We start from the raw sequence: 72089 nt of genomic DNA on the forward strand, positions 1-72089 counted from the left end.
CAAGAAAATGAAGCGGATTCAGTATTGTCACTTCTTAAAATCACTTCTAATGAAAGGATCTGTACCGGGGCTCTTGTTTTAAATGGCAATTCCCATTAAGGTTAAGATACAAGCTGGCAAAGTACCTGCCAGAACAGTGTGGGGCCTCAGGCAACTGTACATAACATTTCTCAACACACAGAGTGTCAATTGAATCACAACTTCAGTGAGTTTTTGGACAGACATTTGAACTAATCTAGATTTAGTTAAATCTAAAGACATATTAATATATTTTAGCGTACACAAAATATTAAAAAATAAAAAGTAGTGCCTGAATGTGTATTTATTCTAATAATATAATCTACTGTATATAATACATATATATTATTAAAGTTGAAAGGATATAAGTGTGTGTGTGTGTGTGTGTGTGTGTGTGTGTGTGTATATATATATATATATATATATATATATATATATATATATATATATATATATATATATATATACATATATATATATATATATATATATCGAGAGAGATGAAACCTGAAACTTGAAACTTTATGTCTTTTCATAGATACACACTAATATATTTTGTATGAATGCAGAGTATTTCAAAGTGCTATTTCTGAACCGGCAATATCGACTGAATTATATAATTTAGATAACTTACATAAAAAAAACGAAGAAAGACAGGAACGCAGGTTTTGAAAACCCTTTTTGCTCGCCTGACGCTCGTAATTGCCGAGGGAGGGTCTATTAGGGTGAATATGGTAGCTCCATCCTCTTTATTCCCTGTGAAAGTGCGGCAGGTATACAGTCTGGGCAGGCGAGCACTGTGACGGCGCATCCAGGACCGCACGACAGGACTCTTGCATTCAGTTTAGAAGTTGCGGTAAGTGCAACCGCATTTATTTATTAAGTATACATTGCTTTCAAATAGTTCTCCCCGTAAAAATGGGAAGCCCTGATTAAATGTAAACCAAGCAATAACATTGCGTTATGACCAAAACAGCTGGCACTTACCGCGGACACGGCACTGACTGCTCCTGGCAGCGTTTCCTTGGAAGTTGTTGCGCACAAATGTCATAGACTAATATAAGGCTTTTTCAAATCATTTTTTTCCTTAATTTTTTTTTGAGGGGGGACAAAGTTTTACAAACAAACAATAACAACAGTACCAATACGATACAAAAAAATCACTAAAAAATTAAGGTAGAAGAACAGAATCTGAGGGCTTGGATAACTATTTTGAGATTACCATTTACGCATCACTAACATAATTGGGCAGGTGTTTAGTTTGCCCAATGTATTATTATTATTATTATTATTATTATTATTATTATTATTATTATTATTGTAAATTAAACTGAGTGTATAATAAATAATAACGACAACAGGGATAAAATGAATACATCTAAAAATGAAAATAATACATGAATTGGGAAAGATTAGTCCCAGATGTGGGGACCTTGTTAAACAGCTGTAATGTCGTTATTACTCTGGGGGCTAAATAACGTTTCAGTTGTATTTGGGGTAAAAGGGGAATAAAGTTGTGTGTGTGTTTGTTTGTGAGGAAACGTCTCTCTTGATAATTAGCCCAGTTTTTATTTTGCATCAGTAAGCTTTTTCCCCTGCATGGTCCATGGTCCTCATTCATCACATCAAGCTCCCCAAGGTGATGGGGAAAGAACCTGAGTTTCAGTATTGCCTAGCATGGTCTCAGTTCTCGACATCAGCCTTTACATTAACTTACACAGTGGGAAGTTCTCTTCAAGAAACCTAACACAGTATGAGTTGTACACAATAGTGAATAAAGCTCTGAGTTCATAGTGCAGTATATTTTCAACACATAGAGTATGTCCTCAATAGACTTAATTTACAGTTCTGCAATCTACCTACCCCCTTTCTATGATTGTGTTTTATATGGTTTGGTGTAAAATGTCTCAATGTGTTCAGTGTTTTTAGGATTTGTTAAAGTTTATATTAAAACTTTTTAATTGTATCTATTTACCTACCTACCTATCTATCTGTATCTACAAATAGAGAGGAACAATTAAGGGTGCACTCTTGAAGGTTACTTAAATGTGAACATCTGAATAGAATATATAGAAATACTTAGTGTATATATGCATTATATGAAAAGGTCATTAACCTGTATGAAACAGATTCACAGATAACACAAAGATGCTCATAAAACACTGTACTTGTCTTGTTAGTACAGTGTTAATGCAGCTAGACCTCAATCTTCAATTAAGCAGGAAAATAAAACCTGAAGTATATATGCAGCCTCTATACATACAGATTAATCTGAGGAAGCAGAACAAGAAAATCCTGTTCACCACTAGAGTCTACACATAATCACTAACTTAAACACCAGTAGTGGGTATATATATTGAATATACGAATTCAATCAAACATGTGGTAGTCAGTAGATATTCCCCTGGACAGTAAGGGACTGTTCCTGTGCTTAATATGGGCTCATCATATCGGCAGTTTCATATCTGTACAATTGTGTTGATAAGCAGTGTAAAACTGTAGAGTTATTGGAGTAGAGAGAGTTTTTGAGAATTAGAGGGAATGTGACTTTCATTCACTGGGACAAATACTAACACTAAGTAAAATCAGATAAACTGCTGCATAGTTCTGTATCATCACCAGAGTCTGATGCATTTATAAGGCACTTTAATGTGTCTGCAAGCCATTTTATATGTGCCTTTTTAAATAGATCCCAAAACGCCAGTCTGCTGCAGTGCTATTCAAAGTTAAATGACTGCTGCTGTGCCGCTGGTTTTCATAGGTCAACCATTTTTTATTTTCCATCCAGTTTTCATGAATAGATCAGATTTGCAGATTTGAAAGAATGAAAACCATTATTTGCTTCCTGCAGTTCTTCAATCAAGCATAATTGTCCTAAGTATTTCCCATGCACATTGTTTTCTTTTATATTATATTCCTGCTTTTTTGCATTAGTAGCTACCATGAGTTCAATAATGTGTCCGACATTGCTTCTAGTAAGCGAAGAAGACGAACTCACAATGGCATGGCAACAGAAAACCTTTTTGAAGCTGAGAATAAGATAGAAAATTGGATATTTAACAGATACGTTTGTGTGTGTGTAATAATAGAAATTTAAAAAGCATTTTTCATGTTCAGACCCTTAAAAGTTAAGTAATAATAATAATAATAATAATAATAATAATAATAATAATAATAATAATAATAATAATAATGATTTTTAGATCTTTTCTCCCTCAATATCAATGTGGGAAGCTTGACTGAACAGCTGTTGTACGTCACAATCATGGCAGATTGAGACAAGTGGCACTTCACAATTTCTTCTGGATCAAAATACTTGAAACAACCAAGTACATGGACATCATGTAAAAAAACAAAACAAAACAATAGCTTAACAAGCAGGCACAGAACATGGTATTCTTAATGCGTTTTGAAAACCCTTCAACCACCTTAATGCATTTCAGATGCTTTTCAGAGGTCCTTGGCGACTCTGCTCGAGTACAATTAGATCATGACATGGCTGGCTTTATCAACAGCAATGAAAGTGTTTTTGTTTTGTTTTTTCCCCCCTATCCTATTTTGAAATGTCGTAAACTCCCTGCCACTCGTTTATCCAGATTAACTTCTTCCTGAAGTGACCTCTTCCTGACCGAGGAGAGCAATGCTGATTCAAGCTGATCTCACCTGACCTGTCCTGCGCTCTGTTTCTCTCGCAGCTGAGATCCCGAGATGAGTTACTACATGGAGTCTGTTTCCGGGTGTCCCGGCCTACAAGCTTGTGGCCATCTTGGCATGATGGTAAGGCCTTGTCGTTAATCACCTGGCTTTGTTTAGGTGCTGCTGCCGTGTGTGTGTGTGTGTGTGTGTGCATGTGTGTGTGTGTGTGTGTGTGTGTGTGTGTGTGTGTGTGCAGGCAAGTCTGGAGTTAATCTGGGTATCTGGGGGACTGAGAGCTTTTTCTTGTCAGTCTGAATTGTTTACCTCCAGGAGCACTTGTAAACCCCTAATTGGAAACGTATCTAATCAGGTTCCCCATTTAACCAGCTAAATTTTAGTCACCTCCATTTTGAAAGGCACAACAAATAAATCATTGTAACTGTTAACTAAGTGTAGCAGAAAAAAACAAAACAACAGAACTGGCCAAGCAACATATTTGCAAACCCCACTCCGTCGAAGAGTGACTCTAATTATCTGTGGTGGAAACCCGAGCAGGGAAAGAAATAGCGAAGGAAGTGTCCTCGTGTTATCTTGAAACTGAACATAACTGTTCATTGCAGGTTCAAGAATAAACTCTGGCTTCCACCGGTGGCGTTTGCAAATTGGAGGCTTGGCAGGGTTGTTTTGTGTTTTGTTTTTTCTTGCTAACTTAGTTAACAGTTAATGATATTTGTTGTGCCTTTCACAAGAGAAATACGCAGAGGAGTTTCACTTGAGAATATTGCCCTGCACTATGCCTTCCGTACAGCCCAACAGCCCGAGTGCCAGCAGAAAACAGACACACGCATGCACAGGCACGTACGCACACACACACACACACGCACGCACACACACACAGACGCACGCACACACACAGACGCACACGCACAAAACGATTACAATAGGCATAATTGATGCAGCCTCTGTGATTAGAGGGGTGAGAGGCATTGGGATTCACAGCAGGTAAGTATTCAAACAAAGCACGGGCAGAAATGATTTAATTTGAATGCAAAAGGCGGATCTATTTAATATGGGAGAGGGGGGTCACATGCTAATGCCCACCCAGCCCACCTCAGTATAGCGAGACTGATGCCCCCTGAAAATGTCTGTTTGGCTCCGGTGGCATAATCTACCTTTGAAATTGAGATTACTGGTACACAAGGCCTTGGCGGTCAAAAGGTGAGTCACTGAAATGTGTTATTATTTACATTCATTTACTAAAACAAACTGATAACAGGAGTTTCCACATAGACTTCAGGCTGGTGACTACTGTGAGTATTTAATTGTCTAAACACACAACACTGTGGGCCTTTAGAGGTTTAAATACAAAGCCTCATATACTGACCACTCAAAGGGGACCAAGGTGTCAAAATGAGAACAATATTCAGCCTCTCATGTCCTTAGGTTTGGTTCTGGACCTTGCTCAGTTTCAGTGTCTTAGAAAATGCCTTACTGTTTAGATAAGGATTTGTTGGTGTGATACACAACTATCAACCACTCCTTCCAACTCATAAAATGTCTTTCGTGTCGACCAGCTCGAGACACAGCCCCCCAAAGTGCAGCACAGCCGATCTTAAAATCAGGAATAAAAAGTATTCACTGCGAACAGCCAACGTCAGAGAAAACAGCAACGACAATCAAATAGAAATTCCAAGGCAAAAAAAACAACCAAAACAAACACATTTCAGCCACAGGTTTAAAAGTCATCAGCGCCTCAGAATGAAGTCACACTGATGCAGAGTTGTCCACAGCGCGGTAACGGACGCCTCGTGCAAAAAACAGCTTTTGCATTACAAAATAGCCGGGAACCAGCTGAGATTAGGGCGTGCGCTGACACCGAGTAAGGAGGCAATAAATCGGTAAAGCACAGGGGGTGCATAGTCATTCAAAGCCTTAGGAGCAAATAACAGGATCTTAATAGCTGCCCCCGCGGTTATTGCATCTTTTGAAAAAGCTAATGGGCAAAAACAACGACGAAAACATGTCTTTGTTCTGGAGATGTTTAGGTCTACGGGGCAGAATCATTTCTCCCTGTAAGTGGGTTTGAAGGTCAAACTCAAATCTCGGGTGTAATTGCTGGGAGACGGGCAGTGTGCCGTTGTCTGTAGCGGCCGCCTGCTGGTCTCTCTCCGCGCTTGTCTCCGACACACACGGCCTCAGTCTTCCTCAGCCCCGGCCGGCTCTGCATGCCGTATAGCTTCGGAGGCGAGGCGTCAGACCCCATGTTGCAGAGATGCTCTCGTGCAGAGATAAGCAGCGCAAGTCCCGGCTATATTAACAGGTTGTAAAGCTGACAAGCAGCTGATAAACCCTGTCTTGCATTAACAAGAGGTCTTATCAGATGGGCAGTCATTCACCAAGACACAGAGCTCTGGCTTTAATGAGGGCTGGAGACACTCAGTAGCACAGTTACCAGCCACTGCAGGGATCCTATTAGGACTAAAGTGACATGGAACAGGCTTTGACATTCGCACAGTTTACCAGCACAGCTTCCACTGCCACCTCACCGGCTTCCTGCTAAACACAGGCCAAATGATCTCTTTTAACATTATCAAAGTATTCAAAACCGAATGAAACGTGTTGGTGTTCTGTGTGACATCGTCTTACTGCTCAATTCTGGTTCATACGGCCGAAATGCTGTGTTAGACTGTGGAGACGCAAAAGTAAGAAGTGTGTTTGGTTTACACCCCAGCTAAGATACAAGCATGTGGCTACAATGCTGGAACAGAGACCATTACCGCTCCGGTTACCCTTACTGTCCAATTTTGCCAAACACATTCATTTTCTCACAGCACGACAATTACAGAAAAAACGTAATTTCTTTTAGCTGAATACGTTAAACACGACGTGTGAGCACAAACCTATGTGTCTAGAGAAAGATTAACAAGAACCATCGCACTCCATTAACTGTTCTATTATAAGAATAGAAAATTCAGATGACGTTGTTTATTATGTGTCTACATGGTATTTCTAAAAGCTGAAATTCACTTTAACGTTCTCTGCATTCCAGCGGTTTGCCCTTTTGAATCAATTGTTAAAAAGAGCAAAAGCTGTAGAGGAAGAGGTTTTAAGAGACTCCCACATTTAAAAATATCTGCTGTGACTACAACACAAATACACAATCCCGTATCTAAGTTAAGAACAGACACTTGTTCAGACAAGATGTTCCCGTCTTGTTTTTTCCACCTGACATTCACATTTAACTTCCCCTGCCTCTAATGTGTTGTACAGAAGTTATCTGAAATTGTATTTGAAAAAAAAAAGAAAATCCCTGAGTGATAACATACTGTCTGTCACCTTAAGACACCTGCCTTTCGAATTGTTCTGTTCTGTGAAACTCAAATATTAATTCAAACTGAGAACAAAAATAAATAAATTCACAAACTAAACTTTTTGTTTCCGTATTTCCAATGCATTGGGTCGGCGTGCATGTGGATTCTGTTTTCACTTGAGATTTGTGTTTCCATGAACCCCACTCTTATCACATAATCATGCAAATGACGTGTTAGATATGAGGTTCAGATTTAAATTAGCCACGATGCAGGTCAAATACAAGTTCTCGTGCAGTTCTCTCAGGAAATCCCCCTGAAGGTAAAGTTTCCACGCATAGAAGAGTCTTACTCCAGGAACAGGACTGGTGACAATTGTGTTATTAAATCAAAACATTGGCCTATCTTGGAATTGCAAAGTACAAACCTGTATCCTAATCAGGTTTCAATTCATTGTCAGAAGCCACTTTCCACTATTTATAAATCAAAACGCGATAGGCTACGAGTTTGTAAATTATGTTTTGCGGGTAGGTCAATATTTTGATTCAGTCTAGCCCTTAGACTGGTATTGTTTGAAGAAAAGTCTTCGGCATTGTCAACAAACCTGGCGTGCATAGTGTGGCCATGCCTTGTAACTCTTAAATCGTGATGAGAAATATTATTTCCGTTGATTCTTGGATTAAAATATACAATAATCTGTGGTCAATCATGTATTCACAGCTGGATTAGCAACAGCAATGGAAAAGCCTCCTTGCACTTGTGCCCTTTCTGACGATCTATATAAAACGACAATAAATAATAAAACTCGTAGAATGCACAATACTTCCACAGGGTTCAAGCTGTTGTGTCAAAGTGTGCTATATATCCTCACCAACATAATAGCCCATTTATAATTATTTGGACACAGTACAATACAAAGCGAACATTGAAAAAAACATGTTTTAAACAATGAGAAATGCAAGGACACTGAAAACGTGGGGCTATAAAAGTCATGCTTCGGATGAATGAATGAGCTCCAAGATTATATGGAGCTTTTCATCAAGCACAAGGACCCCCAAAGTACTGGAAAATAATGCCCCGGCAAACTAACAATTGGCCACAAAAGCTGCGCCACATCTGGAGAGGAAAAACAACAGTCTGTGTAAACCAGCTCGCCACACAGGAGCGTCGTCACATGGTCAGAAAGGATGATTTAGCCGGACTGAGTTATTCAGTGGTGCTGTTAAAGTGGATGTCCAGAGTTGCATGTTTTGGAAGGAAATATTTGTAGAGAAATACAGGTCAAATCCAGGGATTGTAAGAAAGCAAAACCTAAAGAAAAACTAAATGTGATTTAATGGGATGATTAATTCAAGCGTTTGACTTCCAAAACACTGAATATTTTTAAAACTATAGATACATTATAATAAAGACAGTGAAATAATGGTTTACCTGTTTCGTGCTTAGAAATAGCCCCCCCTGGTGATCTCTTGCTTCAGTGGGAGCATTTCACGATTCCCCAGGAAATCAGCTGAATGAGAGCCAGGCCTGGGTACCCGTGTTCAGATTGTGTCTGGTGCCGCTTCTTTCTAAGCTTTCTAATCCCTTTAGTTTGAGCTATTTCAAAAAATAAAACACAGTGTCAATTTGTGTTGCGGTGGTTTGCTTATTCCAATACACTCATGCAGGGTATTTGCCTGATTGTTGGATTATTGATTATTGACATGGCCTGCCTCACTTGATGTGTCTTCTGTTGTCTTTTCAGAGACAGGCCTCCGATGTTTACCAGGAGCCAGTGGCGAATGGGGTGTATCTGCCACCGCAGCACTACCATCCACGCCCTTATTATCCACACGAGGTGGCGTTACAGGAGGTGCCAACGGGTCATGAATTTTGCGTCACAGGTAAGAAGAGACAGAGAGAAAAGAAGAGATGGAATCATGCCTCCGACTTGTGACTGACCCCTCCCGAACTTATCTTGAAAATATCGGAGAAGAGTTACAACAGAGTGTGGTGTACGGATGTATGTTCCCCTCATCACCGTTGGTGTTTTATAATGACTGATTTACATTCTAGTAAAAACTAACCTGAATCAGATATTAATTTTTTATAAAACACCAGTGGTAATGAGGGGAAAATATCGAAAATGCTGTGAATGAGGCAGCACTTCATTTTAGTAGAAAATAATTGGTAAATAAGCTGCACCGAACTAAAAACAGTTCGCTAACGGTACCAGCCAAAAGGCCCACAATACCTCCAATTGAACAACACGGATAGCGTCTTAGGGACCGGACAAATGATGATGTAAACAATACAACAACAACCCCAAAATATGTATTGTTCAGAACGAGAAACCGAGAGCTTAGCCAAACACTTGAGCTGGCCTTTGGGTGACTTGCGCGCTCTGCATTCCTCACAATGTTGAGTTTCCCCCTGCCAGGTCACTTTTATACAGACTTCTATTATTATTTGGAGTCGGCCTGCTTCTGCAAATCGAGCCACACAGGCTCCTCTCAGGCTGCGTCTCCGAGGGGGGACAGGCGACGTTGACCCCGGAGCGATGCCTTTAACAGATGTGTCATATTTTCCACCCGAAGTGGCTGCATGCCCTGCATTTTTCAGCGTTTACTTTTTGCGCTTATTTTTAACTGGAACATTCCTCCTGATGTGCCGGGTTCGCTTGGGCCCCGTCTCCCTCGCTTAAGCCCTGTTCATTCCAGAGACAGTGACACACGCCATTGGGGAGGGGGAGCGCTCACTGGGCAGCAGTTTTCTGACTTCAATTCCCAGCGGTACGCGGAGGACGCAAGGTCTGCAGTCTTTTCCCAAGCTTGATCAGACCCAGGGGTCCCGGCCCTGGGCTTCATTAGACAAGAGTTTTGGGCATGTTTGTTGCTGCGGGCACACTTGGATCGGGCCTCCAGGAGCAGTGGAGTGTGGAGCAGAACGTCGGCTCCTGCCATTCAAAGCTTGTGCCTTTAAGGGCAGACGTTCAAAGTGAGGATGTTTGAGGGAGAAGGAGGACAAATTCCCAGTGGAAAAAAAAATGACAAGAGGAGCTTAATTTCATTAGAATTAGAGCTCGTCAGAACATCCACGGTTTATGAGAAAACGCTTTTAATAGTGTTTGTTTGTAGTGTAGGATTCCCGTCAGATCATGGTACTTCACGTATAAAACTCTAATAAAGAAATATCAGGCAACCTTTCCTAATTCCTCAAGCAATTAATAAACTAAACAGAAAGCATCTGCACTTCTGGTCCTTATGTATACACTTACTTTGAGATACTCGTTTTTTTTTTTTTTCTTTCTTAGACTGGTACTTTAATGCCTACACCAGGTGTGTCCTATCTAGACCACAGTTACTTAAACCCACATATTTGAGAGATTGATGATCTTTTCATGGCAAACATTACTGTTTTCTAGTTATGACACACTTGTCTAGATATGAGAGTTTGCTTGTACGGCGCTGACCGTTTCTTTTAAATCTGCATTTTATGTACAAACTACCAATACACAACAGGAATGTACATGTGGTGTAAGATGATGTTTATGGTGCCACCAAAACACTTTCACAAAACTATACCCAACACCTAAGCAGACTTTATATAAGCATAGGTTTCAGTTTGTTCAAATGAATGAATTAATTAATGAATGAATGGAGGAAAACATGCACAGGTACAGTGAATGGAATGGTACAATGTTCAAATGTACTCAAATTCAATTCCAATTTAAACCGTTCTAATTAAAACAATTCCCTATTTATATACTTTACAATTGTAAATCAGAGGACAGATGTTAAAGGACCCTGTCTGACACTTTATCTCATATCACACAAGCCTGCCTAGCACTGTTCATTTCATGGCAGTGTTTATATGAATTCCCTCCACACTTCTTCTGTCTCGAGTGCGCCGTGCTTTTATTACAGCCTCCCTGCTGAAACTCTTCATTAGCCTCCTCTCTCTCCCTCTCCCTCTCTCTCTCTCTCTCTCTCCGTCTCTCACACACATACGAACACACAGCTGTGATTCTGAAAAAAAGAAAACTTGTAAAAAACAGAGGATATAAAAATGGAACACTAGTGGGGTATTTTTTTTTATTTGATGTGATTTTTTGTGTTGTTTTTTGGGAAACCTGACAGTTGTGAGGTTGCAGCTGGACAGTGTGAGAGAAAGAGACGAGGGGGGGGTGGGGGGGGCGCAGGGGGTAGGGGGGTGGGGGTCTGACGAGGGGCACGTCCTCGCGGTTGTTGCAGGCACATTTTTTATTTCTAAAAGTAAACAGACGGTCTGCGGGGGTCTGGAGGTTATGGGAATGGAGGAAGCCGTGATGCTAATCAGCCCGGCACACACTTCCCCCGACAATAAAACAAAACAAGAAAAAAAGGAGGAGGAGGGAGGGGGGGGTAAGAAAATGACGGAGAAACGGGAGCCCCACCTTCTTCTGTTAGCGTGTCGGCAGTGACACAGACCCCCTCCAGTGACGGAATGGGAAGGAGTAAAGAACAAGAGAGAAAGGAAGGGAGAGCTCGGCTATATTTGACTGAGAGCTCACAGTCCGCGCATTGTTGCGTTATGTACTTGACCACTGAAGCCCTTACAAACGAAATCTTTCCATCCTCGGTGTAGGAGCTTTGTTTCTGTGTTCACATGGCACAGACAAAACAACTCTCTTTCCCAAGCCTCAGGATAGGGCAGCTGAATGTTATATAAGGGGGATAAAGCCATTAGAATACTGTTATATCTGAAGCAAACAAGTTGGCGGAACAACGTGCACATAGCAGATGGGACAAAGTGACACAAAATATTATCGTGCATCACAGAGCTTTTTGGGATTCTTCAAATGTTATTGGGCAGGGGATCGCCTCGATAAAGAGACGACAATAGCTCGCTCTAACCATTTCTGTTTACGTGGGCCTCTGTCTTCCATCTGCGTGGCTGTCAGAGCTGTTTCTTGTTACTACTCTGTAGTGTTGGAAAACAGCATGGGTAAACACGCTACTGGCGACACAGAACTAGGCCACACACGGACGTTTCAGCTGAGCTTTCAAATCTCAGGTTTACATAACTTTAAACGAGAGACAAAGAAAAATATATAGACGGCAAGGTAAAGAATGACGAGAGTATGGTAAACCACAGAAGTCTGCTCATGAGGTGTATTTTTCCACTTAAAGAGTAATAACCGCAAAGAAAAAACACAGACACACACACACACCAGTAAGTCAATCGAGAATATTAATCACTAAGTGTCCTCTTTAAACTGCTAGCTTTTAGTTGTCTTTCGTGAAAATGGTCTCCCACTTAGGCCAGTGACACTCCACATCTGCCTTGTCATGTGAAGATAAAATGGTGCTTTCATGAGGCGCAGCATAAGAGCACCCTGAATGACACTGAAGCATAGCCACTGACATCAGTGTCAGCTTAAATACAACTTTCCCGTGTCAAGCACTTGAACCGCACGTATGATGTCTGGAATGGACTCATCGCGTGAGAAAAGCCTGCATTCTCGTAGCAGGTCAAATTGGCAGAATTGAGGCCCAAGCTGGAGCAGCGTTCAGTGGGAATGGCAGTGAAACCCCAAGAAATGTGAAATTAGCTCCACAGGTCTTCAGGGTCCTGCATGATCAGCCCCCCCGCCAGCGGTTCATGGAATACCTGCTGACAGGATGATTGTCAATTGGTTAATTAACACCGAATCAGTCTTAATTAAAAACCTTCTGTTCGGCGTTTGCTCGCATGGTAGATTAGACTTGAATTACACTTTTTTTAAATGTGGAGAACTGCGGACCATTAGGAGACGTCCCCAGCGGACACCGAATCCTTGAGGCCTGGGTTTTGCCGAGCCGTCCTTTCTCTGCATGCAGGCAGGATGCTGGACGTGTGTAGTAATACAGGAGTAGCCTCGGAACGACAGAGCGAGAGAGTGAGGAAAAACAAAAGATTGTGATAGACTATCAAACTGTAAGCATACGTAACAACCAATAATGAGACTGAAGCATAAACCTTTAACAAAGATTGACAAAGACTGCTGAAGATTATAAATACTGTATATATCCATAGGTATGTATATATTCTAACTTACATATTAATGTATATAAGAAATCAAAGTAGAGGAAAATAAACTGCCACCAAAACGTCAGTGCTAACCTGCCAGCACCAGCATGGAGAGAGGAAAGCTTCTGTATGACAGCTTATGATATGGATGCAGCCCGTAATTAGGAGAAGATTAAAACATTAGCCCAATATTGGCTAAACGAAGCGTGAAATGGGAAGAGCGGCTTTTCTCTGGCCGCACCAGCGAATGGTTTCTGAGAGTGTGCCTGTGAAGAGATGAAGAGGGAGGGGATCGAGAGAGAGAGAGAGACAGAGAGAGTGTGGTCTCCTAGGGACTGGAGACTGAAGGGGAGAGCTAATTCAATTAGCCTCACAATAGAGTGATGGGGGGCACGTGGTGGCACTAATGGAAGAGAGAGATGTCCTTTTAGCGAGGCTAATTGTTTGGAAAGAGCCAGGCCTTTGTGTCCTCCCCCCTTCTCTCTGCGGGAGTCCTGTGATCTCTGGGAGGCCTGGTCCTGCCCACTGGATCTGCAGACTGCAGGGCCAGGCAGTCAGCTAGAACAAGGGGCTACATGGGTCACATTGTCAGGGCACGGGGTGGGGTGGGATAGGGGGTGTCAAGGGGAGCAGGCTAAGATCCCAGAAGATAATGAACACAGAAAACCACACAGAAAAACAAACAGGCTTCGGCACGGCTTTCTACTCTGGAAATCATGAACTCCACGGTGCAGAACACCGTTCATAATTCACAAACGCTCCCGATCTTTGCAGAAAAGACACGTGATATATTTTGCTGTTTGGAGCAGCGGTATTGGTAGCAGGGTTTGGTTTATAACATGTCCGTGTCGTCTATTTGCAGATTGTCAGATTGCGAATAGTGCTCGGTATGTCGGAGAACACAGATGAAAGGATGCTGTGTTCGAGTTGCGCTCACAGCTGAAGTACTGTAGCCGTAATCAGTCCTTTTTCTTGGGGGGCTGTATGATTTTAGACTCCAATTAAGTTATTATTTATTTATTTCCCCAAACAATACAAAAACAAGGCTACTGACCTGAGTCCAATATTGATCAAATCCTGCTCAAAGTACATTGTCTGTTGACATAAAATTGACAACAGTAAAAAATTAAGTCCATCAATGCGCACTTAGTGATCTGAAGGCTAAACAAGACTGTAATTTCGAGCCTCTTTATATAATATCCAGCTACACCAGCAGAGAGATCTCTAAAATCACTCAGGTTCAGATTTTTTTTATCAAATAGGTGAATACAAAATAAATAACTGACACAGCAGACATTAGAATTGTTCATGAGTTTACTGGACCTTAAACCCCCCCTTCCTTTGAACCAAAAAAACAACCAGACAAATTAAATGAATGGGAATCAAGTTGACTGGAACCCTCTTCACCAGCCTTCCTCTATGTAACCCCCAGTTTTAAAGCTCAATTAAACACACAGTCTTTGATCGGTGTGAATACTTTCCACCACACATGTATGCAACTCTGTGTGTGAAAGACGTGTCTTTTCTGACAATATTTCCCTGGAAAAGTGTTATAAAGTGTCACAAAAAGTAACTATAACTCATCCAAAAAGCTTTTCAGTTTAAGGTGAGCAATACTTGAGATATGGCTCACTAGATGATAAACAAAGGTTTTGGAAAGCAGCTTCATAAAGCAGAGCTTGAAGTAATTAGGACACAATTGCAGGATTTTGCTCAAGGTGGTTTTGCTCACTGTGAAACAATGTCAGCATGTGACCAGCCGAGTGTGTATAAGGCTGGATTTGTGCAATCAGTCTTATTTTCGGTATACTACTTTTATTTTTGGTACAGTAACCAGCTTGATATATATATATATATAATTTACAGCAAAAGAGGAGAGAGTGAATCCTGTGGAACCCAGTTTAATATCACAAGTTACTACTTGTTTCAGGGTGTTGTCTAATGACTGTGGTTGAAGTTCAAGTTTATGAATGGATTAAAACAAACCCAATATCCCTAAATGCAAACTACACTGGAATTTGGTCTCCCTCTCCTTTCAATCTGCCTTTGAATTTGCCTTTTGGGGCAGCACTGCTCTTTATTACAATGGTTGCTACAGCTGGAAGTGTTTTTGTTCACTGACGAGACTCAGAGAGTTATAGCTATATTGCGTAAAGAAGACTATGTGCTTGTTTTTGAGGTTTGTCTGTTTATTATATGGCGTTTAACAAGGAAGAAGTCTGTGTTCATATCTGTGAAATGATTCTACCTTTACCAGGCTTTTTCTCACACTGTTTTAATGATGGCAAATTGATATCCTCATCTTAATTCCTTCAGATGAAAGACAGTGCATCTATGTGTATGTTCTCTCCGTCTGTTTACATTTATACCTGAATTTGGGAACACCCTGCAGACACTGTGAAATGTGAAAAGTTGGCATGAAAAAATACAAACATTTACATAACAATTAAGACATGTGGACATGCAGAACACAGCCATCCTGACGGGAAACTCCAAACACATCAAAAATCGCTGAAATACCAATAATAGGTATTCTGCTTTTCCGTGCCAAGTCCCGGTGCTCTGAGGATGCCTGCATTTACATCAGATACAGGGCTGATGCTGCCAATCGAGCGAATATCACAATGCCAATAAAATAAAAAGGGCCCCTAAGTAGGAATTTCATACTATTTTGCCTCATTTTAACTTTTAATTTCACACACACCAATGTTTTCAGGATATACATGTTAGACAAAGAGACTCTGACTGTAACGGCCACACTAAAAGCTCCAGTTCAGATATTAAACAGGATCACTATTAGCCTTAATGGTTGCCCTCGAGCTATAAAGGGCCCAGGCCGAGGTTTTAGAAGTAGATACAAGGAGCTCATTAAGAAAAACAAAGAAAAGCACAGAGTGAGTCAGTGACACGAGAGCAGTACCCCTCGATGTTTAGACCTGACCACTAAACCACACGGGCCTTTCAAACGTTTCCAATGCAGCTGAGGTCTGTGCAGGGAAACACAATCCACCTCGGCTAATGGAAACTCGTGGAATCTCTATTTAAAAATCTATACAGGATCAATACAACAGCTAGACTCTCCCCCCCATGAAGAAATATTCATACGCCTGCTGTATAATGTGAAATGGGTGTGTTCAACTGGGATCTAAGCTATAAAGCAGGGAAGTTTCAATACTAACAGGGTATATTTATTTGTGCACGTGTGTGCGTTTGTGTGTCTGTGGCGTGAGGGTGAGAGCTGATCAGATTCAACAACAAGTGCACTTTTAATTTATATATAATCAATGATCTATATTGTACAAACCATTCATTCATCCCCAGGCTTTAGACATGTGGGTCCTGTTGTATGTTTAGTGACACTAAACGACACCGAAATGACACAACCGTTAAACTAATGCAAATTCTCGAGTGAAACATCCCCACAGAGCCTCGCAGAGCATAAAGGCCACTGCTTCCCCGAACTGGGTTGCGTTAAGGTTCTGCACAAGGACGTTTCAGCCTCTGTGAATACGGCTGATGTTTCTAAGCCAACCGTACACCTGTGGATACAAAAACATCACTTTCGGGACTCTCTCGGGCGAAGTCCTTGAAACCAAATTAGATGAAGCTCAGGGTGGTGCTAGGGGAAGCAAGTCACAACTCACACACAATCTGCCGCTTGTGTACTAAACACACAGACCGCACACTTATTTATATTGTTTCACGAACGCGCGCTTTCTTTTTGGCAGCATCCCGAAGAGCTCACCACATTGTCACGTATTGTTACTGCTGGCTGGAACCACTGGACCAGTCTGTTACAGTCACAATGACAATCTATTGCTATGGCAGCTAATTTTGTAAGGGTGCTTGCTGCCCAAAGGGAAGCTGAGTCTCTCTCTCTCTCTCTCCCTCTCTCTCTGGTGCGGTTTTACTGGGCTACTCAGAAGCTTCACAGACTAATTAGCTAACCTAATTACCAAAATGACGTGTTGATTATTCTTAATGAAATTTAGCGTCTAAAAATAAAATGAAAACTTGAATCAAATAAATAAATAAAAAAAATGAAACAATCCTTGCGCAAATCAGATTCTCTTGGAGGACTGTGATGACCAATAGTCTAAATTCAATTTCACAAGACAAATAGCTTGTTGACCTAAATAGGAGAGGAGGATAGAGGATGGAGGGCCAGGAAGATATGTCTTTCCAAACCTTCAGCACATTTTCATCTCTTAAGGGGGCAAGAGTTCAGAATTGGACTAAATACATTTACATACATACAAAATCCTTGCCATGTGAAAACAAATATCCTGTAGCTTTACTATACACCAGGAAGACAACTCACATAATTCTGTCACACAGCAGAGCATATTCCATCTGTTGGATACATGTAAGGGATTTAAATATATATATATATAGATATAAATATATCACAATAACTTTAAATAAACCTTAAGCATGACATCCGGACACTTGCTTATGCGGAGTTTGTGGTTGTTATGGGTTTAGGCAGAATTCTGTAAATTAGGTCCGAACTTGAGAGAGAGAGAGGGAATTCAGGGGAGATGTCAGGAGCATGAATGGTGAAAGGGTGAAGTGACATTAATGGGGTCTAGGGGGCATTCCCCGTCCAGAGAATATGCTCAACTGAAACGTGTGTGCGCATCCTTCAAAGATGTGATAGGTGAAATGTTTTATTTCATTTTTTTAAGAATGAAAATAGAGGAACTCATCTAGCTTAAAAAAGATGAAATCCTATTTGACGTTTTTTCTTTCCAAATCTTCTGGAAGGCCGCCACACAATCATATGACATGAAGCTACTAACTTTGTACGTTTTTAAGAATGCCCTGGAAGAAGGAAATCGAGGAAACATGTTGAAAAAGCTCTTGCATTTTTGGGTGTAAATGTCAGAGTTGCATTTCAGCCTTCTCAGACTCAGCAGGCTGATGTGTTGTGTATGTCACACAAAGTATTGCATAAGTGGTCCTGTTCCCAAGCACCAAAGCAATGCCTGTTTCCTCAGAGACACCTTTCTGACCAAATACTGATCTCAGCTGTACTTCTACAGTACTGCTACAAAAGAGGCGAGGGCGGGAAAGAGTTGTTCTCATAAGCAATTAGTTTATTTCTCATAGTTTCTAAACTAGGTATCAGCCCCCTTGGATTTGAGTAATTGGAAACAGATATGGCAGTTTTCATTGTGCCCCATGGGGTTAAAAGATATGTTACTGTCACTGAATACTATGATTGAAAGACCAGACAAGAATGTAATTGCATTCTGCAACCCTTTGCATTCAAACACCGCCCATCTCTACGACACTGACTGGGGACCAGCCTCTTTATGCCGAAAGAAACCGAGGGACAGAGAAACGCCCTGAAGGAGGTAGAGGGAGGGAGTGAGTGAGTGAGAAAGAGAGAGAAAGAGAGAGAGGGAAAGCTAGTTTCAACGAGAGACAAATCCAATCTGAGAGAGAGAGAGAGAGAGAGAGAGAGAGAGAGGAAGAAAAGAAGGCAGACAGAAGGTGGGAGGGAAGAGGATAGAAAAGAAGTAGAAGAAAAAAGAAAACCTACCGGTGCGCAAGATCCATTAAAGACAAAAGTACTTTAGGATCGGCACACAGAAGGGAGAAAAAATAAAGAACAAGGTTTCGGGAGAAGATCAACGTTATTTGAACTTTGGATCAGACGATCATGACGGCAGCTGTTGACATGAAACCGACGTTAACAATCATAAAGACAGAAAAAGTAGACGGTGAGTTGCGCATTTCCAAAAGTTGTTCGCATGCATGACGGCGAGAGATGAAGAATAATGTGTGATATGGAAATATGGGTTGGATTGCATTGCCACTGATTCCCAAGTGCTGAAGCCCGATGGTGCATCCATAGCAGACTCAGCTGTTGCATCTGAGGACCGGGGCTGAGGCTGCATGTAAAGGTGCAGCTTTGCAAGTGCGGGTTTGAATGCGGGAGATGCGCAAGTTTCATTTTTAATGTCATCTAACGGTAACGCAGAGCTTGAAAGCAAACTGGACGGCACTGAGATGGGAGTTTCAAAACTAGTTTACAGACGAAGCAGTTAACCTAGTGTGCATGTATTGAAGCATTGCAAAAGTATCAACACATTAAATAGACAGTGCCACATAAAAACGATTTTATAATCAGCTCGGTTTTATTTTATTATTAGTGTGCGTGTGTTTAGGATCTTTCTTGGTGATACTATGATGCATGTGACTATTTATTTAAGGCACTTCTGCCTTGTGATACAACAATCTTAAAATCCAATTTGCAAATTGAAAAATACACACGAAATGTACCAGTTGTACTGAACTGTCACCTTTCAGTACAACTTTCTGTTGACGTATTTTGTCGCTCCGGTCACACTAAAGTTTCAAAGACGTTCCTGGTGTGACATCTGCCAACTACGAAAATGTAAGTTCTCTTTCTGTAAAAAGTGGAAGAAAAAATAAAAGTGTTTTGCATAGCAGTGCACTAAATTTGGCGACCTTTCCTAAGACTGAGTTCAATTAGAGATGTGGCTGCAAACGACCAGTTAACCCTTTCATGAACTGGTCTTCACACCACTCTCTGTTGGAGCCAGTCAGTGGGACCTTCCTTTAGTTTATTCTGTGTTTAATTGTTGAATCTACTGCAAAACTGAGATAAGCAGAGGAGTGTCGAAACATAAACAAATAAACAATACTTTCACAGATTTCTTTTCTTTTAACTAGGCTGGCTATTATATACATTGTCCTGCACATTGTGCTGTTCCTTGTGGAGCCAAATCTGATAAAGCTAATGTTGAAGCTGGTTGTGGTAACATTAACTGTTGCAGTGCATGTGCAAGCTAAACATTTTACCGTGATTACGTTGACACACCACTGTTTTTCTGGCCCATGAATCGTCCTTACTTCTATCTGTTTATTAGACAGTATTGTGTTGAAAACATGGGATCATTTTAGTACAAAAGTGAGACAGTATTATGAAAACGCCCCATGTCAATGCAGAAAAGAGATACATTCACATCTGAATGACACCAATATCTCCAGCAGACCTGGGGGTTAGCAGCTGTGAGAGAAAAGGGTTCACAAGGGTGATGAGGGTATTTAACTCGGTGTTATACATGTCCTGCATCCTGAATGTTTGATTGATTGTAAGTGCAGTACCAGTAAGAGCAAGTGGTCGAGTATTGTAGTGTCTGTGTGCGGATATGGAAATTCTTGTGGTGGCTTTCTTGTTTATAGCCCCTTTAAGTGTGACCGTATTCCTTCAAGTTCATAGGGTCAGTAAGAGTTCAGTTCAGGGCGCATTCAAATTGTGTTTCCTGGTGGCAAGTTTTTTTTGTAGGAAGCTAATAAAGAAATGCTGGCAGTAATGCTATATGAATACAAGACAACATTTAGGGCAACCCTTGTCCCCCTGGCTATAGGTAAAGCAGACAGACAGATGCAGTAGGTTATCAATCGATACAGCAACTTGCTTTAGTTAGTGCAACCTCTTTAAACTTGTAACTGAAATCTTACGTTGGTTCACTTTGGAAGCTCTGTGTGCCAGCTTCATTATGCAAACACCTGGGGGGTGAAAAAACAGAGAAAGATCAAAAAAAGGAAAGCCGAACGTGCTGACTCTGACAGCTGCAGTGAGAATGACGAAATTTCTCACCATTTTGCGAAATCGTTCAGTACAACAGCACAACTTCTCTCACATTTAAGCCTCTTTTCCACTCTGCTCATTGTAGTGGCTTGCTGGAACTTTAGACCGGGAGGCCTGACAGCATATTCATCATCGCTTCATGTCTAACAAGGTTTAAAACAGCACTAACCGCTTTCTTGTCCTCATTGATGGGCCTTCTCTAGAATTAGCCAGTCATAACACAGCAGTGCAATGTGCTCCTGGAACCCAGAACTTGTCCTACAAAACACAGTGAGGTTCCACAGAGATGTCTGACTGGACCCACATGCTCTATTGTGCAGTCTTGTAAAGCAAATACTATCAGTTTGTGGTTCTATCTCTGCATAGACATTTTGAACACAAAACAAAAACAAAGAAGAAGAATCTGGTGTCATATTTATAACCACACAAAATTAACTTAAATATGTAAGTAAACACTTTTGAAGTGAAAGATAAACATATCCAAACCACAAAGAGGCTGTGCATGTATCAGTGTGTGTGAGTATTGGGTGACATCTGTCTCAGAGTGCATGTATTTGTGTAACAGTATTTAAAATAACCATTCAGGCCGTTTCCACTCTAATGTCAGCAGTGCTGTGTTATCAGGGACGCAATCTCAGGAGGTTATTAACCTACAGTGGATAATGGGCACGTTTCCTGCAGCAGCCTCATACGGGCCTGTGAATGAAGCTGGCACTCTGCTTACTGAGACGCTGGTATTTTGGCCGTGTGCCACAGATCTGCATATAAAAATCAGCCAAATAAGAAAATATGTAAATGTTGCAAACTGACATTTACTGGTAGACTAGTGATTTTCAAACATACTTGAATGGTTCATCCCATAGCCTCCCTCTTTCAGTTCATGTTTTGCACTGTTTTGTAGCCTGGCAAATTTATATATATGAGTGTGATATAAAATATATATGTATATCTCCTAGGCTCTACTGAAGGTTAATACTGAATACATACAACTTCAAGGGTACCATTTATGTTCGGAAGATGACCCACTCTGATCTCTTTTGTTCATCACACAGAAAATATTCTGACGAGAAGAAACAGCTTTTGGTCTAGCTTGAGGATGCCCGTCTCCTTTGTGATACAACATGTTTCAGGGTATTTCAATGCACGATGTATCATTGAATGTAGCTGTTGAAGGCCAAATTCAATTAAAACAACCCTGCTTTTCGTTTCACCATACAGTTAGTCTGAAATGCTATTAAAAACAAAAATACTGCTCTAGAATACAAACACGGGGCATTTACGGTAAACTTGATTCTGCAGTGTTGTGAAGGGAAATGGCTGCTTTTAAGATTTATATTCATCATTAATGAACTGTTGACAATTACGGTGAGGGAGGTAAACAACACACAGCGGTGAAGACACATCCGCAAATCAAGGGCTTTCTCTTCCACATCCATCACGCTTTACCAGTAATTCCTTACATTTACAAGCAAAGCATCAAGAAAGTGCACCAGTGTTAACATCCTGAGGAACACAACAAATAACCCAGTCAAACCCTATTAACAGCGCAGTATCTGATCGATTTTTTAGCTCCAGTTTCACGCACACAGAAGTTACCCACCCAGCGTCACAGTTTCTGCACAGACATCGCAGGACAAACGCTCAATACAGGTGATGTGGAAAGTCAGACAGGTGCCAGTGTGGGTTTGACAAGCAGCAGTAAAGAAGCAGAGCCCTTGGCAAAGTGTTCAACCACACACCTGTGTGAAAATGGCTGCGAAAACCGTTCTCCCCAAAGAGCAGATGCAAGGCGCCACCAGTGTGGGCAGGGGCAACACGATCAGATCTACCAGAGGCTGACATACTAAGTCTTTTGTTCATAATTTGGAATAAATGTGATCTTCACTTTTAGAAGCTGTATCTTTTAATCATTAGTACTTGAACATGGTGCTTTTCCAGCTGTCGTGTATCTCTAATGTCTATTCATTTACTGCATCTGCTGTCCTTGTCTGTTTTAAAAATCAGGCCTTGCTAGATCAGTTTGAAAGTAAGAGAGCATTTTGGAATGAAACTGAGTAAAGAATAGGCTGGCAGCCACTATATACATATGTGCATCAGTATCAGGTGAAGACTAATACAACAGGGCAGAGAGGAACTTCAGTGCAAGTGAATTTGAACCAGATGTTGTGTTTGCATCATCTGCAGGTATGCATTCAGTACAGCAGATTAAAGATGCAAGACAGCTAACATTTCCAGTACAGGCACGTATAAGTCTTGACTTATAGCAGAAGTCATCAAGTCTGGTGCACAATCCCATGGACTGGCTAGACTTCATTTGGTGTCGACTGGTGACTGTTGCGGTCGGTATGATTAAAGCCGTTGACAGCTAACGTAGCCAAAGCCGACAACAGCTATCACAGAATGACTGTTCAAATCGTCAAAGCCAAATCAGTTAAACGATGGAGTTCTCTGATTTGTGTTAAGTAGTTCCTGGTATACACAAGGGCAGCTCTGTGATGCAAAGAAGGTGGTTAACAGCAGAAAGACAGTCTGACACTGCTGCGCGATTCCCATCAATGAGAACAGTCCCGCTGCCTCGCTGTTGTGAGTGTGATTCGTGTGGCGTGTGGAAAGGTGTCCATGCTGAACCCCCCCCATCCCAAATGGCACACTTTGTGTTTGTTTTAATTGGGAACTCCTCTGATCTGCCTTTGCAGGGTTGAGTGACTGACAGGAATCCCTGTCTGAGGAGGAGGCTCGTCTCGATGGGCTGCTTATCTGATTCAGACTCTGAGCTGTGCTAGCTAGGCAGGAGCAATCGATCGCCAAATGCCTGTTAGTACTAAGGGGACCGACCCCACACAAAAGCAAAACCAAAACCAAAAGCGGCGGTTCTGTTGTGAGCCGGGAGCGCGTGAGGGGTGTTTATATTCTGGATCGAGTGACCCGTGCTAGACAGAGTAAGAGTTGCGAGGAGGAACAAGTAGAACCAGGAATGATTTTTGGTTCAATTCCTCAACCGCATCACTCACAAACCCGCCTCGATTTTATTTCTTCTTGCTACGAGCAGCTGTGTAAACAACATTGGCTGTTTCTAGTTTCTCTGATGTGGGCTGGGGACTGAACAAAACAAATGTCTATTTTTTTAATGATTTTTGTGTGTGTGCATATATATATAGCAAGAGAGATAATAATAAAGAAACATCCATTGGTGCAAGTCATCAAAACTGTCATTTGCAAAGCACATCCCTCGAAGGTTTCTCTGTGCTGTGGCCACATCTCTGGGGAACACCCCCGAGAAATGTGATACAGCATCACAGCGGCCCTGTCTTGCTGTCCTGGATACTTTCCCTTTGAGCTCCGAGGACGCTGCTGTCTGATAGTTCGAATCCAGTGGCATCCCTCCCCAGGGTGACTTTAAATTCCTATCTGGGAAACAGATTTACAGATCACAATGGCAAGACTGTTGAAGCAAAGACATGCTCCTGTGATCTGGTGTGGCTTGGGTAGTGAGCACAGTTGCTGCTTTTGGTCTGTGCTGTGTTTCGCAGAGATATGAAACCTTTCCTGCTCCCAAGGTGAACAGCCAGCCACAGCCCCATTTTTGTCTTTCTCACAGTTTTGTATTTACGAGCAGATTGAATCATGTTTAGGTTCTCTGTTCATGTAGATAGAAAAGGTGGTTCCATCTCGACTTTGTTTCTGTAGAAATCATCTGTTGTCTAATCACCCTCCAGTTTCATACTGTAGCTTTTAAAGTTTTACGATTAAAAGAAGTTCAGTTTATCGCAGTGGTAGACAGTAAGCTTTTGTGAGACGGTATGAACTGAGAGGAAAGAGTTAATCTATCTGAGTGGGGTAAATTTAGATAATCACTAAAATTGAAGGGTTTTAGTGTATGTCTGTGTGTGCGTGTGTGTGTATATATATATATATATATATATATATATATATATATATGTATATATATATGATATATTTGTGTCAGCCACTGAAGCCAACCACGTACAACACTGACAGAAACTAATAGTGCAAAAGAATGTGTACTGGAACACATACATATATGTATATATATATATATATATATATATATATATATATATATATATATTGATGTGTACCAGTATATCTATCTATCTATATCTAAACATATTATATATATATATATATATATATATATATATATATATATATATATATATGTGTGTACACATATACAAACAATGTGAAGGATGTAAAAGTGTATATTATTGATTCCCTTAAAAATACTTAAAAAATAAAACAAAACAACAACAAAAGGTTCTGAGGTGGAAATTAATGAGCTCTGAGTTTTCATGCTTAACGACCCCCCTTCCCCCGATGTTAGCCACTTGAACTCCTTTAACGTCACGTAAGTCCTTGATGTGGCATCTGCCTGGGGCTGCGCTGTCTCATCCCTGCAGTCCAGCATGGCTAATTACTGAGTCACAGGTCCTAAAACACCCTCACCGCCAATGAGTAACTTCCACAGAGCCGGGCTGGCCTCCGCTCGTTACTGCGCGCTGCAGCTGCCGGCTTCCTAGAACCGCTCCACTCTGTGACTGTGGCTGGGGGTGGAGGTGTCACAGTCTTTCACATGTCCTGCTTTGTTGTTGTTGCTTTGTTTTCTGTACATTATTATATTATTAGTGGGGCCTTGGTTTACTGTCAGATTTTAAAAAATGAAGCACACTTTTTTGTTTTCAGTCTTTAATCAAAGTGTCCTCGACTTCATGAAATCAGTTATTTGGACCATATAATTTGAATCTGCTAAATTCTAATTCATTGTGCATGGCTGAGGTACAACCAAAAAATAATCGTATTAATCCTGGCAACACAAAAAGCAGCAGCTGTTGCACAATCATGTTTCTTATAAAAAAGGCCATATTTAGCATGTTGAGCAACATATCTATATAAATCAAGTACAAACATTTGCATGCTTTGCTAATTGCTAAAAGAAATGCAATGCAATTTAAATCCCCATGAACACAGATGTGTGTGTGCATGTGTGTGTGTGTGTGTGTGTGTGTGTGTGTATATATATATATATATATATACAGTGCATTGTAAGTGTGGCAGGAATCCGCTATCAGGTGCATCCCTGTATTGTTTTCCTTGACTGGAATGGAGGCTCTCGTGACGCACCTCCAAATGGGAGACACATGCTTAGTGGAACGAAGGGGAGGTGGATTTGGGAACTTGTGCAGCTGCGTTTCTGTCCTGGCATATTTTTAACAGAAACGACGTGCGGTTCAGAGGTGAGCGTTGCTAACTACAATTACTGTAGGCGTCTAGAGGAGACCCAAGGGGCCGCGGTAATGAGCGCTGGTGTTTGACACCATTTATGCAGACTGCTGAAGCTGGTGGGATAAAGCACGCTATGAGTTTCTCATAAAACCACTTTAGTAGCTGTGCTTGCTGGGTAAATTCTGTATCACGGTGAGTGTGTATAATCCAGTACACACAAAATAGGCCTTAACAATGTTAGGCCTTTAACCATGTAAAATACGTTGTTGTGTTGTTTTACTTATTTATCTAAAATCATTTTCACTTCCTCAGCCAGTCATTTAATGCAATTATATACTCCACCTTCACAAAAGCATCAGGAAACACGCTATCCAGCCCTGTTAAAGACTGAGCACTGTATTGAGCTCTATCTCTGCAGCTTCATCATAAAATCTTAGGACACGACAGAGGAAATGATTGAACTGCAGTGGTCTTAATCTGTTTCTCACTTCCCCTTTAGTTCACATCTTTCGCATTGTGCACAGCAAACTACACATTATGGTACTGAGATTTCTTTTCTTTTGAAATCCGTGCCTGTAGCTACCAGTTTTGCACCAAAAGTCGATCACATTGCAAAACATTTGAGCATTTATGTTAATGGAACATCATGTTCCCTTGATAGCAACACACAATAAACTGAGGTCCTTTCTGATCATTTTTATTACTGTTACTGTTCATTTCTTTCTATTTACAGTCTAAGCAGCATTGTTTTCTCCACAAAGTGGCTCCAAAAGTGTGCAAACAGAAGAGCTGAACTGAAAACACTGCAGAACAAGAAAGAACATTTATAATAGTGGTAATAATAGAATAATAGGTCTTAGTTTATTGTAACTCTTTACAAGGATCCATAAATCACTTGCTAAGCTTTTAAAGCAACAAAAGGTTTAAAAACACAGAAGGAAATGCTGTGTTGTGATGGCACCACAATGTCTGTGCTTTGTCAGTGTTATGGTTATGATATTTTATAAAACTACTAGGAAATCAGACTGTGCTGGACTGGTACATTCTTTCTGGTTGGGTGAAATGCAAGGATGAGTTTAACTTGAGCCTTTTACTAAAAGTAGGAGACACCGCACTGGTGCAATGTAAACACAAGTTTCAGTCTATCTTTCATATGTTTGGTTTAGCATATAAACAGTTTCTACGCTTTTTTTGTTGAAGCAAAACTGATGTCTGTTTCTGGGTCTTCAGAAACTGTTTATATTGCATATGCTGATAAGTCAACAGCATTTCAAAGGCAGTGTCATGTACGCTGCAGTCTCAAGACCACCTGTTGGTATGAAAGTATGTTGATTTTAGCTGTTTGGTCTTCTAGAAAATATTTTTTTTTATATATATATATATATATATCTATAACCACGTGTTCATTTTTTTACATTCTTTCCAGAGTAAAACCTCACTTTGTGTTGACAAAATACTGGACAGTGTTTGTGTGTTCTGTTTCATAGTTTGGCTTTACAAGACTTACAGATGAATACATTCAATTAAACTGACATGAGCCCCAAAATAAGCCATCTTGGACATACATTTAATAACAACAAAAAGCAAAACATAAATAACTACACATAGTAAAAATACTATAAATATACAAATACAGGCTTAAATAAGTTTGTAATACAACAGAAACCCATTACTGTACTGGAATGTGCTGCTTTTAAATTCTTGGGCACAGCAGCTTTGTGCTGAATTATCAAGGTGCAATTGTTTTCACCATTCAGAACATTTTCTCTCTCTCCCTTGACACTAATCTACCAAAGACTGAAGAAATAATAAACTAATTAAGTCTGATACTCAGTACTCCTGCCATGCCTTTCAAAGCCGAGCCAACGAGAGGTAACCAACTAATGTATTCATATTTTTTTTTACACCATGAATGCCATCTGGGCTGCATCTGGAGCGCATTCCCTTGCAGAGATACAGAAATGAAAGTACGCAGATGAAAAAATCAAAAATCAAACGTCACGTTAGGCATGTTGTAGTAGAAAGTAAGCAGGCCGCAGTCGCTGCATGGCAGGCAAACACGAAAAGCACCTACAGCTTCACCGAGCCGCCCGATTCACCATCTGAGTGGTGCTGAGGCCTGACGGCGCTCTGGGGAGGGCTGCATGTGGTTTCCATTCGCTGTCTCCTCAGAATGCGGGGAATTTCCATTATTTCCGGCGGGAACAGTGTCAGGCAGTGTCGAATGGCCGAGCCCGAGTGTGACAGCGCTCTATGACAAAGGGGCATTGCAGGGGTTAAAAGCGGCCGTCATTTCGGTTCCGGGGGGCGCAGCGCCGAGGGAAGAATGCGGCTGTTGTTGCATCAGTCAGGGTGTGGGCTATGGTAGCGTTGTCACTTTGAGGGCTGGAAATACTAATTTTACGGCAGCATATCCCCGAAAGGTTATGTCTTACGTTACATAAACAAAGGTTTATTCACCTCAGTTTGACAGAAGAATGACAACAAATACAGAAACAAACACAATGCCACCTCGAGGCCACATAATGGTGCTTTGTGCTCATAAACGGCAGGCAGACGGCGCTGACTGTCTAAGAATAGGGCACTGTTACAGGGCGGGGGTAGCCCTCGCTGGTTGAATTCTTTAGAAACTGTTAATGACTTCAGTGCAGGCCGGGCCGACATGGGCTCGGTGTTGGTTTTATCGCCCCGAAGAAGCAAAGGCCTTTCTATTCCTGTCCTTTGCTTCTGTATTGACATGGAAATCTAAATAAATCGGAACAGTAGCTCACTTACAGAGTCGGCACAGGATTTCCCCCACTGAGCTTCCAGCTCTGAAAGCCTCGCTTCATGATGGGGACGATTTATTGCCCTCTGCTCCCAGTCCAGAGTGGATTAGGATCGCCAGCAAAGAGAGCCACTGATAGCAGTGTCACCTCCAGAGAGACGCAGTGAATTAGCGAGAGATATTGTTCTGTGTCCTGACAAGCCCCCTGTAGTGAAAGTGCACATCATTTAAGACTGCAGGATCTCTGAAAAGGTCAGCCTGGGTCAGCCCTTCGGATGTAAAGCAAGAACGGTGCGTTTATAGTTTTGAGACCGTCGCTAGATCCACAGCAACTGCCCAGTTCTCACAGCCGCAATCCGCACGCCCACGTAGGACATGATCTCATTCTGAGTGGCCATTAATCTCACATGAAGACCCCAAGGGTTTCAGAGTTTCAGTGGTCAAATTACAACAATCCAGCACGTTTCATTGCTTCAGCTTTCTGGCTACTTACCTACATGGGACTTTTTTTCATTGCCTCTATTTAGGAAAGATCCAAAATGCCCAGAGATCCTGGAATGTTTGTTTTGCCAACACCCACCCCCGCATACAAATACTCAAAACATATAGTGTGTATAAATGATACATCTCCCATTGGAGCACCAGTGATGCCGAACTTCTCTCAGGGTATTGCAGCAAAGTTGCCTGTCCTGAGAGTGGAATTGCATCATTTTTGGGAGCTGCATGAATGAACGCAGTAAAAAAAGCAATAAATGGGTATTGTTCTACTCTGGTGTCAGGAGGCTAGGATGCCTTTGAATATCCCATTCATTTTTGTCTTGTGGTCAGCTCACATTACAGCCGGCTGAGTCATCGTGACCCCCACGCCTCCCTCCACTCTTGAGCCGTTCAGCTGTGCCGTGGCATCGCAATTTCACGCGCCGCTCTGACATGTGGGGAGAGACGCTGCTAATTGGATTCACGTGTTTCTCTATGGACTCCAGGTTGTAATGCTCACACCGGGGAGCTGGCTGGTGTCAAACACGGGTGTTAGCGAGAGCACACGGCCACACAAAGGGCCAGATTCACCATCCGACGGTCACTGGGGAGAGAGTCACGCAGATGAAGGCGTGCTGTCGGCGGGTGAGCTTCGTCCAGCGGTGGCTGCCACCTCTGAGACACAGCTCGGGCCGGTGTGATCTTTCTAACACCGACGCTGCCTCTGCTAAACCAGCTGTACTTCTGACACATAGAGGCAGTGAAATGTCCCGTGAGGCATTTCGCTCAATCAGGAAACAGGATACCCGTTTACTCTGAACTCTGGTCTTGTTCATACATTCTTCCTGACACTTTTGTCCAGTCTAAACCATGGCACTGTACTTTGGTGCAATTTGTGATAAGACCCTCCCTACAGACGTTTTTTTTACATACAAGTATGTTCTATTAACATACAAACATGAATGATCAGCAGCTCCTAAAGTGATTGAGCACCGAGACACACGGATATTGCAAGCTGCATTCCCTTCTCCAATGCCTTGTCAGCGCCCTCTCGTCCCTCTACAACTCTTGAGGTGTAATCACAGAGCCAGATAAGATTGATCCCTGATCTCTTGTTCCTCAGACGGTCAGACACCGGGGCTGATGGGCGGACACTCTTTGCCTGTCACTCACAAAGACGGATGAGCATTGTCAGCCTAGAGGACTGACTGTAATCACATCTCCCCTGATGAGGGTGTTCGCATCAAGTGTTGAGACTGACCTCATCACAGCGGCGCTGCGAGACAATGGGACTCATTTGAGAGTGTGTCTGTTTGACAGCAGGGCTACAACGCCACCATTAACTGAACCCAGTTCCTGTGTCGATCATCTTGGTAAAGGTTCAAACGGGGGCTTATTTTGAGCGGAGAGTTATTATATTTCAGAGAGCTGTGAATCAAAACACTTGCTCCCTGTATTTACTCTGGATTTAAGCGTTCCAGTGTCTCTTGCATTTTAATCTGACACACACCCATGCATGATATGATATTTTTGGGCTGAATAGCCATTTAGTTATACAGTACTGTATTCACAAGTAGAAAAATGATAACATATTTTAAATATAAGTATCAGTGACAGCTAAGAATGTGGGGTAAGCTTTCTAAAATGAAATCAAAAGCTCATTCAGCACCTAAACTGAGACTTGCATTGATTCTGTTAATTAGAATTAATAAAAATAAAATAAACTGTCACTCATAACTGCATAGTTCCTATGCAAATATATATTGTCACTATAGTCTATTGCGCTACTATCACTTGCAATACTGTCATGATAGTAGTCAATGATATGTGGACTGTTGATATGCAAAACATTTTCAGAAAAAAACTAAACAAAAAAGTCCCCTCCCTTCCCCCCTTACAAACTGAAGCAACAGTACAGATAGGCCTCAATGACCTTTATATACCAAATTGCTTAGCGCTGCACACTTTGTACCTCTGTCATTCAGAGACCAAACTCTGGCTGAGCGCCACACTGGGTAGAACACCATCAAAAAAATAACGTGAACGATCTGAAAGCTCCTCCCCTGGGGCAACATTGAGCGCTGGAGGCCAGATGGACTGTTTCATTTATTAAAATAAATACATTAATTAAATGTCATGGCCTGAACTCTCTCAAAGTAAAAAAAAAAGTATATATAGCTACGGGAATGATTGCAAAAGGGTCATTTTCAGATTATTTTTTTAGAAAACAGGGCGACTTAAACCCCTGCAATAGGCGTCACCCGTGTAACCGCAACGTCAGAAGAAAGAGGTGCTTTTTGAGAAGACCTTCATGTTGAACGTTTGCAGTCGTGTGGGAGAGTGAGAGACTTGCGAAGAGGGGGTGTTTGGTCGTGCCGAGAGGGGTTCGAAAGTGCAGACAAACTCTACCTGATCCATTTCAAATAAACGACGCTGAGCGGCTGCCAGCTTCAAAGCCAGCCAGGTCAGAGTGTGAGAGAGCGCAGTGTTTCTGACAGCAGTCAATCCTCCCCCACGCAGCAGCACATACAGAAGTATTTTTCTGAGGCTGAAAACTTCATTTCGGAGGGCGTGCATTGCTGGCTCCAATGCTTTTAGAATATAAGTATAGAAGATACATAAAAACATATATCTTCTACACGAATTGCACTGACTGTCAAAGAGGAAGAGATAGTTGGGTCTGATAACAGTTAGGTGTTGAAGTCATACTAAAACATGACGCATAAGCTGATTTTCATTACAGTCTCATGAGTGTGTGCGCCGCTATTGACAGGAGGTGTTAGCATGTGATGCAGTGAAGCAAGCGTTCACTCTTTAATTGGTCGATGTGAATGACGTGTCAGCAGTTGGGTGTGGTTGGACGCTGATAATGAAACTGATATCTCAAACTAATCAAACGAGATGGTACGGCATCGCAGTGAACCTCCATTAAGGTTTCATTGCTGATGCGGCGCCCCGGCTGAGGAAGCTTGAGTCAGCAGAGCCGAATACGCAGAGTTTGAGAGTTCAGTGACAATGGGATCAATGTCAGGGGAAGGAAGATTACACACAGGCCGATCTCTTACACTTCCTTTGGGGATGTATTTAGAAGGCAATGAAAAAAGTGAGGACAATGACACTCACCCTTGGCCTTAACTGGAAAATTAAGTTCACCAAATTTAAATAGGCCTTGGAGGGGACTTAGTTTAGAAATGCACTACAAATGTGCATCTGTCATGTGACAAACCAGAGTTCTCATTTGGTGCTTTTATTGCTAATCTCTTAATCTTCCCTTGGCTTTTGTTTCCTGGCCTCTCTCTTGTTTTCACAAAGCTCTTAACAGCTCTCTAATAGCCGCTAATAGTTTGTGATTATCAGACGACTGAAGCGAAACCATATACTCTTCTGTTGGCTGTCGAGGCCCAATCATCAGGCCACCGCCTTCCCTGGCAAACCAGCCGTCTGCTGCCATCAATACACACGGGAGAATCATAGCCTCCCGAAATATCTCCACGTCTCCGTCTTCTTTCTGATTCGGATGTCGCTGCCCTGACTGGTCTGTGGTGCTGTAATGGTAATGCCCCCCCCCAGCCCAGGCACCCTACTTTGCATATGCCCCCCAGGCTGGTGAAGCTAATTAAATCTGTGCAAGTCATCAGGGGCTGTTTAAGCCATCAAAGAGGGCTCTGTCTCTGGTGGAGGAGAAGTGGAGAACAGTAGCCTGTGTGTCAGAGAGAACCAGCTTGGCAGCACCCAGTGTGACATCACCCCGTTGCCCTCTGACCTCTGGCTCCAGCTCTCTGATCCCCGTTGTGTGCAGCCACAGTGTCCCCTCTGTGTGTGTGTGGACACGGGGGTGGGGAAGGAGCTACGATGCAATCCATAAATGAGCATCTGAGCCCTCCTATTGTGTGGGGTGGAGCGCTGTGGGGTCCTGTTCCACACACACACACACACACGATGTGTTTTCAGGCCACATCCAGGACAGCTTGACTCTGGGGTAGTGTTTCTGGGTTAGAGGTCAGTGAGATCACTCTGTGCCCACCGGCAGCATGTCTGGATCGATTCAACTCAACCCAAACAAGCAAGCACAGCTAGAGGAACTCAGCGTTATTTACAACTGTTGTATCCAGGGGAGAATGTATGCAGCAGTACATTAGATTAAATACCACGGTAAAACATGGTAAAACTCCCTCCTGAGTCGAATGGCAGAAGTGAAGCTTACTGAAGTTTTTTTCTCCCCTTGGTGTTTCTCAATGTTGTCCTTGCTGTACTACATCACAGTGACTCTTGCATTCAAATATTGCTTAACCGCTTTCTTTTGACTCGGATTGTAGGGAGATTACGGTGGTTTATGTTGATGACAAAACATTCCAAAACTAAAATAAATAAAACAAAACACAACACACAACCAAGTTTAACTGAATGCTTCAGCACATCGCCTCTGTTTTGATAACAATAAAACCCAAACAAAGTACGATTTGTTGACAATACAGCATTTGCCACCCTCGGACCACGATGAATGTGTTGTCCATGCTCAGTACAGATTGCACTGGTCTACAGAGGCGTAGGAGTGTCTGGCCAATGCAGCTGAAGTTCCCTCTTTGTCTTGATGGACAGATCTGGAGTGTGGGGATGTCCCCTTGTTGACTCCAGGGAGTAAAGAGATGATGTCACAAGCCCTGAAAGCGACCTTCAGCGGGTTTACAAAGGAACAGCAGCGACTTGGAATCCCAAAAGGTAAGACCTTAATCAACATGGTGCCACTTCTGGAGTGCCTACAGCACTGGACAAAAACAATGTAGAAGGTAAATGTGATGTTGCAATAGCCTGGTTTTACTTCAAGTTCACAGGGTTGGTAATATGGGTGGACAGTGATGTGTAGTAGGATTTGGGCAGCGGTTCACGGAGGGGGGAAGAGTACACAGTTCAAGTTAAAGAGCTGATCAGCAGATTTGTTCTGTTCCGATGTACCAAACTGGACCTCGGGGTGACTTTAAAATCGCAATGCAGGAGTTTAATTTTGGGAGTAGATCTTAGAGAGGTCATATAAATACCTCATTTGTGTTCTTGAGGATTTAGTGCAACAAGGCCAGGAACAGTTGTTCAAAGCTGACGAATAAGTGGCAACGTTATGTCGCTATTGTGTGCTGTTAAGTGGAATAAAGGATTGGAGAAACTGAAATAACTCCCTTGGAAGTGAACTTGTGCAGGTGGGTGACAGACAGTGATTCACTGCCTGAGGAAGGCCATAGAGACTTTAATACCATTTTTGGCAGATTAGGATATTGTTCAGTGTGAGGGAGTCGCGGACAGTCTGGAAAAACACAGACAAGTGGAGCTGTAATGTGTATTCATAGTGTCTGCAAAATCTAACCCTTTATCTGTACTAAAATACTAAAAAGGGAATAGAACAAGCTTTGTGGAGGGCCGCAGTGCTCTGCCTGTGGCGATTCAAGTGCTCGGCGAGTTTTGTGGTATGACCACATCCTTAATACAAATAATCTGCAATAATCTTCTCTCCTGTCCCCTCGCCAAACAGATCCGCAGCAGTGGACAGAGAAGCATGTCGTGGACTGGCTGACGTGGACAGTGAACGAGTTTAGTCTGAAGAACGTGGACTTCCACAAGTTCTGCATGAACGGTGCCACTCTCTGCGCTCTGGGGAAAGAACGGTTTCTAGACTTTGCCCCTGACTTTGTGGGAGACATCCTCTGGGAACACTTAGAAATGCTGCAGAAAGGTAGAGCTTTTGTCCCCGTACTTTAAAAAACACCCCCACATCTACCTGGGTAATGTAGAATTGGACTGTCTCAGCTGATTGTGGAATTGTATTTGGTGAATGACACTTTCTTTACATATTCTCTATTTAATTGTTTATCATTTATTTGTTTGTTTATTTTTTGTTTGTCTGTTTTGTGGCTACCCTGCGAAGGGTGCCATACTAAATAAAAATCGATTGATTGATTGATATCACACAAAATGACACAAGACGGTGATATATTATATAAAGAAGGGTGGAAAACTCATTTCACTTTGAATTTTTGTGAATATATATCAAAGTTGGTGGAGTGTAGGAAGAGTCCTGTCTAGCACTTGTCTTTAGTTGAGCTGAGAGTGGAACAGGTTTTTTAACACCGACACCTCTGTCTTTCATGAAGAAGACACGAAGCATTTCCCCATCAACGGACTGACCTCCACCTTCCAGGAATCGCGCTTTACCTCAGATTACTTTGTCAGTAAGTATAATTTCTGCCTGCCTCGCCCCTGTCTACTGTGTTGTTTAGGATATTCTGTTTTTGATTTGCTTAACCATGTCTGCTTATTCTCAGCAGCCCAGATGTCTCAGATTTTAGTATTTTTTTAATATGTAACCCCTTAATATATAAATTGCGTAATTTTCCTAATTTTTAAAATTTTGCGAAACTTCCCGGATGACATTCCCGGGTCCTGTTGAACCCTTGACGACCAAGGGAGTGTGAGAAATAACGCTCTCTCCGTCTCCAGATTACGGCATCGAGCACGCGCAGTGCGTCCCCCCGTCGGAATACTCCGAGCCTGGCTTCATCACCGAGTCGTACCAGACGCTGCACCCCATCAGCTCGGAAGACTTGCTGTCTCTCAAGTACGAGAGCGACTACCCGTCCGTGATCCTCCGTGACGCCCCCCTCAACCCCCTCCAGGCAGACTACTTCTCCATCAAACAGGAAGTCATCTCCCCGGACAACATGTGTGTGGGCCGCATCAGCCGAGGTAAGAACCCGACTGTGGAAATTCACACACCGTTTACCGGAAGAACAGAATTTGCTCCCGGTCTGTACACGGGTGTCACTCTAGACACGGAACAGATTAGGTGTGGGAATTACTGATAGTGGAAGATATGTTGTTTTAGTTTTTGTTTAGTTTTTCTCCACAGATATAATTTTTCAGTTGGTTTTTAGTTGCAGCTAGACAAAGCAGAGGCGTTACAAAACATTTCCCAAATCGTTTGGTGATGGATTAAGTAGCCTCCCAGTAGTTTACACTCTGAGAAAAGACAAGATGGCTGCAAAGGGAGTATCGCTTATCCATGACTTTACATATGGGTATGATTTGGAGATTATAATTCTAAATATCTTTGCATGCAACATTAGCAGTTTTAGATTTGGCTTGCAACCTTAATTAAAAACAATAAATACAAATTTTACTGAAATAGTGAATAGTTTTCCAGGCAGTTAAATAGATCCCCTCAACACGAAATGTGAATACATAACACACAGTTAGCAAATGCTTTGTAAGTTGTAGGATATCAGATTCAAACAGTGCATCCCCCTCATTGCCCTCTCCCACACAGATTAAGACTCTTTTATTAAAATAGAAAAAAAAACTGTCACCACAAATCTTGATCATAACTGAGGGGTTGTGGTGAGCTTCATGTTGCAGGTTTCTAATTAATGCTCTGTATAACATTGTCTCTGTTTACGTGTTGTTATAATGCCACATCTATAATGTACCAAGTAAAAAAAAAAAAGATACACTCCTACATGAAGCTGATCTATGGTTTGGTTGTGGTTCAGATGAACACGCCTTAACTATGTGACTGCTCAAAAACTCAATTGTTTTTGTCAAAGTCAAAACCTTCCAACGAAAGCCACACTGCACACTTGAGCCCTGACAGCTTCTGCCTTTTATGTAAAACAATGCAAGCGAGGTAACCTTTAAAAGCGCCTTCTTCTGACTCGCCGAACGTGTGACTTTGAAGTCTTCAGCAATTGAGGCAGGTGTCAGGAAAACAAAAAAAGAAAAGAAAAATACAGGAGACTGCATTCCGATAAACACTCCTTTCTGCCAACACCCCCCTACGCTTCTGACGATTCTCCAAAAGGTAGTTTTCACAAGATTGATGTGCGTTAACATGATAGTCCATGAATCTACCAGCTGCTTAAGTTCCAAATTGCATGTGCTCCCAGAATTTCAAGTGAAAGAATTGTTAGGGTCCTAAAAGGTATGTTCAGACTTTATACATAATAAATCTACAATTTTTGGCAGCAAAGCGCAGTTTCTCAATTGTGGGAAAATATTCGTGGCACAAAAATGCAACCTACATGTGGCTCCAATTTTGCAGTCAAAGGTCTCCGGATCAGCAGAGTACCGGATTATCTTTCATTTCTGAGGCCACAAGCCCGCAGACAAAACTATATTTAACAAGGGACACTGTGGCAATTTGCACTTAATGTTCCAGATGAAACCCATAGCTTTCTGTATGAGAAACCTGTGAGATGAGGTGGGAGGGCTATGTGAGTATCAGTGAACTGTGAATCAGGTGGGGTAGGTGGACAGATACAATGGATACTGGTTCAAGTTGCCTCCCACACTGCATTTTATAAGCAAACCTCAGCCAAACACATCAGCCTGGTACAGAATTTAAGAAGTCAAACCGATACTGAACTTAACGCCATATCTGGGCTGTTTTTAGTTTTTTCCATGAAACTCATGTGGTGGCAGTCACTAGTTTACTACACCTTATGATTTTTGGGCACACATTCCACTGATTGTGTACAGTTAGTTCAGGGAAGTGGGATTGTCTGAAGAACCTACAATGGGAAATTACTTTAAGTAGCGAGGCACTTCAATTAAAAGTGAGGGAAACTATAATTCTGACATGCGTTTCCAAAAACTTGAAATACTTTTGTGCAAATAGGAAAAAAGTCAGTTATCCAAGTTATCTTGAAAGACTTGAAAGCTATATCCCCCCAGCCCACAGTTTTACATCTCTAGCAGCCAAACTTTCCAGCAAAATGATATGAGTAACACTTACCAAGATTAATAAATTACTGTAAGTGCATATTCCTCCAAAAGGCTTCGCTGGAAAAGGGCCAAGGCAAAAAAAACAAAAAAATCTCCTCTGTACTCATGCACTGGCTGTAAATATTTTCAGAGAGTTGCTCAACTTTGCGAATCCTCTCTCTGTCCCCCGTGCGCAGGGAAGCTGGGTGGCCAGGACTCCTTCGAAAGCATGGACAGCTTCGAGAGCTGCGACCGGCTCACGCAGTCCTGGAGCAGCCAGTCATCCTTCAGCAGCCTGCAGCGAGTGCCATCCTACGACAGCTTCGACTCGGAGGACTACCCCAGCGCCCTGCATGGACACAAGCCCAAGGGCACCTTTAAGGACTACGTGAGGGAACGGGCCGACCTCAACAAGGACAAGCCAGTCATCCCAGCGGCCGCGCTCGCCGGCTACACGGGTACGTTCTGTCTTTTCCATTTGCCTTTTCCTAAACTGATGCTCCCCCCCACCCGACACCCCGATAGTTTGACATTTTGCATGTTTAGCACTGAGCACTGAGCTGCCACACATCAAGAAACAGTTGTGTAAAGTGTAAAGACCACCGTAGAGTCCACAGGTATCAGTTGACTGACTATTTCTACCCCTTGACAAGTCACTTTGATAAAAATCCATCAGCCATCTTTCCCCAGGCAGTACGATGACCTTGACCTACATTTGTAGACTGTTTCCAACCACACCCTCAGTATCAAGTAAAGTACGGATCAAACCTTTTCACAATTTGGGGGAAATTCTTCAATACCAAGAACAGTGTCCTCTCACGTCCTCTTCAATTCAATTATAATCTGGAGTTCGGTGCTTCGCAAAACAGATCAGAACAAATCGCATGTGTGAGAAAAAGAGGTGCTTGGTGATTAGTTTGAATGCTTCTTGGTTGCACCAGTTTCTTGTGCAGCAGCAGAGCATGACAGCAGGGGATGGCATCTAAATCTAGGGTGTGTTTACATGTTAAATATAATGCAGCTGTTTATAGCGGTATGTGGTGCAAATCGGCATTCCTTGGTACGAGTGTGACAGCGTTTACAGGTAATTTAATCCTCAGAAGAATCTGGTATCTGTTCATCTCTACTCTCTTAAGAGAACTAGATGAATCCACCGAGGTGAAAGAAAGTACTTTACAGGAAACTAGCACTAACTCTGCCTCTTTTTTTTTTTTTTCGGTCTCTCTCGTTTTGCCTAAGCCTAAAGAGTTCTCATCTGCAGTTTATCTACCCCACATCTTGACCTATTTTTTTGGTTGTCTTGGCAACTCGGGGAAACAGTGCTAAGCGATACCTGCCTGTACTTTCAGAAACCGAGGTGGATTTATCGATTTATCTCGGAAGACCTCTCTCCACCTACATAGCTAAATGCAGTTTTCTTTTACTTTTTTCATCTAGCAGCAAGACGTCTTTTGCATACGAACACTTCTCTAATTTCACACATGCCAACGTTCTCGAGCCCATATTCGTGTTTACTTTTCTGAAGGTGTCACAAACTTTTCACAAAGCGCTTCGGCCCCACGGGCTACACTGTCCGAATCTCCGGACAGAATGACGACCGCAGGCTTTTGGAAAAACTATTAAGTGGAATTCCTGCATTCGAATCCATGGGAGGGAGTGACACGTGCAAAAGTCAAACTGAGTAAATCAGCTGTGAAACGATGAGGGTCCAACGGATACCCACGCTGGTCTGGGAAGAGGGTATGGCATGAGTACTGTAAACACTGAGTGAGAGAGAGAGAGAGAGAGAGAGAGAGCAATACTTTGAGATCATCATTGCAAACATGAAACTGCTGGTTCGGAATAAAAACCAAAGTATTTGGAGGCGTAGATGCTGGCTTCGGATAAGCAATGGCAGGCCTTAATGACCAGTGGTGAGGGAAAGCATCTCTGAGCAGGAAAAACACTCTTGCTTATTGAACCAGCCCACGGCATTAAGTGCAGAATACAGACGAGAGCTGACACAGGGCCAGGACAGGACTCCGATTCACAAGCGATTGTGATCACAAGGAGAGCCTGTACTACCTTGCCTGGGAGTATCTCTCAGTAGACAAGCTGCAGTCATACTGTTCATGGGGTGCGGGGGTTGTTGCTAACACATGTGCTTGTCATTTATGATTCGGTTACATTATATTGCATTCCTAAATATCAAACAGTATAATTGGCATTTGATGTTTCACGTTGATTTGTTCAGCTGATTTAAAGTTTTGTGTTCATGTGGTAAAGCTGCTCAAATTAGATTCTCTTTAAAATATGAAAAAAAAAGTTTTAATCAATTTAGATAAAAACCACAGTAATTCAGATAATGCTGCTTTATGAAGAAGACAAGGCAAATCTGTACGCAATGTGCACATCTAGTTTATAGACTATAGTTATAGTTCATATACAACTGGTATAGAAATTAAGATTTGCAAGATTATTAACCTTAACTTCGATCCAATAACTATTTGGTTTCAAACACAGAACTGAACACATAACATGAATTGGAAATAAAATTACTGGAGAGAGATAAGGAGGAAATTTCAGAAACTTCAGAATCAGTAAGTAAGGAACAAACTCAACCATTTGTATCATCTTACTTTTGATTATGTAGCAGCAATCAACAAATATAGCAGCGTTAAACAAGTTACTTTTCACATACCTTCTTTTTTTATGAACTGATGAAAAATATTATCCCCGTATGCATATTTCGGGGGCAGTGTTATTTCCCAGGAAACAGTAATAGAATCAAAGCTAGAGCAAACTTAATTATGACATTTGAGAGCCTTTGAACACATGCATTTGAAGCTTGCCTCTAACATGGGCTAGGCCCCAGAAATCAATGGTAACACTGTAACTCACAATCAGAGACCGTTTAATTGCATTAGCGTCATGTGACCGCTATCGCAAAAAACCTGAAACAAAAGCAAAAAAAATGAACGTCATCCCATTTTACTTTCATATAAAAGATCAAGAAAAAAAATACAGAAAGCTTCAGTGAGTCACACTTTACAATAATGGGCACCAATTCTTGATGAATTAATGTGTGAATCCCACAGGAATAACTTTCGAATGCCTCATGCACTTCCTCTGAGCTCTGATGATCATGTGTATCTGCCCAAACCCCAAACCTGTAACCCTATAGCTAACCCTGACCCTAACGTTATTATACATGTGATTAACAGTGCATAATGTATTCATGCGTTATTCATACATCAATTAATTAAAACTTGGTGCCCAATATTGTACACTGTGACCCTTCAGTTCATTCTTACTTGGGACCATTAAAACCGGGACTGTTGGCCTTTTTAAATCTAAATCTGATAAAGGATTCCTGGCTTTGCCCAAGATTTATGGTATGAGCGTTTGTTTTCGAACAACACATAAACGCAGAACACGCAACGGTAGGGTAAAAGAAAAAAAGAAACCTCAAATACCAGGAGAACTGAGCAGAGTTCCTGGCTGGCGTGTCAGTGTAAACTGTTATTATTTGCCCCAGCCCAGACAAGTATGCACGCAGATCACAGGGGCTCAAGATACCTTTTGCTTCATCGAACTGGCAGCCGAGAAGAGATATTAAAAAATATATCATAATCGGAATAACAGTTTATGAAAACACGAGCTTCCATTTCCTGACAGCAACCACAGAGTCAGGCATCAAGAGATCTCTCGAGATGGAACGCTTGATAAGCAGGCAACAAGTAAGGTGAGAGATAAACGCACAACTGCCTAAGCCCTGAGGTTTTCTTGTTTTTCATTGTTCTGAAGACGGTGTCAACTGCCCCAACTGCACACTTTCGCAAGCAGTCAACGCACAGCAGACAAAATCATCTGCCTATTAGCAGAGTGGAGATCAGCTCGTCCCTTGGAGTGTCTCGGCTACTTCCTAACACGGCCTATAAAAGTCAAGCGTTTCAAGTTTATAGTCTTAAATGAATCCCGCTCCTTGTTCCTGGAGGTTCTTCGGTGACGCGTTTGCATTGCTTTTGGTTGCAGACTGCAGTCTTGGTGTCATAAAAAAGGCTATGGCAAAGAGTGATTCAACGTCCTCTGCTTTTCCTCAGCAGTGGCAGCACACAAGTGGGTTCTGGGTAAAATAGATTGAAACACAATCAGCATCAGCACACAATCAGTGCTAAACAAATGGCTTCGTTCTCGTAGTCAGAGTACTTTCTCTGTGCAAAGGTAAGCGGTCAGGTGCCAATGTTTCACCGGCTAATGTACTCCAACCACAAAGTCAAACATAGCGCATAAACTTTAAAAGGAATCCAGACTGATACATACCAGGCTATTAAGGCTAAGTAGAGCACAATAAAAAGAAGAAAAACAAAACTATAAAGCAGTGGATTAAATGAAAACTATACTGTGGCAACAATCTCCATTCTCACTCTGCTAACCAGAGAAAATAAGATAAAAAAGCACCTTTTGTTCCACTACACGCTCCCAATTCAATCTTATTGTAATCATGTTGAGATTGGCTGTAGGTGTTGTAAGCCGTTCTGTATTATTTTGCTTCATTGTAAAACTCACCCTATTATGGTTGTATTCCACATTTGTTACAGTTTCACTTTTTGCTTCTTTCCAGTTCTTGCATAAACGTGCCCGCCAAATGTGCAATATCTGGAATAGGATCTAATTATGTTCTGTGAATGGTCACTGAGTGCAGGTCAGGATTAAAAAAAAGTTTATTTTAATAACAAGTTAATAAGTATATCATAATCGTCAGCATACAGACTGAGTTTTCATTTTCTGGGGTGAAAAACAATTAACAGTTGTGGCAGATCATGTGCTCGGCCTCTGTAAACGCAGGGCTGTAGAGAGCATGGAGAATTGTGAATGAGTTGGATCTTGTTTCCTTCACTTGAGACTATTCGGTTCAGTCATGCTCCAGTTTTCAAGCTGATGAGAAAAAGGCTTTTTTTAGGCCGGGGTGATTTCATCTTCATGGAATTTATTGTCGAGGAAAAAAAAAAAACGATAGAGCTGCACGCAGAAGGAAACAAACAAAGTAACAGGGCAAATGGACTCCTGAGGCAATGTTTCTTAACTCAGGGCCCTCTTCAGTTTAGATCCAGTGATTCCAGTTCTGGCATCATTGTGAGTACCATGAGAAGAACTGTTCCAATGAAACTTGCTTTTGCAATTTAGTTGTTCCTCGAAACACTGTTTATTAGTTCTAGGGAGTGGAATGTGTGCCAAGCTGAGAACCAAGATCCTTCTTCAACTTATTTTTGTCCTAGTGTTTCTCACCATAGACGGCACACACACATATATCATATATTTCAAACTACTAGATCAAAGCAAGTGGAAACATCTTGGGGAGGCCTTCACCCACCAGTGGATTGATATAGGCTGATGGTGATAGTGATATATATATATATATATATATATATATATATATATATAATTTAAAAGTCAAAGGTGTGACGTTACATATTTAAAAAATTATTTGCTTTTTCAATAAATAATAAAACCAAGGTGTTTTTTTAAGTGCCATCTATTCTTTAGTATGCAAGTGTGTTTCTGACTCTCTCTCTCTCTCTCTGAATAGGCAGCGGACCCATTCAGTTGTGGCAGTTTCTCTTGGAGCTTCTGACAGACAAATCATGCCAGACTTTCATCAGCTGGACAGGAGACGGCTGGGAGTTCAAGCTGTCCGACCCCGACGAGGTGAGAAAACGTCCAGCATGCGAACCATCCCGCTCACTTTGATCTGGCGTGGCTCGATCAAAACTGATACAATTCACTTCACCTGTGACTGTCAGCTAGACTCAAAATGTCTAAAGCTACCAGTCCTTTCAATCTTCCACCATCAGCAACCTGCCAGCTGTAATTGAAATGATTGGTTGTACTAAAATCCGCCAAAGGAATACGTTAGAAGCTCAGTTATTTGGAAACTGATGGTCAAAAGGTTACTCTTCAGATCCCCAAGTTAAAGTAATTTAGTTTCTAAAAAATTGAGACCAGGCGACTTCATAGCACGACTGAAACTCTGTCTGTCATATTGTCATAAACATAGAGGCTAGACTTGTCCACTGTGCACGAGAAAGTTTGGGGCAACGCCAGTTTTACTCTTCAGTTTTGGTTTGTCAATCGCACCCAGTGCCGCCCCATGACAGAGGCTTTTTCTGAAATTATCGCAGGTTGCCAGGCGGTGGGGGAAACGGAAAAACAAGCCCAAGATGAACTACGAGAAACTGAGCCGGGGGCTGCGCTACTACTACGACAAGAACATCATCCACAAGACATCGGGGAAGCGCTACGTGTACCGCTTCGTTTGTGACTTGAAAAGCCTTCTTGGCTACACCCCCGAGGAGCTGCACGCCATGTTGGACGTAAAACCCGACGCAGACGAGTGACTCAAAGGAACGAGTGAACAATCAGAGGACTGAAGGATTAACTGATGGGTGGGTGCAGTGGGATGTAAAACTTTTTCTTTCTTTCTTTTTTAAGTGCTGTTTGTCATTTGCCGCTTGAGCTTTTAATAGAGGAATATTGTATAGACGAGTACACAATCAGTGCCTCCCTCGGAAGTTCACGCATCTGTGTGGACATACTTACAATGCAGCTCAAGGCAAATGGGAAGCTTGCAGTTAAAAAAAGAAAATAAAAAAAGAGAAAGCCGAACATTTTCTGCTTGTGTAGCATAAGAAACTGACATGGAAGCAGGCCAGAGGATGGCAAAGGATGCTGGGATGGAAGAAGGATGGAAAGTTCCTGCTACAAAAACTGTTGCCAAAAAAAAAGGAACTATACAGAAATATATATATAATTTTCTTTATGATAGCTGTCTGTCACTGCCCTTCTGTACAGAGTTCACCTGGGCAGAGTTCTCAGTTGGGACCAAAAAAGTTTTTTTATTTTATTTTTATTAATTTTTTTTAAAAATATAAATATGTGCCAGTATTATTGTGTTAAGCTCATGTCTTAATTGAATTCCACATTGTACATGTGTTGCTAAGTGTTTGGCTTGCCAGTTTTGACATTAAGGAAGGACCCATTAAAAGTTAAAATGCACGTTGCGTTTCTTAACTCAAATGAAGGTATTCCTAGGGCTTTTGAGAAAATAAGTCGTAAAAAATGTTTCTTAGACAACACTGGAGACAATTAAATGTTTCATTCATTTATATAAAGCTGTTTAATTCAAAACAACAACAACAAAAAAACACTGAATTGAAATTCACCACCTCATACCAAAAGTAACCGATTTACACAACTGAAAGTGACAGTTGCCTTATAACTGCTGCAGCCACCTTTGAAACCACATTCCCATTACTGCAATGAAAACGAAAATCAGCTACGGAACAGCTACCATCTCTTACCAGTCTTAAAATGCATTAGGTCAGTAACATTGTGTGGTGTTTTAGCATTGTTAATTAAACCTCGGCTTAGGAGGTGCAGAAGGCTACGATTAACCTGTCAATGCGTCAACGCAGTTCCTGAAGAGGGTTGACTATGATCATTATTTTAGATTTCACATTTCGAGACGGAGCGCAGAGATGTAAAGAGTTACAATTCATTTCTTTCCTTCTCTTATGGTAGTATATCTAGGATGAGCAAACTTGATATTCCAGTATTGCAGGTATTGGAAAAAGAATAGCTTATTTTTCACCGAAATTAATTGAATTGCATGCCACTCACTTGAGATATTGTTACCAAAGAGGGCTTTAGAATGTAGGTCGAATGTACTGTATTATAGTCTTATATTAGGAACCATTGAAAGGAGCCTTGAAAAGGAAAATGCAATCTGTCCATTTAGAAGAACATACAGAGCCTTATAATGAAAGAAATTGGTTTTAGCAGTGTGGGAGTTCGGCGTGAGAAAGACTGTGGTTGAATGTAAATAAATAACCGTAACGAGGCAGAACTGAAGGTTTCTGGCGAGTGGACACATCTGGATTCTAGAAGAGATGGGTTTCGAGTGAGGTTTATTGTAGATGAAGACTGAGGGGGCGACGACTCCCCCCCCACACTGTACTGTATAGACAGCAGAGGGAAAGAGAGCGATTTGAGTGAAAAGGGTTTGAGGATTAACTAACGAGCTTTGGAAGGAAGGAATTTTTCTGAACTTCAAAATATACACGTGTTTCTTGAAATTTCAGACAGGAAATGCCAAAGCCAGAATACTCCTTCGTTGAATAAAGCAAATTCATGTTTAAAAGTGGCTGAAACCTGGGAATGGTTCACAGTTGTAGAAGTGTTAGAAAAGTATTTGGTTCTATGGTGTATGGACTTCACTAAAACCTTCAGATAGACAGAACAACAAATGCCTGTGAGGTTTACTCATGTACTGTGGCTTCTGTGTTGAAGGAGGGCACTAGAAATATTTTGACTGAAAAATGTGATCGCTCTGTGTTCGATTGCAGTGTTTACAGTGTTTAAAGCCCTTGACAGCTAACATTCTCCAGGAAAAGAAAGTATATATCAGAGATGCGGCAAACACCATGCTGAGGGTTTTTTGCAGGAACGGTTTGTCTTCACAAACTGGAGTATCCAATCTTCAGTTAGGGAACGCGGTTTATGTGTCGCAGGCCCTCACTTCCTCCTCTGTGCACAACCGAAAAAGGGCAGCTTACCCACTCCGAGTGACAATCACGCTGCTCCCGCCATCGAAAACCCATTTGATGTTTCGTTGAGCCGCAGTCAGAAAAGGCCGGCGCGTGTTTCGGACATTGTAGGTGCAGCCCGCGAGAAAAGTGGGCATCGGCGGCAGGATCCCTGACCAACATTCAGTATTTTTCTTGTGTTCTGTGTTTTGGTATGTCTTGTTATTCCAAAGAATGTTTTTCAGCATTTATTTACCTGTTTGTGTCATGTATGTTTGTATCGAATACACGGTTTTAAGTTATTCTGCTCTGTTTTTTTCTTTTTTTTTTAACTAAGCATTCAAACTTTTTGCGTTTTGAAAGGGGAAACATCAGAATCAAAAGAACTTCAACCTCAAAAACAAGTCCTTTTGACCTTTTGTTAACCCCCTCTGAGATCGATTAGTTTGCCGATGCCTGTTTATTGGCGATAAAAACACATTTAAAGAAGTACTTCCTGTCAGCACTCTGGACTGTTGTATAATGTACATGAACAATTGTATTGCACGGATCATTCTCAATGGACCATTTCGGCAGTTACATGCATACCAAGGAGTCATCGTTGTTGTCATTTGTGTGTGTGCGTTTTTTTTATAGTGTTTTCTGTATTTTTTCTGTTCATGAGATTAATTTTTTGATGTATTTCACAAACATCTGAATATTTTTCAAATAATTTATATTTTATAAACTTTGAAATAAGAGATGCAGACAGCTGGTGCTTTAATGGAAATTTTAAAAAGGGTAGTGTAGGACTGAACAAAAATGTAGCGATTTACTTGTTTTTATACAGAAAAATGAATTAAAAAGAAAAAACCTGTCTGCAAAACAGTTGTTATTAAAATAGGCTGATGCTGGGCCATCATTGATTCTGCTGGAAAGTTTTATAAACTGTAGCCTTAATTCTTATTGTACTTAAAATGACTATGTTATAAAAAATATATGTGAACAAAAATATTTCATAATCTCTTGAGTTGTGTGTTTTTATTGGGTCACATCAAAAGATATGCACACACACATACATTCACACATAAGTGTATCAGTGCAGAGAACAAATTGATAGATTATTATTCATTGTCGCACTGATAGTATTTAAGATAGAGATGTTGACAGCACAAAGATCTTGATGCATTCTTGTTTTTGCACCCAACCATGAAAACCACAAAGAAGGAGCCCAGAATGTGCAACACTGGTCAATGTCTGTCAAGGCCATATACACGTAGGCACATATTTAGTTTTTTTGGACAATCTCAGTACTGAATTTGAAATGTCAACCGATTTTCTGTTAACAGTCAACTGAGCTATTTTTAGCTTCTCGTTTGACAGTTTTCAGTGTCTGCATATTTTTAGTCAGTCATAAATGTCACTAAATTGAAAGCACTGATTAGAGAATGACAATTTGTTAAAATTTATTTAAGGATTTGTTAAAAAATATATATTTCTATTGGGTGGGGGGGTACCTGTAAAGCGACAAATATATGGAATTCTGCAACATGGTCACCGTTGTTCTCACAAGAGCTTTTTCCATTAAAACACACAGTTTAAACATTTTCTAAGGCAACATTATAAGATTACTTTCTTTAATTGGCAATTGCCAATTTCCATTGCCAGCTAGAACAATATATTAGAACAATCCTGATACTGGTGTGAAAACCCAAATGGACCTCGAATTAAGTCACGAATTAAGCAATGAACAAAACAACATAAATTTAATACTCTGAATTTCCCTTCCACTACAAACAGCAGAAAGCAGATTCAAGGATACAAACAGTTTACCATCAGCAAGAACATGTTTGATGCTGCTCTGAGCATTGACAGCGTACAAATTCAGCTAGATCACTTATTTTTTGAAGAGTGAATACTGAATTGAAGGCTTTATCTTCACTAACTTCAGAAACAATATGGCTTGAGTTGAATTGCAATGGAAAGACGATTCCATTTTATTACTTCAAGGACTCCACCTGGAAGTTCATCCTGAGAACACCCAATAAAAGATCAGACTCTTCGGTGCCTCAGACCGAAAGGAATTTCTGTCAGTTGTCAGTTGTGGCGGCTTATATCAGTTCCCGTCTGTCACATAAGCACAGAAACTCCTCTCAGAAACTAGACAAAAAAGCGGGCGAAAGGATCAAAAGCAGTCAGCGCAATCTCACACAGCTGCTTAGCACGGCCACTGGAGATCTGACACTGTTCACCACCATGTAGACAGAGACTCATTCTCCAATAAGAAAGAGAGAAAAAGTGTGGGGAAAATACTGTTTCTGTTAAGACTCTGTTGTTGGACGAATACGGATCTCATGTTTTAATTTTCTGCTTTTGTGAGGTTGATTGTACTGAAAGGTCATGCTACATTACTACAGCAACTCTGGAAAAGAACCTCATGTTTCCATGTGATTACTATTTATAAGCCTCTCATTCAACTGGCACGGTTCTTATCTTTTTCTCGAGAAGTGGTGTTGTCACTCATTAGCCCAGTTGAGTTCTCACTGAGGTTGTGGGCCACACAATAAGTTGTGCATTTGCATTTGTATTTGTGTGTGATCCAGGAGAGCTTCAGTTTGTGCTTTCTAAAAATACAAAATAAAAACACCTGAGTTGAATCTAATTTGTTTTCGCCTGCTCGGGCCTCCCCAATCCGTATTACAGCGTTCTGACTCATTTCAGCGTCTCCCAGGGGGGGAGAGAGGGTATAATGGCTCTAACCTCTTTAGAAGACAAAGAAAATCAAATATGTTATGGGAGTGGAGGCTATACAATATGATACAACACAAACAAGACCAAAAAAAGTGTCTTTGAACATGCATGGCTACTGTACACGTCTGCGTAGGGATTGTCCTAGCATTTTGGACGGTGCTCGTGTGATCTGTTGCTCTTGTGTAAATGTAGTTCTCCTTTCCCAGCATGTTAATCTGTAGCTTGTTGTTGGTTAACAGGCATGCCACTTCCATGGTTGTGAATGACGTCAGATCGGTATAACGGGCACACAGGGCTCATTCATATGTTTGTAAACCACCCCCCCCCCCGGCTCCTAAAAATTCCACATGTCTAAATAAAAACATGTAGCGTTGCTCCCTCCCTCTGTCTCTATCTGCCTCTCTCTCTCTTGTTCTTGCTTTCCCTCACTCCACCCTACTGGCAGCCTTGCCACAGAGACATGCCAAGGAAAAAGCCTCCCCCATCGCCGTTCATCAGCAGTACAAAAACAAAGACACCGCTAATTCATTTCCAGTCAGAACAGTCTGGCTGGGTTTTGTCTTTCTTTTTTTTTCTCCTCCCAACTATTACTGGCAGTGAAATGCTATTTATTATGGGGAGGTCTATTATAAAACCATATGATATATAATCCAACCAGAAGGGACACACGGGTTGTGCATAATATGCGACAGCAAACAAAAATACATAATGTGAAAGTTCACCCTAAGGAATTGTGGTGGAGTTTGTTTATTTAGTGAATTAATTACTTTCCAGGATCCATTTTAAGGACATGCCATCGATATTTCCGAAACATCATTGAGGACCCCTTTATTTATTTTCTTCCCAGGAACACCAAACAGAGAAGAGTTAGTATCAAATATCCCCTTCCTTCTCACTGCAGAATATTCCCCAGCCCTTTCCTCAATCGAAGTATACAATACCATAAGTAGTGGCATATGTCAACCCAACTGGGTTTTTGGGGATATGGGGGTGTGGAAACGAGTAACTGATGGAATGGTAATTTACACATATATTTACTGGAACATACAGACATGCTCAAATTTGTTGGTACCCCTCCACAAAAAACAAAGAATGCACAATTTCCTCTGAAATTACTTGAAACTGACAAAAGTAATTGGCATCCACTGTTTATTCCATATTTAATAGAATTCAGACTTTGCTTTTGATTTTGTTTTTCAATATTGTAAACAATAAAACAAATTAAAATGGCATGGACAAAAATGATGGGACCTTCCACCTAATATTTTGTTGCACAACCTTTAGAGGCAATCACTGCAATCAAACGTTTTCTGTAGCTCTCAGTGAGACTTCTGCACCTGTTAACAGGCAGTTTGGCCCACTCTTCCAGCTGTCTCAGGTTTGATGGATGCCTTCTCCAGACTGCAAGTTTTAGCTCTTTCCATAAAAGTTTGATAGGATTCAGATCAGGACTCATAGAAGGCCACTTCAGAACAGTCTTGTGTTTGTGTGACTTGCCAAAAAGCTCCAGTTTTGACTAACCTGTCCAAAGGACATTCTCCCAGAAAGATTGTGGCTTGTCAATATGCATTTTAGCATTTTTTTAATGTTTTTCTATCTAAAGTGGAGTCCTCCTGGCTCTTCTTCCATGGAGGCCAATTTCACTCAAAAAGCGACGGATAGTCCTGAACCTTGGAGTTCAGCCTGTATCTCTTTGGCAGTTATCCTTGGTTCTGCCATTCGCACTGTCCTTCTGTTCAATCTGGGGTCGATTTTCCTCTTGCGGCCGAGCCCTGGGAGGCTGGCTACAGTTCCATGGACCATGAACTTCTTAATAATATTTGCAACTGTTGTCACAGGAACATCAAGTTGCTTGGAGATGGTCTTGTAGCCTTTACCTTTACCATGTTGTCTATTTTGTCTATTTTCTTTCTGCTCTCCTCAGACAACTCTCTCCTTTGCTTTCTCTGGCCCATGTTTAGTGTGGTGCACATAATGATACCAAACAGCACTGTGACTACTTTCCTCCATTTAAATAGGCTGAATGACTGATTACAAGATTGGAGACATGTATGATACTAATTAAAGAAACAAATTAGTTTGGAATAGCACTATAATCCAATTATTTATTATCTTTTCTAAGGGGTACCAACAAATGTGTCCATGCCATTTCAGAATATCTTTGTAGAATGAGCAATAATTAATCTCTTTTCACAGCTTCTTTGATTTATTCTATGACATACCAAAGGCATGCAAGTATACATGATGCAATAGCTTTTAATTTCATCACTTTTCAGGAGGAATGAAGCATTATTTCAATGAGCTGTAAGGGTACCAACAAATTTGAGCATGTCTGTATCTGTTCTATCCCCGCACCCTCCATACAATGCATATTTCAATACACGTCAGAATGAAGAAATACATAAACTTGCGTCTATTAAGAAATTGTCTGATCGTTTAAATGATGGAATTAAAAGGCGGCAGTGAATAAACACAGAGTTCCAGAAAATACCCAGGATGCAGTTCTGAGAAACGGAAAGAACTCAGGTTGACTCGCTTTCAGCAGACAGGTCCTTCAGAAGGCAGCTGAGAAGTTGAATGCCAAGACTAGACGGAAAGAAAAGAGGATGCAGCTTATCAGAAACCGATCTATATGTCTCACTCCCTGTGCTTTAATCTGCTGGCAACGTCTCTTATCCTGATATGCACAGAGCTGTTTTCACTTAGCACCGGGTCAGGCACTCCGGTGACTGGGGCTGTAACCTGCCAGCTGGGAATTGAGCTCTTGCAGGTGGTTCCCTCCATCGCATGTCTACCAAGATCACAATAAGGTGAAATGAAAAGAGTCATAGAAGATTCAACCAGATCAATGAACCAGATCTACCTTCTATGGGAGGAACAGAACTAGATTAAGTAACACATGAGAAAGACCTAGGAGTCTATGTGGACTCCTCACTTTCTCCATCCAAACAATGTGGGGAAGCAATAAAAAAGGAAAACAGGATGTTAGGTTATATTGTCAAAAGTGCTGAATTGAGAACAAGGGCAGTAATGTTCAGACTGTACAATGCACTAGTTAGAGCTCATCTGGATACTGTGGACAGTTCTGGGCTCCACACTTCAATAAAGATATCGCTGCTCTAGAGGCAGTTCAGAGGAGAGCAACCAGACTTATTCCAGGTCTGAAGGAATGTCCTACTGAGAGACTGAGGAACTGAACCTTTTCACCCTGGAACAGAGGAGACTACGTGGGGACTTGATCCAAGTCTTCAAAATCATGAAAGGCATTGACCACATCAACCCAGAGGAGCTTTTCCAGATCAGCAGGGACACACGCACCCGTGGACACACATGGAAATTGGGCTTCAAGGCATTCAAGACAGAAAACAGGAGACACTTCTTCACACAGAGAAGCGTCACAATCTGAACAAACTCCCCAGCGATGTGGTAGAAGAGACAATTTGGGAACATTCAAAAACACACTGGATAGGATCCTTGGATCACTTAATGGACACCAAACGAGCAAGATGGTTCGAATTTTTTTGTGTTTCTTATGTTACTTACTGATGTAGCAGAGATGGCGACTCTGTCCCCAAAAATTCACTAACCCTATGTTTGATTTACACACATTACAAGGGTAACTGTATTAAATGAAGGTATATGATGAGATGGAAATGGTCCAAAGGTATGATGCTCAATATGACAAAACACAGTGCAATCATATGCTTTGACACAGGCAGTATATCTTACAGTTTACGAACCCTGCTCACGGACAATGAATATGAGATCACCATGCAAAACAACCAGTTTTCTCTTCCCCAATCGTGGCCTTTGACCTGCATCCTTGGACGCATCTGTCCTATACCCCCTCAATGTGTCAATACAGGTATATATATTAAAGGTAAATGAATCAGCAAGAATGATCTATATTAGCTGCCTCACTTGAGGTCTTAGATTTCAGAATATTGACAACAGCTTTCAACTACCAATTTAAACACAAGCTGTGTGGCCTTGTGCTCAGTTGATCTGTTGCAAGCCTGCTCTTAGATGTGACATTAAACCAAGTGTGGATATTTCCAAAACTTTCAGCTCAGTGTTACTCCCTCTCCTACACTAGGTCTCCAAAGCAACAACTATGAAAAGGGTGAGAGTCGTTTAAGATCTTTTTTTTTTTACTTGTTGCACTTTCAGATGTGGAAAAAAAAGATATATACATATGCACCATGCAGGGGAATTCACAATGGTTATTTTTATCTGATGACAAAAAGCAAAAAAAAAAAAGTTTCCATTGCCTTTGACAAAAAAACAAAAAAAACGAGAGAAAAGAGAAGCTTGACACCTGCCTTGTGCGTAAGGATGTCAAGCTGGGTTTGCCTTCAGAAAGCTTCTGAAATTGTGTCTCTGACATCCAAGACTCCTCTTCAGTGAGAGAAGCTGCACCGATAGACTGGTAGCCAAGCAGATGCTTAACCGTTACAAAATGACTCTGTGTTACATCCCGGCAAATAATAAAGGACGAAGAAAAAGACACAGTCACCGCCCCAGACAAGCAAGAGAAAGTGAACGCCATACGAGAAGGAAACTAGGGTTACCAAAGTAAACAAACAAACAAACAAACAGACTTTTGCCGGGAAGCCGTGACATTTAAATCCTTGGCAATTACAAAGGGGATGAAAGAGAGAGGACAGATCTTGCGTTCCATGTTGGCAGTAACTAAAAAACTATTTTTCATTTAAAAAGTTTAATAAAAACAAAACCACTGCATGATATAAGTCGATTGTGAGGACATTCTGGACAATGTCTGTCGAACACACATTTGGGTGCTAACTTGCTAACATAAAATGAACTTTTTGCCTCAATCGCAGATTAATATTTGAGTCATAGATGCAATGTGCACATAGCCTGAGCTCTTCTGAGGTCAGGAATAGAATAAGAGACCATGTCATTTGAGACAATATACCCTTTAAAAGAATCCCGACGCAGCATCCTTGCATCGCACGCTTCTCAGCTTGATTTTAATGCCTTTTAAGTCTTTGCTATTTTGAAAGGACAAGTTAGTATCATGTTTATTTATAGGGCCTGACATATCTCCCACTCAGTCACATATTCAGTTATCAAATGTCTATCCGACCTCTTATCAGATGTGATGAATATGTAATTGACTGTACACGTGCATGATCTTATCCAATGGCAGTCACTGGAATACTCTCAGTCACACATTTACGCCGTAAGCAAATCGTATTTCATCAAATGCGAATGTCTTCGACCGCGATGCGAAGCGGGGTTTGTCTTTCTCGAAAGGGATCTGTCCGTTGTACCTCGTGTCAACACGGCCGAAGATAACGCGCAGAGCCGTCAAGGGGAGTCAGTGTCAGTCAGGAAAAAATTTGACCAGATGAAATTAAAAATACCACTGATTATGCGATAGTTGTTCTTTAAATTTGTATTTAGTATCCAAAATTGAACAGTGTCATGGGTTAAGCCTTTTACTATTTCATAAGTGTAGGGTACTGGACACAGAATGGCTAAGAAAGGGAAGCATGGCTCTTGCAACATTTAAAATACAGAGCAAATGCAAATGTAGGTTTGATTCTGCCCCCTTTTCTGCTGTGTAGTGTTACTGTGTAGGATTCGATGACAGATTTCAGTAGTGAAAAATACCTATGGCCCATAGCACTAATTAGAACTGCAGTTTTTAATAAATAATAAATCAGAATACACTTTGTGAATTCAAACCCCAGTGTGTTGTATCTGAAAACATACATTTCAAGCAGAATATGTACATTGAAGTAGAGAGAATGGTGTTCAGTTAAAATGACACAAGTTATCTTACGTTAAGTGGTTTTAATATTCTTTCTGGGCACTGTTTCTAGCTTTGAAACACAACTCTGACTATAGATGACATATACGGTAAATACTCTGATATTGCGGTCTGTATGGCTTGTGTTAACAGAGAGATACGTGGTGCCCGGAGTACAGCGCGGGCGAATCCTGTATTATGAGGGGCTACGAAGGTCAGGGCTGATGCGGTTTAGCTTTTTGCTTCAATTTGCATTTTTATTACAGCTGTCAGAACTGCCAATCACCCTCCCTGCCCGGTCACCGACCCCTGGCGGTACATGACGCCGTCCTGTACGTTAAAAAATAATCTCCAAAAGGAAAGCGGGGCCTTGAGGATAGATACATATTCATAGGGCGCTACACAAAGGAGATCTGGCATTCTGAGGAGGAAACAAACCCATTTCAGATGGTAATTTGCGCTTCCCATTAGTAATTATGATTGATTTACACGGAGCAACGGAGCTACCGGACTAATAACAAGAGACACAAAGTGGAGAGGGTCTCCGTTGTGGGGAGGTGAAGCGCTATGTTCCCATCATGCACTCTGCTCCAGTGGGGCACCAGGAGACAACAAGAGGATCTCATTCATCAGCTACCAAAGATAGCTGGCGAAAGTGTTTCGGCTGTGACACGAAGGCCGAATTATGCTTGATTTATTGCTCAATGAAGACCACTAAATAGATGTCAGGTAGAACTCCGGTACAAAGACATATCAACTGCCAGCTGAAAGAAAAAAAGAAAGAGGCTTAAATTTACAAAGGAAAGATATGCATAACCTTCTATGTTTGTTTTCTCGGGTGTTTCCTGATCTTAAGAAGAAACCTGGAAAAAAGTGTGGAAATAAACATAGATCGAGGCAATTTCACACTAACATAGTTTCCTAACAATAAACAACAAGCCTATTTTAATGTTTCAAGGTCCAAATCTAAGCCAAAGAGACAATTTCAGTGGATCAAGCTCTGATTTCACTATTGCATGAAGTGCTGAATTTCTGCTGAAAAAAAACGAACATTTGATTACCTGTTTCCTATGCCTCTCCCCCTCCACACTTTGAGTGTTTTTACGTAGCCTCACCCTGTGGTGAATGCCTTTTAATGCTGCGTTACGTTTTTCTAACTGTAAAATCCCCCTAACCGAGTCCTCAACGTTGGCTTTAACTTCATCTTCTCATCCTCATTCCAAACCCTGCGTATTTTTGTTTTTACTTGGGAGCGCATGTGTGCAGTTGTTTGTACAAGTGGGTATGTGAGCGCGAGTGTGTTTGTGTGAGTGTGTGTGTGCAGCTGGATGAGAGCAAGTTTGGTCACAGTCCAGTTGCAGTATTTAATGTTTTTACTTCTCTTTTACTTCAGGCCGGTTGGGATTCAATAACGTTCCCAGGACATCTGCACTTGGCGCCCACGTTCTGAGCCCCAGACCAATCAGGTGGCCTGAGCGTCTCTCAGACGAGGCTCCGCGGCCCTCCGATTGGACGCAGAGGCCAGGGCCCAGAATGGGAAGGTCGCAGCCTGAGAATTTTCCGAAACGAGCACCTCTCAGCCTTTTCTCTCTCCGACATCTGCTTCCAATCACCGTGCCCTGCCTCTCACTCCCCCTCGCTCCGTTTCTCACACAGCACCCTCCTCAATGTTGCTCGCTCTTGAGGAGCCCTTGATCTTATTTTGTTTGCAATTTCTTTTTAAATTAATTAAGTGTTAATTAAGGTCCTAGATTGACACCACAGAGGGCACAGCTCTTTAAATAACCCACAGAAAAGAGAACCCCATAAGAGTGTATGTTAAAAATAACTAGGTTTGATGTGTCGGTTTATGAGATTTTAAGCCTCCTACAAACATTGTGGCAACAAGGTACGAATTCTCCCTCTGTTGAGTCAACGTTGCCTTTTCTTTGACTACCTCATTGTGCAGAAGTACCATCTCTTCTACAGAGAGATTAAGTGGAAAGTGGAATGCCTTCTGACCTCGTTAGAGTTAAACTGAGAAACTGATTCTGTGGTAGACACTTTAAACTCTGCGACGTAGGACAAAAAAATCCTCACTCCCTGACACAGGTTCCTGTATTATAAACCTTCCTCTCTAGTGCCATGGTTTTGCATTTATCTCTTTTTCATTTGTCTTCTTCAATTGTGCTTTTTGAGCTGCCTAGATCCACAGAGATATGTTCGAAAGAAGCATGGGGTGACACAGAACATTAAAAGCTAAATAAATAAGTCCAGGCCTGACATAAATTGGCCACAATGGGTGGAGTTTGGTGAAAAGGAGCTGTTTGGAATTATAATGACAACTAAATACCATGGGATCTTTATTGGAGTCTTGGGATAGCCAGGAGTCATGCCACCACCGCAGCGAAGTCCATGACAAAGGCTGTAATGAGAGAGCGAGTAATTCAGAAGAGCACAGAAAACAGAATGATATTTTTATTTGTCTTCAACTACTTGGTTTTTAATTGACTGAAACATCTCATTTGGGATTCGAGGAAAGGCTATAGTACACAAAGTCTCTGATGCACCGCGGAGATAGCCATCGTCACAGCCGTGCAGGCTCTCTCTGCGATGGATGCGGGGAAGGGTGATCTCTCACAGTCGCGCAGTGGACAACCCGGTCCCTCTGCACTGCGCCTCCTCTGCATCACCCCCCTCCCTGAGAACGCAGGACTTGGGTCAGACCTCTCTGCCAAAGCCCATTGGCTTCCTCTCTCATTTTTTCTCCCCTCTTGCATATTTCTTTTTTCCCCTATTTAGCGTAATGTTTAACTTTCATGTGTGGTCTGTGTTTTAGCGTTTTTTTTTATTTTAACACGCCTTTCAACCAGCTTGTGTCAATAAACACCAAACCTGCTTGTAATAACAGGTAGTTTCCATAAATATTCCGAAATATATTCCGCAATTCTCTGGAGGCTCACAAAAACAGTCGAGAGGTGCACTTTTCACTCGTATTCTCATCATTTTTCAGATCCTGGAAGTGGGATCATATTCTTTCCACCAGCACTGCTCTTTCTGTGTCCCAGAGGCCCTGAGCAGCTGTAGTTCAGTCACTGGAGGCAGGCCGGGGATATGAGAGGGTGGTCAGATGGCAGTTTACGGTCCCTCATGAGAGTTGGGCATCCGTGATAAAGTACAATCATAACAAAAGTTATATTTGGCATGTCCTAATGAGAGGAACAAAATTTGGACAGATCTTTATTTGAATGAATGTTGTATTTCAGCTTTTGCGAAGAGCATCTATATTTATTCTAGGATGTGTGTGGTAGAGAGACCATGACCACTTATATACAGATACATGTATGTTCCCTTCTTTTTCATTTATCCATTCATTCATTCAGCCATTCATTCATTAATTTATTTCACCGCTCAACTGCAGACAAAATCAAAGGGTTATGGATGGGTTCTGACTTCCTGACCGACCAGCTTGCTGTCCACTAACTTTTGACCTGCACCCCCGCCGCCCACGGAAGATTTTCCCTCTTGGCATTGTTGAGATTTACTGCTCAGTAGCAGCGACTGCTTCTCCTGGATAATCCCGACATCGACTCCCTCGTAAATCCAATTTTACCAGCCGCCTTGTGGGAGCCGAAGACTGGGCGAGCGGGTCTTGCTGAGATCAAGAACGCAGACTGGGCTCTCAAGCTTTTAAATTGGACTGAAAAGCCCCTGGCTACTAATGGCTATGACATGAGAGCTCGAATCTGCAGATGAAACATGGTGTCACAGGGTATGCTGGAGACAGGACACTGCGAAGTTCCTGGGAGCGAAAATCTCATATTGCTTGACCAACGTAAGTGTATATGTGAACAAAGCAGGGAGTGGAAACATTTACAGGCTGTTACTCATATAGGAAATTATTTGGCATCATGGCATCTGCGGACAAAGAAAGCAATGTATGCACAGTTGTTAAAGACAGTATTTCCCGAAAAGTGCGTCATCAAAAATGACCCCCCAACTCTGGAAAAGACAGATACGAGGAACATAAAAAATAATGTGCTAAAGGGGTAGGCATAGTAGAAGTTGCGGTAAAATTATAAAACTGCTGACAATTAGTAAGCAGGAGCATAAAGAAGCGTAGTTTAGTAGGAAAGTTATGTAATTAACCTGAAATTAAATTAATCTTTATTCTGAACTATTACACCTTGCAAATGACAGAGACCTAAGCCTGAAATACCAGTGTATACATCAGGCAAACTTTCGAAAGTGTGAAACATGAAATGAGAAAATAATAAGAAACATCTCCTCATTCATTTAACTTATTGTGAACTTCCTGCCAGAGTGAAACGACTGCAAACAGGTTTGGGTGTCTCACTGAGAGTCACTTCTGAGTCGTTGGGGGCACAAACGTTAAACGCAGTAGGTGTGATTTGGTCTCCAATAGTTTGGGAAACAAACAGGGGAGACGGGGACGTTTCTCACTTTGGTTTTGTGATCTATTTTCTCTGCATAAATGCATGGGCTATGTACGTAACATCAAAAGTGATGTCACTGTTTCAGCTTCAGACAAATGCAATAAGAGTTAATTATTGTCTAAAACTATTCTACCATGGGTTCTATGTATTTCATTACAAAGAAGCACCACTTTACAAATTACAGGGTATACTGACAGGACATGGTAGGAGCTGATTCTGCCCATTTGCTTCAGCAGTTTCCATTCTGCAGGGCACATTTTTACAGGTTCTTCTGCAATGTTCCCAGCGGCTCCGGCAAAATACCCTGGCCTAAGCAAGGCTTAAATAAGACCACAGACGAGGCCTGTTTGGTTGAGGTTTTTGACGTTATTACCTCAGTCAGCCGCCACACAACTCAGCCTACACAAGTTGGGCAATTTCAGTGGATGAATAAGTCGAAAAAAACACAACCCCATTGTAATTAAAATCAGACCGGGAAGAAAACAAATACTAGATACATGTCAAGAAAGTGCTGAGCACCTGTTTTCATTCTTGGTTAAATGACTCAACCGCATTTTGAGCCTATTGTATTTATTTTAATATTTTCTTGCTTTACATGACATGCATTTTGACTTTGGCCTAGCGGGTGAGTAGTTGTCCGACTTTCAAAGCAGTACTTGGAAGAACTGAGCTGATACTGCATTTTAAAGTCAAAAACAAGTATTATTGGTTTCAGGCATTCCTCGTGCGATTGTTTTGTTCCCAGGGATGCTGGGGAATTACTTAACAGTTAAAATGAGACTCTTCAGTCAACAGGGTGTTGTGTTTCTGTTAGTTAAGAAAATACCTTCCTCTGATGCTTCTGATACTTTTCCGCAAGGGACCATATTCATTCTCTAACCAACGTTCGCTTCCCTCGACAGAGCCCTTAACTAGCGTGGATCGAAGTCTTGCTACAACACACAAGGAGGCTACTGTGGCCGCCGTCCGCCTGAAGAATTCAAAACTTCTTCGCCTCCATCCAAGAGCCGCAGCGAGCTGTAATCCGGGGCAACCTTGGGCATTTTGGAGGTTAAGTCTTTGTGGGAATGCAATCCCCGCAAAGTTTGTGTGAAAGCAGCCGTACATGACATGAATTAACTCATTCTCTTACAATAACACAATAAATATCTTTAGGCCGCCTTGAGCCATAAACTATGTGAGCATAAAATTACACAAGAAAACACTCCCCCCCGCCCCCTGTCCCTGTTCGAACTGCGGGTTCACTGCGGTGCCAGTGACAGAAAGCTCCCACAATCCCAAGAGGAGGCTGAGGGAGTGAGCGGGGCCGTGTGGATGTGCGCTGCCCACATCGTGGCATGTGTTAAATCTGGTACACAGCTGGCTAGATTGAGAGTAAGGCTGCAGTCAGGGGATATAGGCCATGATACATTCAATGGCAGTACAAGCTCCGTCGTCGTGAGGAATGTGTTTGTGAAACTAAGGGATGAGGGATGACCCTGTCAAAACATTTTCCATTTAAAAATCCTGCAAACTGAAATGATTCAGTTTTTCCTCATGCCAAAAAACTAATATTTAAGTAATGTAACTAACTGGGACTAGAGCACGGCAGCCGATGTAACAACACCTGCCAGGATTTTAGTGTCACTTCTCAGGAAGAACTGATGAGGAGTTACATATTTCTCAAAGTACTCCAAAGATGTGACCTCCTAATAACCAGAGTTAATTGCCTTAAATTTCATGGTACAGATTTTAATTTAACACCCCCGTAGTCCCGTGTTTATTATCACTGTGGTATAATTATACAAACACTGCCAAGGAAATATATTTAGCCCCAGCGCAAGCTTTACCGAACCTCGAAGCCGGGGAGTTCGGATTGGCAGAACAGATCGCTACTCTTTGTCTTGACTTCGGGTTGCCTTGTCCCCTTTCAACCTGGACTTATACAGTGTATACAGGAAGGAACGGGAGGATTTGAAACACTGTGCTGTCTGGAGAAGAAGAAAATGTCAGTTTCATTCTTTTTCGATCCAAGTCCAAGTGCCCACATATATCCCAGACCACTCCCACTTTTAAAAATAATCCCACATTTTCAATTTAAATTCGAAGAACATTCCATATCTGTTTCACTCTATAAAATCTTCAGGCGGAAGCGTAACTCTCTTAAATATTTAATAGGGCTGCCTAAAGTGGCATTATAATGGGTGGTAAAAAAATAAATAAAATTCAACTTAATTTGGTCTGGCATGTCACCACCAAACTGGAAGCTGAGCCGTGTATATTTTAGTCTTGGACTGGCAGGGCACAGTTGTGTGTGGGGAAGTGCATCCAATGTCAGAGCTTTTCAGTTATCCCAAACTCATTTTAAAGTGGAGTGGCTTTGTTATCCTGTACTCCTGCAGACATTAACTGCCAAGAGGGAAAAACAAACCAGTTAGTAACCAGAACAATAATCTTCACACGCTTCTGAAACCAAAAGCCTTCCTGAGCGGAGTCTGTGCCGCTGGAACACGGGTGCGGAAACAGAATAAGACACGCAATGTAACGCACAGCTCGGCAGAAGGTGACACATAAGGGGTCGGGTTTACCTTGGCCGCTCCTTACACACCACGGAGAGGGGCGCCGATTACAAGTCCCCTGGATGTGACACAGTCGTGCCCACGTCTCCCCGGGATCACGTGCGACTGGATTCTCGGCGCTCTTGCTTCAGTCATGCCACTGACTAACACGCAGAGGCGAATCAGCCCTCAGTCACTACGTGAGAAAGGGATAAGTCACTGGATGACAGCGTAGGAAGTATTACACGAGCTGAGCTGCCTCTCAGGCCAGTCCAATCCACGCCACCCACGCTCACCCCTGCGTTTACCCCTGAAGGAGTTTTCCTAGCGTGTATCCCAGAAATGTTTCACTGAGGTCAGAATACCAACAAAAAAAAAAAATCCCTCGGCCGTTTCCCAGTATGCAGGCTGTGGCAATATAAACACGGCCCTCGACGTGACTCATGTCTAATATAAACCAGAGCCTGTAGCCTGCAGCCAGCTGGGCACCGCCCCACTGAGTCAATGAAACATGAAAAGAAAAGGAAAAAAAACGACAACAACGAGAACACCACCACCAGCTTGTAATGCACACCATCAATGGGGGAGGAGGGTTTAATAAATCAATAAATACATAAATAAATCAATTAAAACAAAAAACAAAGGCCTTTTTTTTTTTTACCCCACACACAGCTTAGGAAATGATAAAACGTCACGTAAGAGATTCCTCCCTTAGATTGAGTTTAGTAGAGTGTCTATGTCCAGCCTTTTCCCATTCTCATTTAACTCATTATATTTGGGTTTTGAGTATCTCTTGCTTCGCTGAAGCCCGTCTCCTGCTGAGAGCATTTTAAAAACAGTATAAATAGCAGCGTGCGAATTAGGAAAGCAATCCGCTGCCAGCTTTGACACAATTGGATGGTCAGACCTTGTACAACAACCTACTTGCCAATGCCGTGTCACAAAGCTAGGAACACGCCACCACGGTTCAAGACAAAATGGCACTGAAAACAGGAAATAAAGAAGAGACGGCACATAAAACTTGCTGCACTTTCAGAAGAAATTCTTCAATTGTAAACCCTGCAGAAAACACAGTCCTACGCTGAACTGAGTCAACGGTGAACAGCTGCCTGTTTAGTTTTTGTAACCATACTATATCAATATTTTCACACTACTAATAAAAATGACATCCGATTCAAACTCTGACTATCCTAAACTTACCCAAATGTGGTTAATTTACCGTTAGAAGCCCCTTTTCTACTACAGATGAATAAAACCACCATACAGTACATTTTTGTAACCGGTTTGAGCTTACATGAGTGATGTACAGTCAGTAGCCGACACTTGTGTCACAGGACATGAAACAAAATCATATGCGCCTGAAAGAGAAAAGCCTGCACTCTTGGCACGATGTCACAGACCCTGCGATGGGATGCGAAAGCCCCCGGGGGGGTCCGTCTCCCCGACTCACTCTCTGCTTTACGGTCAGATAAATCGGCGCTCCAGCTTTGCTTGGCAGGAGAGCGGCGAGACAACGGGGAGAAGGTGGTCGGTTCCCAGGCATGAGACAGAGCAGAGAGGCCTGCTCTTCATCCACTGAACACAGAGTGAAAGATAAAATAAATCCACCCTGTGGTCCCTCTAATTACACCCCAGGGGCTATATATCACTGGTTGGCTCCCAGGGGGGCTCCCTCCCTTTCCGACACTGGAAGATTATTTGCCCTGATGCCAAGGAAGAAGGAAAATATATATTTGTATTATTAATAACAGTATTACTACATCTACTTCCATTATTATATGTATTATTATTAACCAGAGCAAAATTATTTATACTACTAAAAAAACTCCTTCTTTGACAGATTCTCACTATTACCCAAATAAATCGTCCCTCGATGAACTCGTACTAAAGTTATGAATGAATCCTGATAGCCGTGGCATTCTCTTTCCTTCTGTACTTCAGACTGTTAATCAGAGTCATTTTTCTCACTTGTGTTTTAAAACAAAATAAAAAAGTACAATCCAACAGGTTTTAAATTCAGCTAATCAAGATGCTTTGAAGGAATCACATTTAATGAGATTTTGAATCACGGATGGCAATGGACCTCTGGAACGAATGAATGTTTTGTTTCCACTGCTGGGTAAAACAAGTCTTCTGCAACTGGAAGCAAACCAGAAACATCTTTTAATTGCTTGCCCGTGTGTAGTAGGAAGCAGCTCCAGCCTGTTCCCACATTAAACTGTGCCGGACTCCTACCACAATCTCAGGGGCGGCTTATGGGAAAAGAGCAGGCCCAAAATTCTCACATTCAGGCCACGAGCGTCGCACAGCACAGATGTTGCTCTGCGAGGGGCGGCTGGAGGAAACGGAGGGCCAATGAAGCTGCCGAGACAGTGACAACATGTGGGGCAGCTTGGTCAGGTGATCTCACACTCAACTGCAGATTAGCACTGAGAATAACAGCACTGACAGAGATGGATTTTTTTTCTTCTCATTTTCATAAACTGTCCTGCCTACGTGCAGGCGTTTATTAGGAGTTGTCTGTGGTGTGGAGGAGGTTTGCGTGAATTATTATTCAGCACCGAATAAGCTTGAACGCTCTGAGGTTTGCATAACTGTCTAGAGAAAAAAAAACTGAATGAAAAGAAGAACGGCAATTAAAAGACCAACATATTTTACATGGATTTTAACTCTTGATAAGAAATGTTATGAAGAAATGGTTGTGCTTTTACTGATTATCACAGAACACACACACACACACACATTTTAATTACATCACAGGATTACTATGTTAAGCGGTACAGTACCATTACAATATATATTGTAGATTTACCGAAAGCTGTAATGTAGGTCTTGAGAGACAAAACAGGTATAGTATAAAATCCATATATATATATACACATTATTATGTTTTCTTAGTCTTCAACCTTTGTAGTTCTAGTAAAAAACAGATGAAAATTAAATATTATTTTAAATATTGTTTTAAAGCAGGTGAATTCTTCCATGTAGGATCATACATTGTTTTGGTTGTTTTTGAATTTGTGCTTCAGAAGGTCTGAGCAATTTATAGATGGTACATTTCCATTTTAATCTCCCAAACACATGACAAAGTAAATGTAATAGAAAAAACACAGGTCTTCCTCTACAGCAGTCAACATTCAAATGTTCCTTTCACAGCCTTTAGCATCGAACTCTCTGCATAAAATGTGCATAAAATCACATTTTTAGTTTTGCATTAAATGAATCACAGCCACCCCTGCACAAACCTGGAATACAATTTTATTTAACTACTTTTAAAATTAATATCTATATAATGTCCCTTAAAAGCCATAAAAACAAAAACTAAGAAAAATTATATATATATATATATATACATGATAGAGATTATAGAAAAAGAGAGAAAGAGTGCACCAACAAATTTAAGATTAAAATAATCTGGAGTAAACAAGACTTTAAATGAGTGTATCAGACAGCACAGTCTTTAGTAATATGCTGTACAAGTTCACACATTAACCGCAAAAGATAAAAACAGGTGCTTCAGCACAATTTGTATGTAAGCACTGGTGGAGGTGTTCTGAAAACTTCAGTTTGCATCCAAGTGTAAATTGACTGTGCAGATAAAGAAGAAAAAAACAGACGCAGAATTAAACCCCAATCAAAAACAAAACATTATATAGTTTTTTATTTATATATATCATCATCACCATCATATATATATATATAAACAGCCACTATTATAATCGTAAATAACATTGTCGGACATGCTTATGAGTGAAAATAACATTTTAATTTAATTTGATTTGATTCTAACTTTTAATACAAATCAATTTCCAAAAAATGAAGTCACTATATTTATTTCCTTTTAAAATATACATAATTATTTTTCTGCTTCGGGGAAAGAAAGTAACATGGATTTTAATTTAACAAAAAATACATCCCGATAAGAGAAATGCCTTTCGCGCTGCTTCCTTTTAACATTTCACTTTTGAAATAAATAATCATCAGTCTTCCATGCCAGTATAGTAATCCTACTGAAAGCACCGCCACTAAAGTTCAAACCCAATCACTTTACATGACCACTTTTTTCAGAGCAGGCTTTTGAAAGCGAGTGGGTAGCACAATCATAGCACATTAGAGTGCTGAGAAGTAGGAAGTATTGAGGCCAATGTCCTCAGAGCCACTAGCAACCAAGACCGAGGCTCTAAACAAAGCCTGGCAAACTGGACACTTGAAACTGACCAAAGGAAGCGACCTCAATTATGGTGATCTGATCTGTTGCAGGTTTTTTTGTTTTCTTTAAAGAAATGTAGCTGTGATTGCAGTTTTCTTTTCTGTAGAATTAACTGGGACAAGATACAGGAAGCAGCCTTTATCTATATATATATACACACACACACACACACACACACACACACACACACACACACTCCGAGATGTAACTTCGCACACCACCTGCCAAATCCTGCCAGAGGGTTTTAGCTGCAGTTTCTGACTAGCAGATATGATACCAACACACAATTCAAAAACATTGGGGCACACTTTGAGATGTTAAAGCATATTATATATGTGGTTTCATAATAGTATCTCATCTGTTATATTAATTATGTATTGTTTTATTAATAATTTTATTAAGAACTACTTATACATATTTACATATTGTCAAAAGTGTAGAATTGAGAACAAGGACAGTGATGTTCAGACTGTACAATGCACTAGTTAGAGCTCATCTGGATACTGTGGACAGTTCTGGGCTCCACACTTCAATAAAGATATCGCTGCTCTAGAGGCAGTTCAGAGGAGAGCAACCAGACTTATTCCAGGTCTGAAGGGAATGTCCTACTGAGAGACTGAGGAACTGAACCTTTTCACCCTGGAACAGAGGAGACTACGTGGGGACTTGATTCAAGTCTTCAAAATCATGAAGGGCATCGACCACATCAAACCAGAGGAGCTTTTCCAGATCAGCAGGGACACACGCACCCGGGGACACAAATGGAAATTGGGCTTCAAGGCATTCAAGACAGAAAACAGGAGACACTTCTTCACACAGAGAGGCGTCACAATCTGAACAAACTCCCCAGCAATGTGGCTGAAGAGACAGTTTGGGAAAATTCAAAAACAGACTGGATACGATCCTTGGATCACTTAGTTATTAATGGATACCAAACGAGCACGATGGGGCGAATGGCCTCCTCTCGTTTGACACTTTCTTATGTTCTTACTTTACGGTTGACTATTGTGAAAGGATGCTGAAACTTGCTCAGGAATTATCGTCATTGCTGGACGCTGTTACCACCTCACACATCAAAACTTGGAACTTAAGAAAACATCTGGTGAACACTGGATGAAATGATGGTGCAGGTGGGATATTAAAACAATGACCCTCTCATCAGAACTCTATTTAAAACACGCTGGAGACTCTAAATCTGAAGGGTTACGTGAGGCCTGTAGATTCTGAAATATTTCTTACCTCGTTAAATCTAATTAGGTGTTCTATACAAAAAACCACTAATGTCAATAAATATCAAAACACTCTCTGTTTAAATTGATTAACCAGACTGGTTCTGGAGTTAAACAAAAAGTGGAGTACAATATGATACCTCCACAAAAACACAAAGGGATATATTTTAAACTATATGTATATATATCATCAATCCAGTTAAGGCCGCCCCAAGATTGTTCCACTGTATTTTGACCTATAGCTTTTCTTATTATTATTTAATCTTCCCATATTTTATGTGATCATATTCTAGATCATTGCTCATCTCTTGGGATCCATTTGATAGCTTCCTTTGTCTACCTGTGATCTGTTCTTCATGTGGTGTGTCCGGTCCATTCCCATTTTAACATTTCCACTCTTTCAATGACGTCTCATATTTTGGTTTGTTAACGGATTCATTTGTTTCTTTATCTATCTCGTTTTGTTATTCCAAGCACTCATCTTTCCATTCCTCTTTGTGTCGCCAGCAGTTTCTGTAACATCTTTGTGTTTAGTGACAAGGTTTCAACTACCCCATATGGTGTGTGTGTATATATATATATATATAAGAGAGTTAGGTAAGATAGGAGAAAAGGCATAAATCAGTAGAAAGGAATATTACAAAGAAATTGCTACAATTATCCATTATCCCTATTGTAGAAACACACTCTCTACAAAATCTTTCATCCACTGTTTCTCACAAATTCTACTCCATTTTGTATTATTTTTCTTCCTAGAACGACACTTTTATTTAACTCCACTTAGATAGACTTAGATATTCACATTCGGTATGATGTTTACAGCGCAACGGTGCAGCAAATGTGTCCAACAAAATATAAAAATCCAGTCTGTTTGGATGTTGGCCAGTGAACGCGCAGGCACCAAAGTGCATTTTTGAGCACAGATGGAGAGAAGGAGGAGAAAGGTAAACGGGTAAAAAGGAGAGCAAACAAAGACGACACGTCGCAGGGATCTAAATATAACAGTTTCTATATTAAAGCGGCATTCCGTGGCCAGGAAGAGATTAAGGGAAAGCATCTGTGGCAAAGTCGGGAGAATTGCTCTGTATTTTTAGAAAATGGACGTGTTTTTAATTTACCTACGGATGTATAAAAGCAAAGTGATTTATTGATCCCCATTTCACCCTGCTCTTCACAGGCAAATTAATCAGGTGTCAGGCACATGGTACAGACGAGGAGGCCGGGCTGGGGGGGTGTGCGTGTGTGTCGGGAGGCAGAGGGGTTGGCATAAGTCAAATTGGAAACATGTACTTTCAACATCTCTAATCTGCGTATCTTATCTACCAAAACGGGTTGTGCTAACCTCTGCAGTTCAAAGCCAAGCTCAATTTGGAGATCAGACTGTGGAGACGGAGATTTTCTGGTGGAGGGCAGCCGTCTGACTCTGAAGGCCTGCCCTTTTAATATTCATGGCTTTGATGGCAGGCTGGTGTACTTTAGCCACGGCCCATCAAGGAGCGGCCGGCGCTATTTTTATCTGCAGCCAGGTGGGATTGGATCCAGATGGACACCTGTATTTCTTCATCCAGGGTGGGGTTTCCTGTTCAGGGTGCTTAACTCTTGCATTGCCAAGAAGCAAGAGATAAATCAGGCCAATGGTATCCAATCAGGAAAGGTGTTCTATTAAGGATACCATTCAAGATGGTTAGCACATTAATAACAAAAACCACTGCCAATGTGTTTTCCTGCATATATATTCACATGCATTCTCTGGAATAGACATATACAGACAGGTGACAAATTAAAGGAAAAAACTGAATAAATGAGTGGAGGAACATAACAAAGGCAGATGCCTCCAAACTCCTACTGCATGATACAATTAAGCAATTAACATCCTATCACACTCTGTGGCATGTATACAAATGCTGAGCAGGCCCAGTTGACCTCGATTTTGGATCAAGATGGCAAGAGGAAAGGATGTAAGTGCCTTTGACAGAGGGGTCATTATTGGGGCACGAATGGCAGGAGCTTCAGTAACACAGACGCTCAACTGGCTCGTGTTCTGGACAAGTGGGCGAGGGCATGTGTGGGACAAGAGAAGGGGACAGGCCTGACTGCTCGACCCCTACAGTGAGGGGGTCCGGAGGCTCGTTTATGCTGTGGGGGGCATTTTCCTGGCATGGCATGAGTGATCACCTTTATCCTATGGTGACACATTTCTATCCTGATGGGAGAGGTCTCTTCCAGGATGACAATGCCCCATCCACAGGGCACGAGGGCTCACTGAATGTGTGATGAGTATGAAAATGATGTGAATCATATACTATGGCCTTCACAGTCACCAGATCTCAACCCAGTTGAACACCTCTGGGAGATTTTGGACCGATGTGTTAGACAGCGCTCTCTACCACCGTCATCAAAACACCAATTGAGGGAATTTCTTTTGTTAGAATGGTGTTCATCCCTCCAGTAGAGTAGAGCATTGAAACTGTTCTGGAGGCTCGTGGTGCCCAACACCTTACTGGTTTTTCCTTTACTTTGTCAGCCGTCTGTATATATAGATACACACACACACAAAGACACTATTTATATAATTTAAGTAAAGCTCATAGTTCAGATGTCTGGTTATTCTGTTACCATATCCTGTTATGTGTTCTGCTGTTGCCATGACTTAGATTGTTAAAGGGTTAATATAAACATCTCAAACAATAATCCAATGAAATAATTTTGCCTACTTCGCAAAACCTTCCAAATCTCCCAGTCATTTCAGAGGCTTTCAAAAGCTCCTTGTGACCTTGACAGTGACCTTGTGATCTCTCATCTTGGCCAATGATATAAATCAGGAATCACCAAAAAGCAGCACAGACAACAAAAAGGCAGGATACACATTTAAGTTCTGAAATTGCTGAACTGTGCATCACAGGCTTATCAGTAATTCTCATTCTGAGTTAAGTAAAAAATGCATGTGAGATACAATAATCTGAGTCGAGAGTGAGATATTTCAGCCTCCTAGTGTTTCCTGCCAAACACTTTTTTTTTGCACAGCATGATTTGTCTTTCTGATCCCCAGGCCTTTATGTTATTTACCAACCTATACAAATGTTTAAAAAAATAATCAGCTTTTCATCACATCTAACTTGCATAGGTTGCGTTTGTGTCCTTAAATTGGTGATTAATTCCACAGATGACATTCTTCCTGTCTTCTGGCCTAATTGGAAGACAAATGAAGACTTCGTAGATGAAGGAGATGCAGAGCGATGATGATATACCCCAATATATATACTATGCTGCATTTTAAAGAGGCGGGAATGGGGGAGGGGGAACTCGAATACCCAGTTGCTGAGCAGAGCACACTGAAGCTGGGGTCAGCCCGACAGGAAACCTGGAGGATGCACCTTATTAGGCCTGAACTTCCTCTAGCTTTGATGCTTTTTTCGAATTTGTGAGAAACTGAACTGGAGTTTAATGCTAAGCGGATCTGTTGGATTTCCTTTCTCCATAGGACTCCACTGATGCTTGAAGAAGGAAAGGAAAAAGTAGGTATGCAGCCGTATACTGTAGGCAGGCGTCTGAAAATCTGGCGGGCAATCTCCGAACTTCAGCCAGGCAATCTGGGAAACATTACACATCTTGGCAATTTTATAGGTATTTGACGTTATAGTATCATCTGCTGTAAGTCATTTTTGAAGATGAGAATAAATCATGGAGGATATTAAACAGATCCTATCTATTATGGAAGCATATGTGTGTGTGTATATTAGACACAGTGCTTATAGAAAGAGCAGTAAAATCGCTTTTTTCCCCATTCAAAATAAAAACTGAAATAGCTTGGGTGGATAAGTGTCAACTTATGAGCACTCAACCATGAGCACCAAGGAGCTTTCGCAAGAACTCCAGGACAGATCGATGGATGGGTATAAACAATACCCCTAGGAGAATGGTCAAGACAATACTTTCCCCCCTTGACAGTGTGGGGTATAGTGTGTAGATAAGTGAAAAACAATCGTAATGTAAATGCACGAAACACTGTGGCACTGACACAATAAAATGTGAAAATGTTCAAGGGTGTGTAGACTTCCTATAGGCACTGTACACTCACCTAAAGGATTATTAGGAACACCATACTAATACTGTGTTTGACCCCCTTTCGCCTTCAGAACTGCCTTAATTCTACGTGGCATTGATTCAACAAGGTGCTGAAAGCATTCTTTAGAAATGTTGGCCCATATTGATAGGATAGCATCTTGCAGTTGATGGAGATTTGTGGGATGCACATCCAGGGCACGAAGCTCCCGTTCCACCACATCCCAAAGATGCTCTATTGGGTTGAGATCTGGTGACTGTGGGGGCCAGTTTAGTACAGTGAACTCATTGTCATGTTCAAGAAACCAATTTGAAATGATTCAACCTTTGTGACATGGTGCATTATCCTGCTGGAAGTAGCCATCAGAGGATGGGTACATGGTGGTCATAAAGGGATGGACATGGTCAGAAACAATGCTCAGGTAGGCCGTGGCATTTAAATGATGCCCAATTGGCACTAAGGGGCCTAAAGTGTGCCAAGAAAACATCCCCCACACCATTACACCACCACCACCAGCCTGCACAGTGGTAATAAGGCATGATGGATCCACGTTCTCATTCTGTTTACGCCAAATTCTGACTCTACCATCTGAATGTCTCAACAGAAATCGAGACTCATCAGACCAGGCAACATTTTTCCAGTCTTCAACTGTCCAATTTTGGTGAGCTTGTGCAAATTGTAGCCTCTTT

General features: G+C 41.5%; 1 protein-coding gene across 3 annotated transcripts; it reads left to right on the forward strand.

Annotated features, from left to right (window-relative positions):
- The first annotated feature begins 783 nt into the window (after positions 1-783).
- On the forward strand, positions 784-47417 carry ets1 (v-ets avian erythroblastosis virus E26 oncogene homolog 1). 3 transcript variants are annotated; one of them, XM_066709753.1, is made up of 10 exons: positions 784-874; positions 3714-3795; positions 8707-8845; positions 33707-33826; positions 34629-34829; positions 35248-35325; positions 35594-35839; positions 38050-38310; positions 43422-43540; positions 44014-47417. In XM_066709753.1, the coding sequence occupies exons 2-10, from the start codon at positions 3727-3729 to the stop codon at positions 44227-44229; spliced, it is 1449 nt and encodes a 482-aa protein (XP_066565850.1). In that variant the 5' UTR covers positions 784-874; positions 3714-3726; the 3' UTR covers positions 44230-47417. The 3 variants fall into 3 exon arrangements, with proteins under 3 accessions (XP_066565850.1, XP_066565860.1, XP_066565869.1); XM_066709763.1 differs by having other exon boundaries at positions 35251-35325; XM_066709772.1 differs by lacking the exons at positions 784-874; positions 3714-3795; positions 8707-8845 and adding an exon at positions 18354-18721.
- Positions 47418-72089: the final 24672 nt, after the last annotated feature.

This window comes from Amia ocellicauda, chromosome 1, assembly GCF_036373705.1.
Source record: "Amia ocellicauda isolate fAmiCal2 chromosome 1, fAmiCal2.hap1, whole genome shotgun sequence".
In the NCBI taxonomy this organism is placed as follows: domain Eukaryota; kingdom Metazoa; phylum Chordata; class Actinopteri; order Amiiformes; family Amiidae; genus Amia; species Amia ocellicauda.

Coding starts and splice junctions, on each gene's coding strand:
- ets1 (XM_066709753.1), top strand. CDS start 3,727: ATGAGTTACTACATGGAGTCTGTTTCCGGGTGTCCCGGCCTACAAGCT. Junction 3,796..8,706: donor GTGGCCATCTTGGCATGATG/GTAAGGCCTTGT, acceptor TTGTCTTTTCAG/AGACAGGCCTCCGATGTTTA. Junction 43,541..44,013: donor AGCTGTCCGACCCCGACGAG/GTGAGAAAACGT, acceptor AAATTATCGCAG/GTTGCCAGGCGGTGGGGGAA.